Source organism: Arachis ipaensis, chromosome B5 (genome assembly GCF_059453495.1).
Source record: "Arachis ipaensis isolate K30076 ecotype BB chromosome B5, ASM5945349v1, whole genome shotgun sequence".
Lineage (NCBI taxonomy): Eukaryota > Viridiplantae > Streptophyta > Magnoliopsida > Fabales > Fabaceae > Arachis > Arachis ipaensis.
The window spans coordinates 138581512-138653600 of record NC_142440.1 but is presented as its reverse complement, the minus strand read 5'-3'; the positions used below and the strand labels follow the sequence as shown (position 1 = coordinate 138653600).

General features: G+C 35.4%; 2 protein-coding genes, 1 non-coding gene and 1 pseudogene across 5 annotated transcripts in view; 1 reads left to right on the top strand and 3 right to left on the bottom strand.

The window, feature by feature from the left end:
* The window catches only part of LOC107644092 (transcription repressor KAN1-like), a 9206-nt gene extending 2643 nt beyond the window's left edge, over positions 1–6563 (bottom strand). Inside the window, exons 1-4 of one of the 3 annotated variants that reach the window (XM_016347884.3) lie at positions 5532–6563; positions 5362–5438; positions 4625–4670; positions 4105–4288 (exon numbers count right to left, since the gene is read on the bottom strand). In XM_016347884.3, the coding sequence (XP_016203370.1) occupies positions 4105–4288; positions 4625–4670; positions 5362–5438; positions 5532–6168 (944 nt within the window). In that variant the 5' untranslated portion in view covers positions 6169–6563. The remainder of the gene's footprint in view (positions 1–4104; positions 4289–4624; positions 4671–5361; positions 5439–5531) is intronic. The other 2 variants (XM_016347886.3, XM_016347885.3) reach the window with 2 other exon arrangements.
* A 32383-nt stretch (positions 6564–38946) lies between these two features.
* LOC148565931 (small nucleolar RNA R71) lies at positions 38947–39054 on the bottom strand. The gene has a single exon (XR_015884308.1). It is a non-coding gene; the product is annotated as a small nucleolar RNA R71 (small nucleolar RNA).
* A 7337-nt stretch (positions 39055–46391) lies between these two features.
* Positions 46392–47651, top strand: LOC148565930 (uncharacterized; annotated as a pseudogene).
* Positions 47652–52874: 5223 nt separating this feature from the next.
* LOC148565929 (uncharacterized) lies at positions 52875–54548 on the bottom strand. Its single transcript, XM_088487306.1, has 4 exons — positions 54476–54548; positions 53571–54418; positions 53411–53462; positions 52875–53119 (listed from the first exon to the last, which is right to left on the bottom strand). The coding sequence occupies exons 1-4, from the start codon at positions 54546–54548 to the stop codon at positions 52875–52877; spliced, it is 1218 nt and encodes a 405-aa protein (XP_088343432.1).
* Between the last annotated feature and the right edge of the window lie 17541 nt (positions 54549–72089).

The window sequence follows — 72089 nt, the reverse complement described above, 5'->3', positions numbered from 1 at the left end:
CCGGCAGACATAATGCTCAATTGGCTTGATCATGATTCTGACTCTCCTTATAAGAAGGGAAATGCTTCATAAAAAACTCTGACAACTACTTAAACAAACATGAGGAAAGAAGCATATTTTAAAAAGTTGTTTAAATAGTTGTTAGATAGAGTTATTAAAATAGCATTTTCTTATAAGGAGGAGTAAAAAAAATCATATAAATCATCTGATTATAAAAAAAATTATGTCCACAGAACAAATAATCACTATATATTTATGTATAAATATATTATTTAATTTATTTTTAATATATATTTTATATTTTAATATATTTTATTTAAATAATTGATATAATAACTATTTTATAGTATACACTTAACATCGTTATTCTATTATTTGCTTAGATGTGCAATTTATATTGTACTGAATAAGTTGCCTATTAATTTCATGTATAAAGAAAAAAGTAAGTACATAAAACTCAATTTCATGATGATATTTGAAAATTCAAAATTCTCTATCATAACAATAGAAAAACAATGATCAAACAGCAAGAACAAAGATAAAATTGTGAAGTTTTTTGTCTTAATGTTCTGTATTTAAATAAAGTTATATATTCATTATTTCTGTATTTTGTTTTCTATAAAACAGCTTCAAACACTACTTATTAGAGTAAGATGGATCCAAGACCAAGGTTAATTAGTACAAAGATAGATCGATGAGAAGTAAACTCTTTCTTTTTCTTCTTTTTTTTTGTGGTTTTTTTTCTTCTATATCAGAGTTGTTACCATGATTTGGAACCCTTTATTTTTTAATCAACCTATCTATATCTCAACCACTTGACCTATGCTAAAAGTAGAATCAGTAACTTCTTATGTAATTTAAGAGACTCATGAATCATGATCAATTCCGATTAGATGTTCAAAGATTTTCATTCTTATATTGTCCTATTACTTTTCATTCTTATATTGTCCTATTAATTAAAGCTATCTTAATGGTTTAAAACAACAAACTTCAAAGAAAAACAAAATAAAGAACCTTTGGAATATAAGTGAAACAAAAGATGATCTCACTTTAGCTTTAGCTATATGCTTGTCTCATGAAGAGAAGAAACTGTGAGGAGCTACCATTTCTACCTACCATATATACCATGCTTTTCTTTCAATATACATATATATTACATATAAATAATCAACTTAGGTTGTCTAAAAATTTTAGGAAATTTCATTTCATAATCTTTTGAATTTTTGGCTTAATCAGAAGAGTTGTAATGCGGCTAAAATGAATGCATTGTTAACAAAATAATTATGTCCTTTGTTTTCTTGTTATTCTAGCTAACATTTTTATTATTATTAAGGTTTTTGTATATATTTTATTTATTTATTTACTTGTGGATTTTTTTTACTAAGTACTTATAAGCGCAGACGAATTCATATATGGGAGCAAGTATTTTCACTAGAATTTAAAATTCCTTTCAATAGTATATAATAATTATATTAGTAAATTTGATTTCATTAGATTAAATTATTATAAAAATTATTTTCTTGTCATATTAAATATAATTTGTCTTTACTGTTAATTTTTTTTTAGATCTGTCATTGTTTATAACATATCTATTCAGGAAATTAAGGTAAATAATTTTAAAATTTTTTAATATATATATTAAATAAGTTATATATATATATATATATTAAATTATAATATGACTATATTTATTATGACTATGGTAATTATATAAATATTTTTAACTATTATAATATAGATATATTAAAAAATATTATTTTAATTTTAACAACACTTTTTAAAATATTATAATTATTGTAATTACTATATATATATATATATATATATATATATATATATGCGCGTACATTTTTTTTTTCTTATTCACCTGTCTCTTGTAAACAAAACCAAAATAATTGAATAGATAATAATAATAATAATATCATTTTAACTACAAAGAATACATGAGAGAGAGTCAATTAAAGTTTTTAATTTAAGAAAAAAACGTAACGAATTACGGACCTTTAATTCTGTTATCTATAAATTAAAAATACAACCATTTTTTTTTATTTGTCAAGGTCAAAAAATATACTATATATTGAGTTACATTGTAAAAAAACCAACAGTCTAATTAATTATGGTGCTACATTTTAAAACATCTATATTTTTCCACAATATATATCTTGCATTTGTATTGTTGGGTCTTGGTAATTTCTATATTTCTATAAAAAAAAGTATTATATATAATAAAAAAGGCCTCTCCCCATTGAGGTAAGTGAATTTAAATCTGTAGTAAGTGATAGTCTTGTTTGAATAAATAAATTGTGTACCAAACAAAAACACTACATTCAAGGTTACTACCTGTCTTCTGACTTTGAAAGAACGTTTTAGGCAGTACAAATTTAGAGAACCGAAGAAATTTCCCCACTTAGTCAAAGCTGATCTGAGTCCATCCAACTCAATTATTATGGACTAGCATTATTACTAGTATGTTAGTTGTAGCTAGGCTAGGATTTACAAGATAGAGCAACCTAAAAAGTGTAGTAATTATATTGTCATCATATCTTGTTTTATCAAATATTATATGATTTCACAGTCACCCATGTATACAGTTTTATGTCTTCAATAAGCAAAATGGCATAACATTATTTATATTAAGTATGAACAACGTTTTTTAGACAATTACTATGATGCAAGTTATTTTCTTTTCTAACTTTATCTTTTATTCTTGATTTTTCTATTTAAATAAAAGATATAATTTATTTTAAAAAATTATCAGCATTTTAAACTAAAATTATTATATACTATTTGTGCAAATTACCAATCAAATATAAAAACAAGTTATCTAATTAACATACATAATACATATCAATGAGTATATATATTAATAAGGTTAATTAGTTTGGTTGTCAAATTATTATTTCCAAAAATGGGATAGCTTGTAACATAATCTGACAAGGTACATATGCATGTTTTAGTGGACATTATTATTTTGTCACATATATATTACCCTATGTTAGAAAACTAAGGTCCAAGAGGAAGCCAACTTCAATTAACTAGTTAAAAATAAGTTTATTATAAAAAAAAATCTTTTATTATTTTAATTTTTTAAATTTAAAAAAATTGATTTAATTAATTTATACTGTAGTTAGTCTCTAAACTTTTTCATAATATAATGGTCATCTAATTTTTGCAGCACTGTGCATTATTTGCAACTTCAATTTCCACTAGAAATTGTCTTTGCTGGCTTTTCCTTTCCTATGTAGAAATGTTGTTCTTATGGTTATTGTTAATCATAGTTGGATTTTGCAACCCAAGGTGTGTGTACCCCATTTTGTCCTATTAGTTGACCCACATAAATCTTTGAGTTAGAAACTTGTACCAAGAGCATTAATCCCATGATAAAGCTAGAATACCGAAAGTGTGACATTACATCAAAAATGGATTTGAAAGCCCTTAAATTGAATACTTTTAAGAATGTTAGTTATTGAACAAAACTCAAGGCAAGCCAGTCCATTTAAGACTTACAATTATAAGTGGCCAAAAAAGGTTAAAAACAAAGAAATCAACATGAAAATGGAACATTATTCATCTAAAAGTAGAATGTTAATCTGAAGAAAGTACTAATATATATATACATAGATTGTCAAAAGTTGTATATTTAATTGCAACTATATCACAAGAATAAAAAATATATCTAGTTTCAGAAAACCTTCACTTTCTACCACATTTAAAGAAGCTGAAAATGTGTACCAAAAAGAAGTATCATCCGAAATGATGCATGGCCATTTTTATCATCAGAAATAAAGCAGCGAAGAAGTGGAGAAAAGAAAGGAAAAGCAAAAGTTGTCAGAGAAAAACTAGTACTTTTTTTTTTTTAATTTTTTTTCCTTCAGAAAAAGGGTGAAATTGGGGTTCTGATTTTCCCCTACTTAATTATTAAATTCCACCATGCATGCATCAATTATTATAATATAGCATTATTATACATATATGGGGCATATATAGCTAGTGGATCCAATACCATGTAGCATGCAGATATTGTAAGATATAATAACCGACACTGACACCAATGCAACAATAATATTGAAAGAAATGAATCACATCAATTAATTAATTAATTACCTGGAAGAAGAATTACCCCATAGATTTTTATTGCTGCAAGTAGTAGCAGTAGTGGTGTTGTATCCCAAATCTTGATCTAGAGATGCATTATTATTATTTGGGGGCCCTCTTTGATTTGGTAAAAAGTTCTTATTTTGACTAATGGGTGATGCTAGGGACATGAAATCTTCATCTCCATCTGATGCTTCATATATAACACCATATTTAGTATTACTACAGAAATCATTGAAACAAACATTGAGGAATACTACTATACTTGCATTGTTAGCATAAACTTTTAAAGACAGAACATTATTATTTATTTTATTTAATGGTTGAAATGAATATGAATGAATAGGGTCCGAGTCATAAAGTAGTGAGCTAGGGAATCTTCTTCAGATGAATTAAATAAAGTGCAATGAAGAAACTCAAATTTGGACCGGAGATCAAGGACTCAATTAATTATATATTGTTGTGTTATTAGCTTATTAGGTTATGATGATAATAAAATTATGAAACTTTTTAAATTTTTTTTTTTTACCTGAGGAAGCTGCTGGCTTGTCAGTATTCTTAACAGTTCTATACATCTGCAGAAGCCAAAATAAGACAAAAAAGATTAGTACACATAGGGGGGAATGAAACAATAAACAATAATATCAATGAGTATTTAAAAAAGATTAAAAGTAAATAAATAAGTTCGTTTCTGGGATTATTTATTTATTTTTCTGGGAATTTGTTTGATTTTATCTTTTAATAATAATAATAGTAGTAGTAGTAACAACTAACAAGTAACAAGAAAGCAAGCATAGTGCATAGCAGGTAAGTAATATAATTGGGTTGTATTATTGAGAAATGATGGCTACTTTTTATGTTTCTTTTTTTTCTCTTTGATAAAAAAGTAGAACTTGTCCTGTTCCCTAATTCAAACAAGAGATTCAACTGTTCATCCCTTTCATTCATTTGCTGCATGTCTCGGCTCTTGTGCCGCATACTTAGAAGTCTCTGCCCCTTTTTCCGGTATTCCCAAATTAATAGGTTAAAGACTAATATGTTATGGTTTGAAGTTTTTTTTTTTTAAATTTCATATTGATTAATGAATTATTACATGTATAAAATAGAATTCGACACTTATTTAAATAAATTTGCGAACTAGCTACTAGACCAATCAAATTAGCTGTTTCCACTGCCACCACACATTAGACACCTTCTTTTGATAAGTGTTAGTATGAGAAAAAGTAGAGAAAAAAGAATAATTAATATTAATAAAGATGTATGTACCTGTAAGTGACTCTTGACATGAGCGAGTGTTAGATCTTTGACATCCATGAGTTCCAGAACTGACTTTGGAGTAGCTCCTATTATTGAATCGAGAAGGTAAGTAATTATTAATCAAGTAAGTAAGGGTTTGATGGAAGGAGAAATTAAAGAGGGGTTTGAGAGTAACATACTTTCATGGCCGCCAAGGAGTTGAACAGCATGAACAAATCGGGCATGGAGGGAGGTAGTCCAGCGCATTCTTGGAGCCCTCATGTTCCTCTTGCTGCTATGAATCATCATCCTTGTTGTTGTTGTTGATGATGGGAACATTCTAGACCTCATCACAAACCCGTTTGTGAAGTCAGTGTTGTTGTTAGCACCCCCAATAACCCCAAATAAGTGATGGTGATTAAGGGTTCTTAGACTCTCCATAGTTATAGCATTATTAAACCTTGAAAGTGGCGAAGAAGGAGTGTTGGTGTTGTTGTTGTTGTTGTTGTAAAGAGGGATTCCATTGATAGGCCTAATTACTACTTGCTCTGATGATGATGATTTGTTCCAAGGGCTTTCAGCTTCAGAAGGGGTTGGGGTTGTAGGTGCTGCTAAAGAGAGTTGTGTCTCCATGTTCTTATGATGATGAAGAAAAGTAGGGATTGAAATGGAACCATCACTGTGTGATTTTTCAGCACCATCACTAGTAGTAGTGCTACTTCTCCATATATCAAACCCTCCACAATCTCCTTCTTCTTCATTATTGCATATTGATGGTGGAGCACTCTTTGGCAGGCTTATCTGCAGTGATAGATCAGGAATCACATTCTCACCCATTCTTTCTTTCTTTTCCTCACTCACTATACTGCTTTTATATCTATATATCAATTTATTTAAGGGACAATAAACAACAATTCAATTCAATTCTTTCGATCTGCTGCTGCTGGTGCTGGTGCTGCTAGTGGATGGTGTTTATATATTATTCTCTCTACTGTTACTGTGATTATTGAGGAGGGTATATATATAAGAGAAAGAAAGAAAGAACGAACAAACACAAAAGCTACATATATAGAGAATAATAATGGAATATTAATTATTATAAGTGGGGGATATCAACAAAATACATATATCTAAGTATTAGAAAACAAATTTAAAGGCTAAGTATTATTAATGGAATAAAAAGAAACAACAAGCTAAGCTAAGGCCCTTTTTTTTTATGATGAGGTTCACAAAACAGACATCCTTCCAATAAGGACTAATAATAAGGGGAATGAAGAGAGAGAAGAAAGATGTGTGGTGGTGGTTCATAATAATATATATTAATTAATATAAATAAACAAAAAATTAAAAATAAATAATTGAATGGGAGGAGAGAGAGAGTGGTGGTAACTAAGTAGAGAGTATATGTAGGAAAGTGACACTCCAACAATTCTTTTCTTTCCTTTTCTAACTAGTAACTAGTAACTTAACACATTTTTTTTTATCTGCATAGTCAATACAATACACGCAAAACACTGCAACTGATGCAACGGCGTGGTGCTGCCTACAAAGTTTTGTACAATTTTTTCTCTCATTTCCTTACTTCTTTGCCCCGTACAGGACGGGTTGAATTTTGCTATATCTAAATTTATTATTTATTTATTTATCAAAAGTTTGACAATAAGTAAATAATAAAGTAAATATCGTTATCGATATCTAACTATTTATCCAAAGAATAAAATATGTTTACAATTTAAAAATTTTTAATTAATCTCTAATTATCTTTAAGCAATTGGTTTAAATGATCTCTGTCATTAGTCTAAATGACTCTTAATATATTATCAAGTCATTATAAAAGGGTAAAATATTAAATTAGTTTCTAATGTTTGAGTCTAATTCTGTTTTTGTTTTTAATGTTTAAAGTGTCCTATTTGAATCAAAAGAGTTTCATTTAACTTCAATGTAATTCTGTCATAAAGTCAATGTTAAATAATTAACGTCACCATTCCACCAAACCTTATGTCCTTCCCTAAAGAAGATGTACAAACTCGAGAGGCACAAAATCAGCAGCGGATGCATCATCGCGAGCTACTAGCCTTGGTTCAAGCACATGGAGAACAGAACTTACTTTTCGCAAGAAAGTTCGCCAGTGATAACGAGGACAAAGCCATCGTTACCTCTACCGCGAGGAACTCCCCTTAGCAACCAAAGAGTTTGGTTATATAAGTTTTCTATATCTAAAAACTGAATTTCATTAATTATTTAATATTGACTTCACAGCAAAACTACATTGAAACTAAATAAAACTTTCAACTAATCTCCACATACAAGCCTTTTCACTATACAAATCTTACAAGTTTTCAATATCCCTTATCCCTAAAACGCGCCTCTTATGGCACTTATGTTTCACACGTCTCCTTAACAGATTTTTCAATCAATCAATGCGCGAATATATAACTTCCTTCTTCGAAAGGATTTCGTTTCCTTTTTCGAATTTCTTCTACGTTTTCTTTGCCTTCTCTCTTCGATTTCTTTCGTGCGTTTCTCTCTGCCTTCTCCTTCACCGTTTATGTAAGTTTCTCTCTCTGTTCTCTTTCTTCGTTTTTCTCGTTTTTCATTATTTCTGAAATCAAGCTCTGAAACCGTTTTGAAGATAATGGATTATTCAAATTCAGATTGTCAATTGAACTAGAGCAATGTGAATTTTGAATTTAAATCCAATGAAGTTCCTGAGGTGTGGTTTAATTCCAGTTAATAATTGAATCTGAATTTGAATCCATTTAGTAGTTTATGATTGTGTAGCTGAATAATGCGTGAATCTTGCCTGTGAAATTTGCTGTTCATTATTCCTTGTTTGAATTGAATCTAATGTACTAGTTCTGATAAATTTTCTGCATTTTATATCAGATGTTTGGGTATAAATCAGGAATATTTGGGTATATTTTAGGAAAGTTTGGGTGTATTTACAGTTTATGACTTTTCATCTCGCTAAGAGTGAATTGTCTTATTCTTTTAGTTAAATTGTTTTATTTTCTACTTAACGATGATTCATGAATCTGATTTTTGTTATTTTTTATGATGGTTTTATAGTTGTATTTGCATTCTATAGTTTATGCTTGTTTTAATATGGTGTATTTTAGGTGTATTTTGCAGCCCCTCTATGGTGTTGATGAGCAGTTTGTTCTCCACATACAAGCATTTTTCTCATACAAGTCTTCTCTTTTTTTTATTGTTTTGAATCCAATCAAGTGGCTGAGGTGTGATTCAATTCAGAAGAAAAAAAAATGTAGCATTAGAGGAAACATTTTTCTATATTTGCAGTAAATTTGGATGTAAAACGAAAATATTTGGGTGTATTTTAAAGAATTTTGGGTGTTTTTTTATTCTGATAAGTTCTGCATAATTCAAAACTTTTCCTCTTCCTCCTCCTTATCTTCTGCTGCTTCTTTTTTTTTCATCATCATCACCATCTTCTTCTTCTTTTTTCTTTTATTCATCTTTTTCTTTTTGTTTTACCTTCTCAAGTTTTTTCTTGTTTACTCTCTTAAAAAGAATAAAAATAAAAAAAATCAAACAAAGAAAAAGAAAAAAATACATAATACTGCAAAATTACTTGGAAGATGATGAACTTCATTTATTTAACTAAAAGAAAGAAAGAAATAAGGAAAAAAAGAAGAAGAAAAAAATGCAGCATTAGAGGAAATATTTTTCTGTATTTGCATCAAATTTGGGTGTAACACGAAGATATTTGGGTGTATCACGAAGATATTTGGGTGTATTTTTATTCTGATAAATTTTGCATAATTCAAAACTCTTCCTCTTTCTCCTCCTCATCTTCTGCTGCTTCTTCTTTTTTTTTCATCATCATCTTCTTCTTTTTACTTTTATTCATCTTTTTTTTTTGTTTTACCTTCTCAAATTTCTTCTTGTTTTACTCTTTTAACAAGAATAAAAATAAAAAAATCAAACAAAGAAGAAGAAGAAACACATAATGCTGTAAAATTACTTGGAAGAAGATGAACTTATATTCATTTAACTAAAAGATTTTTCTTTTATTCATCTTTTCCTTCTGGTTTTACTTTCTCAAGTTTCTTCTTGTTTTACTCTCTTAACAAGAATAAAAATAAAAAAAATCAAACAAAGAAAAAGAAGAAATATATAATGCTGTAAAATTACTTGGAAGAGGATGAACTTACATTCATTTAACTAAAAGAAAGAAAGAAATAGGGAAAAAAAGAAGAAAAAAAATGTAGCATTAGAGAAAATATTTTTCTGTATTTGTAACAAATTTGGGTGTAACACGAAGATATTTGAGTGTATTTTTAAGAATTTTGGGTATATTTTTATTCTGATAAGTTCTGCATAATTCAAAACCCTTCCTCTTCCTCCTCCTCATCTTCTACTACTTCTTCTTCTTCATTATCTTCTTATTTCGTTTTCTTATAATTCTTCTTGGGAGAAAAAATCAAACAAAAAAGAACAAAAATACATAATGTTGCAAAATCAATAGAAAGAGGATGAGGAAAAAAAATACAGCAACAACATCAGTAATATAAAAACGACGATGAAGATGAAACACGTGAAGAAAACAGAGGAGAAACACAAAGAAGAAGGAGAAGAAGAAGGAAGAAAAGGAGGAAGAAGAAAAATGCGAAGCGCGCTATGAAATTTGTTGAGTAGCGCGTGTGTTAACACGCTCTTATAGATGAGTGTGCTTTTTGTTGGGCTTTACCCAATTTGTATCACTTGTAAGACAAAAAGGCTTGTATGTGTAATATAATTGTAAAATTTTTTGAATTTAAATAAGACACTTTAAACTTTAGAGATCAAAATAGGATTAGACCCAAATATAAGGGACAAATTTAGTATTTTACTCTTTATAAAAATTGTTTAAAATAATTATTTTAATGATTAAATACTAATTAAAATTTTTTGAGTTATTATAAGACACTTTATGCTTCGAATAAATAGTCAAAACTTCAAAAGAATATTTAATTTAAATATTAATCATCTAAATCTCGAGATCTAAACTGCTCAACAGTATTACTTTTTTTTTTCTTTCTCTTTATCTTTGGTGACGGTTTTAATAGTACGTTTTAGTTAAGACAAGGGCTTGTGTTTTCCATATATAAGATGATCAATCATTCCGTTTGCAATTTAAGAATTAAGGAAACAATAATTTTTGGCACTATTGTACAGAAATTGTAGGGCAAGCTAATTTTGGTCCACACCAATTTTTGATACAATTACATTAAAGTGTGTCATAATGTTTCTGCATACAGAAAAATTTGAATGATTGTAAACATGTAAACTGTAAAACTATTTACAGACACTATAGAAAATACACCTCTGACACAGAACAAATTATTTTGGCGTTCTTTTCTTGGTAATTTGATGAACTTATTTTCTTCTTTTCCCTCCTGCGTTTTCAAAATAGCCCAAACATGTGATAAGTGTATAATTATAAATATTAAAATTATAAAGGTTAAGATTATTATCTTTCTACAAATACTAATTATTAATAATAAAAATACACTTCAAATATTTTTAAAGAGATAAAAATAACAAAAAATATAATTTTTTTTATAAGTAGCAAATGATGTATAAATTAAATTTGACAAATTATTTATGTATTTGATCTGAAGTCACTAAAAATTAATAATAAAAATATTTTATTTTTAATTACATTTGCAAAAAATTAAGTTATATATTCCATCAAAAGTTTCTGTTGATAATATTTTAATAGAATCCTTTTAACAGAACATTGTTAATGAGTTGTTGAAACAAACCTATACTAATTAATATGTACACGCATCTTCAATTATTCTCTCCTAATTTAAGACAGAAATTTCAATTATACTTTCCCTGATTAAATTAAGTGCATAACATCTTCAATTATACTAATTAATATTTTCATACCCTCATAATTTAGTACACACCAGTTATTAATTTCCATACCTAGCCTTTTAATTATAGACAACGCTAAGTAACCAATGATTTATATGACCAATATGAATAACAAATTTTAAAAGTGATCCATTAAAGACACTACACCTTAATTTTGTCCCTAAATTCTAATTTTAATCATGTCAATTTTTATCAATCCTAAAGAGAGAAAAAAGAGAGGAGATAGACAACGGTAGTCGCCAGTAGTAATGGTGGTGGTATCGAATGAAGGGTTGGGGCTGGGTTTGGTCTCAAAGAGTGCTAAATTAAAAGTAAAAAAAAGAAAAGAGTTCAGCGAAAAAAAGATAAGATGAGAAGCTAGTTATAAAGCCTCAATTCACCAATGTAAAAATTCTGATTTTTTTAAATTTAAAATTTAAAAATTATTAGTTATTAATTAATTATATCACTAATTAAATTTAAAATTAATTTATTTTTTTAATTTTATTATTCACATTCTTCAACAATATTATTGATTACCTATATTTTTTCTTTAATCATTCATATATTGGACCAGTCTCATTTGTAATATTGAAGCTGTCATTCAGTCATTCTCAATACATAGTAATTAATTTGTTTACGCCTTATTAGTCAAACTTGTTTGCAAACATGTTGGTGTCTAGCTAATAGGGGTACATGCTAATAAGAAGACAAATTCGTAATCCAGTTTCTAAAAAATTCTCCAAGTCTACATAAACAACATCCACAAGAAATCTTTGCGCACCATCTTTTGAAGTTTCTTTTTCTCTTAAATAAATATCGGAAACACTTAATAGTACCAAACAACTATTGAAAAATACACGTAACATAATTCTAATTTTATATATATTTTATTGTAAAACAGAAGGCAATGAATTTATATAATATATCAAAAATATATGTACATATCAACCCATTAAAATAAAATTCATACATGTTTTTTACAGCTTGTAATCATGGTAATTAATATTTAGCAATATAATTTTTAGCATATAAGATTACCTAGCTCTTAATTTCTTCAATTTTGTTGCAATTCAACAAAAAAAAGTACGAAGAGTCAATAAATTTGGTGTACAATGTGTACAATAAAAATAAAATTAAAATTAATATCAAATAATAAATAATTAATTAATTTTAATAATTACCAATTTAAAATTTAAAATAAATAAGAATTTATAACAATTACGTAAATCCCAAAAACGACATCTTTCTCTCCCATATGTGACTGCCTTCTTGTCCAGTCTCTTCCTCTTTCATCGGTGCCACGCCGCCACAGACACCAGCCGTCGTTGCCGTCGTGCATCCCCTTTTCCGCGCCGGTAGTTTCTCCCTCTCAACGTCGTCATTCGCGGCATATAGAGAACACACAAGTGTGTTGTTTTCATACGTCCATCACGCCTCGCAAGATCGTAAATGGAGACACTCCCTTCGCACACGTTGCATCCGTTGTGCAGCCCGCCACCGCCATTGCTGCCGCCGCCTTCAACGACGTCGCCTCCCCCTACATAGGTATAGGTCCAAGATTAACGTAGGATAGCACAACAATAATTGTGCAAGCAATTAGTTTAGTTCATGATGCTCCCGTTTTTGTACATGCAAACGTAGTTCACTTTAAAAATGTCCTGTTTTGCGCGGTCAACTTGGCTTTCTTGGATTTCGCTTCTCTTACGTCTTCAAGGTATATACATCAACGGATGAATTTAGATGCTAGATGTTCAATTCACTAGGTATGTAGATGGTTATTTTAAATTTTAATTAGATGATTATTTTGTTTGATTCAGTTGAAGTATATACAATTAACAAATGATGAATGGTCATTTCACTAGGTAATCGGATGATTATTTTAATAACTACGTAGATGGTTGTTTGATTGCCGATGAGAAAGCTTCTAACGCCGGAGAAGTGCGGAATGATTGATGAGGATGGAGTAGCTGACGTTAGGAGAGAGGGTGTTTGGATAAATTCTATTGGTAAAATAAGGTTGGGAGCGATAGTTAATTTTTTGAAATAACTGTTTGGATTTTTTTTTATATTGATCCAAATTTAAAATTCATTGTCAAGATTTTTCATTATCTCCCTAACAGAGTTCTTCTTCTAATGCAATTATGACTTTTCATACTATTGAGTCTCCCTTGAATAATTTTTTTTGAAGTAAAGGAGCTCAACACAATAAGGTGGAGCAACAAAAGAACCAAGAACTAAACAGAAATAATAAACAATCCATAATCATCTCCGGCATTGCCATCAACAACCATTTGGATCAACTCTACTCCAATCCTTACAACTCGTAAGCGACCTATTAATAATTTCTGCAATTCTTGCTTCTTGACTCCTGAAGATTCTGTCGTTCCTTTCCATCCATATATGCCAAACAATAGCAAAAAATCCAATTAGCCACCTATTACGTTCCTCCTTTCTTACCGTCACTCCTGTCCAGCTTTTAAAATGTTGCTTAATTGTCCCTGGAACAACCCACAATCTGCCATAGTCAAACAACCAAACACACCACACCTGCCAAGTAAACTGACAACGAAGAAACAAATGGTGGAGGTCCTCAACATCCTTTTTGCATAAAACACACATGCTATCCAGCTAATCAATAACGCCTAACCTTCGTAATCTTTCCTTAGTATTGACTCTACCAACTAGCACAAACCAGGTGAATAACTCAATACGTGGAGGTACTAAACCTCTCCAAATAAAACTAGTAAAACTATAGCTCGTAATTTTCTCTGAAAGTATTTCCGCCTGCAAAACCTGCACAAAAGTCTCCCTTGAATAATATTTAGCACATCTACTTAAGTTAGAAGCATAACTATCAAGCATCCTCAACTCTCTCGCAATCACCGACAAATATTTTACTTTTGTTCTAAGTTTAAAACATAGCATCCTTTCGACTTGTCCCAGCGACCATTTTCTAAAGTGACAAGGTTTAAGTTTGGCTTATGGCATAATTTTGCTAGGTCTAACCTAGTCTTATGGTTGTCCCTAGCTAGTTCTATCATTATGTATTAAAACATGAATTGAATGAGATTATTGAACATGTTATTCTCAACATACATTACATTAAGACAATGACAAATTAAAAAATATTTCAATAAGATAAATCCTGAAAGATATTTCTCTTAATCTAATCATGTGTGTCACGGTACACCAAATTGTATAACTAATGTCCCGTATAGATTATTTTTGGATAACTACTAACCCTTGCCTATACTTGTTCATTATTATTCGATCTCACAAGAGGCTCTTATGTTCCTCGATATTCTTTCTAAATACAATATTTTTGTTGCCTTTATAACGAACATTCTCAAGTAAAAACCTTTTGTAACAATCAAATCAAAATTCTTTTTACTAGACTTAAGCTAGAAAACTTTCATATTCTCCGCATACACAGGACAAAATTGTAAGACCCAAAATTTTTAAATAAATTTTATTATGAATTAATTTCAATTTATTTATTAATTAGAATTTTATTATCAGAAATTATTTTATTAAAGCTAATTAAATCAGATTTTGATAATTAATTAGAAATTTTACTTAATTTTATAGTTATTGATAATTAAGTAATATTTTTAAAGTAATTTTAAGATATTAAATTAGAATTTAAATTTATACAATATACTTTAATTTTATTAAAATTTACCAAATTCCAATTTACCCAAAATTCTTAATTTCACTTTTGTCCCAAATTAAATCCTAATTTGCTAAATACTTCCTAAAACTCTAACTCTAACTTTCCCATTCCCTTTCAGCCGCCACACCCCCTTCCCCTTTCTTCCAAAATCAAATTGCAAACACAACCCTTAGCAGCAGCAAATAAAAAATGAACGGAGAGAAAGAAAAGTGAGGAGAGGGTGCGGATCAGGAGAGGAGAAAGAGGGAGAGTGCGCCGGCGATTCACTGCCGCTCGTCGCGCCGCCGTCGTCGCCGATGAAGAGGAGAGAGCGAACAGCGCCGAGGAAGCTTCGAAGATCCGCTGCTGCCCAGCCTGCGTTCAGCTGCGCCGTCCGTGAAGCCTGGCTCGCCGTATTTCGTGCTCGTCGCCGTCGAGGGTTTACCGCTGGTGAGGAGAAGACGCCGTTGCGTGGGTTGCGGCCGTCGCATCTTCCAGTTGTTTCTGTCGCCGTGGAAGAAACCCGTCACCGCCAGCTGTATCGTCATCGCCGTGTTCCGTTCTGCCGTCACCTTTGCGGAGGTCCAGGTCGCGGAGCTCTACGCCGCCTCTGTCGCCCGAAACCCCACCGTCGCCGTCGCACGAACCAGAGAAGGGGGAGGATGCTGTCTCACCGTGCACCGTCGTTGCAGGAGCCGACCTCGCCGTCACCGCTGCAATTTCCGCCCCCGGCCGTGGTGGTTTTGGTTCTGTTCTAGTGGTGATTGTCGAGGAGTACCGCCGCTGTCATTGAGGATTTTTTTGTCATCACCAGAACCGCTATGGATGTTACTGTCTCCCACGACTTCCCTTTATTACAGTAAGCATCTCTATTCTAAAACCTTCACATCTAGTGTATATGTGTTATATTAAGAATTTGGTGGAATTCTGAGACTTGGGTTACGTAGGGTTGAGTTCCAGGTCTTGCATGTTGAATTTTATGGTTGTCGCATGCAACACCTAGCTGCTGCGTCGCCATTGGAGCTCTCTGCCACTGTGCGGATCGTTGGGAGTTTTCACTGGAGCTGCTATGGTTCCATTCTTTTATTCCTCTGGTAAGGCTAATTTAGTTGTACCTTGTGCCGCTATAATGTTTTATTAATTAACTCTGTCCTACCTTGTAAAAATGTTCCTTCACATCCTTGCTCCGAACTCTTTCAATTGCTGTTCTATTATAGATTGTTGAATTTTACGCGATGATAATATTTTAGGCTGGAGTTACTGTTGTTGGCTGGTGCCTTTATGGCTGTTGTAGCTGCGAAATCTAGTTGGAGTTGACGCAGTTATTTTCGGGCTGAGGGAAAGGAATTTAATTGACACGTTGGGTTTGGGTTTCAACTATTCGAGGTAGGGATTTTTCTTAAAATCTATTTTACATTACAGAGTTGTGATAAATAGATATTGATGCAAAAAAAAATATATTTCTGTGATTATATTTGTCTTGTGGATGTGATGGTTTGTTAGACTGGATTGTTAGGTGCTTGATTGCTTGAGTGAAGTACGATTGTTGATAAAAAGTGGATTTGAAAAGTTATTTACTTGATTATTAGGAAAATTGGTTTTTCTCGGTTTGAAGTTAAAGCGGTTTGATTTTGAGTCGGTCCGATTTTATAAATGATATAATACTTGAGTTGGTTTGACTTTAAAAAAAGTTTTATTATTGGAATTGATCTGGTTTGAAAATAATTTGATACTGGAATTGGTTGAATTTTGAAAAGTGATTGAGATTTGGAAATGGTTTGAGAAATATTTGGATGGGACTCGAAAAGGGTGCAGTGTCCGAGTTTTAGAGGAGATGCTGCCGAAATTTTATAAAATTGAAAGTTTTGCCTGAAGTGATGATTTAAAAAGATGTAGTTTTTGAACGTTATATGTTTTAAGATTGATTTATTTAGAAAAGAAAGAATTATATTTTGAATTGAGATTGTTGATTAACAGAAAGAAGGATGATGAGGATTGATTTGAAATATGATTTTTGAATGAATTTAAAAATGGGATATGGATTGACGAATGATGATGATATTGAGAATGGCTTAGATGTTGATGAATGATGAATGAATTATTTATATGGCTTATGAATTTGAAATATCTGAGATACGAGGTTCCCTGGATTAAGTGCCGTGGCTTGCCACCACGTGTACCAGGTTGAAAACTCGATACTCTGTTGACCCTATGACGTAAGTGTGACCGGGCACTATATAAATTCCTGGGAATGATACCCCCATTGAGTAATATTGATTATTTGAGAAAAAGCTATGCATAGACTCTTGGGGATGCACGTCGGGGGACGGTCTAAGGACAATTCAGACTTGTCGGGTTGGCTGGATAACCGACAGATGAGCCTCATCAGCCATAGGACAGGCATGCATCATATGCATTTGTATGCTTTACTTGGGTTTGAACTTGTTTTGGTTTGCCTAATTGCTAAACTGTTCTTAACTGCTACTTGAACTATTTGCTGTAACTGCTACCTACTTGTGCTTTCCTTGTCTGTCTTGCCTGTGTATGTTCTGGCGTGCTACATTTGAGAATGAACTTGAATGCTGAATTAATGATTGTGTTGTTTGATTGCGTGGTTGATTTCTGTTTGAGATTTTCTTATAAGAAAGGAAAGATTTTGAATTTCTGAAAGGTTAAACATTGTTTCTTATTAAATATCTTCTTATAACAACTTTGAAATTCCGTGGTGAGACCGTGTGGTTAGGTTCTCACCCCCCTACAGCTTTACCTTTTCAGGAACCGGATGAAGAAGCATTAAGAAGAGATATACTGCGTTTGGTTTATAAGATGTTGTATTAATTAGATTATTTTCTTCCCTCGTCTTTGTTATTACGAGTTTGTAAGAGGGATAGGAATTGTATGTTTTATATGTATATTATATTATGAGTTATTATATAAGGAGTCTTGTATATGAATCTATGCCTGTTTGTATTTTTCTTAAGATAAAGTGTTTAATTTCGGTTTTTCTAAGAAATCAGCGATACAGTGTTGAGTCACAGGCTCCTATCTTAGTATTTAGTATGTAAAGTAGTCGTAATACTTCTTACTATTAGAGTGGCGCAGCCGGAAGCGTGACTTCTGATAGTGAAAGTGTTATAAAAATAACATCGCTTGTGTCATCCAATCAATTAACATTCTATAGGCAAAAAAATTATTAATTGTCCATATTAAAGCAGCATTTAGTATGAAATTTGATTTGGCGCATACAACGTAACTTAAAATACTAAGAAATCATAATTCATTAAACTTATCAATTAGAAGTTGAAAATATACATCTAATTTTGCTTTTGAATTATCTGGGATGTGAGTAACACAAATTAAAAAGAAATAAAGATTTTTCATACACATTTCAGGAGTAAGGTTGTACAGGCTAATAATCATAGGCTAAAAATAAGAACATGGGAGATAGGCCAAATAAGAATATGGGAGATTGAAGTGAATATTATGGGAATGTTATTTTTAAGTTAATTAGTTAAATAAACCATATAAATGAGAGAATTTTTTAAAGTTTTTCATCTATCTTTTAAGAGGAAATAGCAAATAGGTTCTTGACTTTTTATCTCGAAGAGAAATAAGTACTCAACTAATTAAAAATACAAAAATGTCTCTTACTTTTTAAAACATGACACATCAAAGTCCTTTTAAAAAATTGATTTGTCCTTATATATTTTGAATGGAGGAACCTAAATATTTTATATTTTAAAAGTCAGAAACTTTTTTGTATTTTCAATTAGTTAAAAACTTATGTGTCTTTGAATTAAAAAGTTAGACACCTATTTATCTTTTTCTCATCTTTTAATATTATTTATTTTAAATTTATGCATTATTTCTTTATTTTAACACTTAATTAACTAGTCTTATCTTTAACAACTATTTTGGTTAAGATATTTTTATTTAACGAATATTGTAATAACTGAACTTCGTAATTGAGTAAAAAATAATAAATACTTGAATAATTATTTAAAAATATCTGTAAAACAAATGCTATTATTATAAACTAATATTTCATTCTTTTTTACTAATGACTAGTAAAATTTTCTTAATTCTTCACTAAAACAAACACAATATAATAATAAACATATATATATTTTTTAAAAATTTCCTTTTTTTGGTAAACAATTATTTGAGAAAATTTCAGTGGTGTCCCATCCAGTCAATCTAGGTGCATGAGGCCCATCTGTCCCTGAGAATTGGCTAAGTAAATTTTCTTCCAATAATCTGAAGTTCTGAACATCCATCAATTGCGCTTCATTTACGAAATCCCTAAACTCCTCAATGTTTCTCGATTGCCTCACCCAGCTTTCCTTACGCCGGATCAAGAATTTTATAAAGTCCCCCACATCTCTAGTCTCTGAAATGCAGTGACCATCCATATACTGCTACAATAGAAGACGTTAAGTCAATATTAATTCCAGCCACGAACCAACCCTCTAGTTGCTTATCTTACACCATACTATGCTTTGTTTCCACAACGTTAGCATCCTCACTCTATTTTCATTTGGGAATGCTAGCGTACCGGTACTTTATTTAGCATAAAAGAACGAACAGATTTCTTAGTGTTGATTGGTTCAAATGTAAGGTAAAAAAATAATGTTAATCACTTTTACCAATATCTTGAGTTGCATTGTATACTTTACGTTAATACTTATTAATAGTGTTGCTGTTGTTTGAGTAGAGATGTTCTTCTGGTTGATGATGATAGATTGGTGGTACCTAGAGTTTGAGACCAAGAATGAAGGTTTTGTTGAGGAAGAAAAAAGAGGTAAAATTGAAAAAAAAAAAAGAAAAAAAAAAAAAGAGAAGTTAACTAATTATGATGGAGTAAACTATCATTTTTACCCACGAAAATTTTAAATAGGGGTATACATGGATCGGATGAAGATGAATTCGTCTTGATACGGATTCGACCTTAAATAATGAGCAGGTCTATCTTTGAGATCCTTGTCCGACCCTAAACCTGGTGAAATCTTACTACTTTTGGGTCATACTAAAACTGGGTCTAAACTAGTTAAGCCTGGGTCTTGATAAACTTTATGTCAAAAAATTATGATGCACTTATTTATAAAGAAAAAAAACATACTGGTTACAAAGAAGTTGATATCCATATTTGAATTTCAATTTGTCTATAAATTCTAATTTTATGCTTCTTTGATCTATTTTCTAATAAAACAAGTGTGATTAAAAATAAAATAATAAGTTTATAATTAATATAACATAATATTATAATTAATTTAAAATATACATATCTTTTTTAGTCCCCTTAGAGTGTATATGGGTCGAGTGAAGTCAGGTTTGTATTGACTCGAATCCGATCCTAAATAATGCCTGGGTCTATTTTTGAGTCCCTTACCCGACCCTAAATCCGCTGAAATCACACCAAATTAGTCACAAAATGGTTGGGTCCGGGGCAGCTCTTCGGGCTGGGTCGAGCCGGACTATGTACACCCATAGTTTTAAATCCTAACAAATCTATTCACGAAAAAAAATTACAGTTATACCCACAAAAGATGGGTTCCATATGACAAAATTATCCAACACTGAAAAAATCACCTAAAATTCTAAATTACCCTTTTCTAACCTAATCTCAACACTCCTCTTTCAAATCTCAACACTTCCTTTATTCTTTTTATGGATTTCACTGCCTCTTTTACCAACACCAACACCACCATCACTCCCGCCACCAACCATCAGCCTTACTTTTCTCCTTCTCTACTATCACAACAACGACAGTGATGATCAAACATGGCAACGACAAAGTAGCAACTGTTTCACTCGACTTTCTTCTTATTCTTCATCTTGTTCTACAATCATCTTCTTCCCCAAAACATGAGCTGAGAGAATTAGGATTTTCTAAAACCAACCATGTCAAAATTTAAATCCGCCACCACCTGAGAAGTTGCAATCGCCGCTACTCCACCGTTGATTTCGGAGGTAGCAGTGACGATTATGAATACAAATGTTACGACCACGTTGAAAAGAAATTACAAAGCAGAAGCAATAGCAGAGACAGAACGCAAATCAAAAATCACAGAAAGAGAGGGTAGTGAAATCGGAGAGAGAACACTACAAAAAAATGAAACATTTGTAACAAAAAAATTATATCAAATTTAAAATTGTTACAAATTATAATTTTTTCATAACAATAATTAGTTATTGTTACAAAATATTTCAATATTTTGTAACAACGAGATTTCTTTTGTTACAAATTATGTTGGCTTTCGTATCGAATTGTTGTTTTGTTGTAAAATGTTATAATATTTTGTAACAAAAGATTATATTGTTATAAAAATTTAAAAAAATTTGTAACAAAATATCTATTTGTTTCAAAAGCTCTAAATATTTTGTAACAAAAAATTAATTTATCACAAAATACAATATTTTTGTAGTAAGTTATTTATTTGTCACAAAATTCAAATATTTTTTTGTAATTAATAAAAAATTTTGTTTCAACATATTAAAGGTAAGACTTTATATTTTTGAAAATTAATCTAATGAATTATTTATGATTTATTATATTTATTTAAGATTTTATATCCAAAAATTTATTTTACTAAAAATATTTAAGTCAAATTAATGATATTTTGAGTTTAAAATTATTTTAAAAATTAAATAATAAGTTATTTATGATTTATTATATTATTCAAAATAAATTTTTAGAGATTTATATATTAAACGGGTATTTTCTTATTTATAATTTAAAATTTTACTAATTAAAAAAAATATAAAAATTTATAGTATTTCAAGAGTAATTAATTAAAGTTTTAATAACAAAATAGTATTTCAAGAATAATTAATTTGGTTATTTCATATAATTTGAAATTAAAATTCAGTAATAGAAGTATTATATAATTTAATTTGAGAAATTTGTATTATGATTAAATTACGATTTATTTTATTAAATTGAGCTTATAGAGATTAATTTATTAAGAGTAATTAAATTTATTTTTATAAATACTTTAAGTTTAAGTCAATTAATATTTATGTACATACAATTTTTATTATAATTAGTTATTTTATAAAGTGAAATTAAAGTCCGGTGATAGAAAAAATAATAAAAAGTTATATCATTTAATTTAAATAATCAATATCTTGAGCATGAACTATATTTTATAAAAAGTGATTAATATGTTCATTTTATAATTTAAATTAAAAATAATTAATTGAACTTAGTAATATGTTAATAAATAATATTCTTAAATATTTTTAAGAAAATATATTTAGTTTTAAAATTATTCTACTCTCCAATTTTATCAAAATATCTATTCATATTTATCTTTATTCTTTTATAAAATCCCTAATTTTTAACTCTAAATTTCCAAATTAAATAAAAAACATAATTCCCAAATTGGAACCTAACCCTAAAACCCCCTTCACCTTCGCATAACACAACCTCCACCCACCCCATTTCCTTTCCAAAAACGCAACATACACACAGTGGGAATCAGAGAAGAGAGATCGGGAAAGGAAAGAGGGAGCCGCGCTTTGCACCGTCCAGCCCAAACTGTTGCCGCTGAACCGCCGATCTGCCTTGGATCTGCCTTGAGACGAAGAGCGTGCGAGGGAGCAAAGGCCAAGGAGAGGAAGAGCGCCGTCGCGGGCTGACCGTTGGGGGAGCTGCTGCGAGTTTGCATCGTCTGCACCATCGCCCCCTGCTCGTGTCGCTGTTGTGCCCTGGTGCCGTTGAGGGAAGTTGCCACCACGGTTGGAATCGCGAACTGAGGAGGAAGTCGTTGATTCTGTCACCGGCACCATGTCTCGTCACCGTTGCTGCTACAAGAGGAAGCCACTGTCACTAACGCAAGGAACAGAACCCGAAAAGGTAGGCAACGGAGGGTGATGTTGCTGTCATCGTCGCTGTGGAGGTGAACCAACGTCGTGTCTTTGCTTCCCAGAACCACCGTTGCTGCTGTCATCATCCCCTAGCTTGGTTGTCATTGCTACTGGAAACTCTAATTGCTGTTGTTGCCTGTTAGAGGGAGGAATTGTTCTGTGAAGAGAGGGCTACCGGGGTTGTTGCTGCTAGTTCTGATTCTGTTACATTGATTTTGGTTTGTTCTTTTCCTTGGTTCTGAACCATTTGCAAGTTCTATTTTATCAATTTTAATTGCCATGTTCTTCTTTTAATTCAATTCTATTTTGTCAAGTTCTATGTTTGCTTTTGATTCTTATCCAATTCGAATCCTTGTCTTGCTGCAACCATCGTCACTGCCATAAGAAATTGACACTGCTGCTGTTTCGGTTGCATGCTTGTTGCTGCCATGAAATTAAAAGAGAAGGGAGTTGCCACATTTAATCTATGTGAATTCAGCTAATCGAGGTAAGGGTTTAATTTAAATGGTTTTAATTTAAGAATGCCTACAAATTTTATTGAATAACTACAAATAGGATTAATAGTTGTGAGTAATTGATTGATTATATGAATGTTGGATTGTGGTTGAGATTGTGATTTGAAGTTGTGATTGAAGCCATGTGGAACCCTGATGGCAAATTAATCACCATTCTTGTAAGTTCTTTCGAATGTTGATATGTGAATAGTGAATTAGTGAACATTTTGAAAATATTTTGATTATACATGTTTGATTAAGAGGTAATAAAAAATCCTACATATTTGTTGATGATTATGAAATGTGGCTTACAACCTTTGAAGGATGTATGCAAATGAAAAATGAAGCTGTCAGTTGGGATTGATATTATCTTATTGTTAGTAGGCTATATTGTGAATAAAAATGCTGCTTGCTCAATCTATTCTAGATTTAGAAAGCTTGTTGGATTAGCTCTTGTATCCAAAATAAGAACAGTCAAAACCTTTATGGTTACATGTTTTTTCATGTCTATATCCAGGTACTAGTGAGATATCATATGTTCAATTTCATCTAGGGTCTTTTTTTTATTCTCAAATTCACAATCCTAGTAACTTGTGCCTTGAAATTACTATATTATGTATTGGCTGAGAAATAAGTAATGAATTGGCTGTTTTTAATGGAACCGTAGACGGTGAAAATATTCAAGTTTTAGGAGAGTTTCTGCCAAAATGTTTCTAAAAATTTTAGATAAAAGTTAATGGAAAAAATTATAATTCGTGTTATATCTTGTTTCTAATTTTTTGTTTTGGTTTTTCTTATTTACAGGAGTGCGAAAATGGTGACAACATGCTACCTAAAGGACTCAAGAATATTTTGACTCATAAAGACAATAATCTATGTTAGACTTTTAACTTTTAGTTGAACTAATGTAAAAAGTATAACTTGTAGAACTAATCAATGTAGACACTAATTTTATTTTGTTTTAAAATAATTTTAGTTAAATGAAACATGTTTGAATTATCTATGTTTTTACATATTATATAAATGTCGACTTACTCAATAAAGTAGTTAATATATCAGTTAATTAAAAAAATAATTTGGTAAATTTTATATTAAAAAAATAAAAAATTATTACAAAATAAATATTGTGTTTTTGTAACTAAAAAAAAATGTTACAAAATCAAGTTATATTTTGTAACAAAATTTTGTGATAGGAAAAAATATTTTGTCACCAAAAATATTTTGAAGATCAAAATTTGTTATCACTTTTGTAACGAATTTTGGTTTTTGTATAAAAAAAAATTGTTACAAAATATTTCTTTAAATTGTAACAGTTCCATTTTTTGTTACAAAAACGTTTTGTAACGGGACATACTACAACGGCCTCCATTTTTTGTTACAAATTCTTTTTGTTTCGAAATTCTGATTTTTTGTAACAATTTTTTTTGTTACAAATATTGTTTTTTCTTGTAGTGGCGAAGTGGTCACTGTTTGAGTATTTCAGAGAGAGAGAGAGAGAGAGAGAGAGAGAGAGAGAACGGTACGGGTCGGGGGAGAGAGCACGGTCGAGGTCCTTGGATATTTCGGTCATAACATGGCGGACAGGGCGCTCGTAGAGAGGGAGGCTGCCGAGGGAGGAGGCAGCGGAGGTGGTGAAGCGGACGAGAGGTGGTGTGGAGTAAAAGGAGATTTAGGTGGTGGTGAAGAAGAATTTGGGTGATGGTGAGATTTGAGATTGGAGGAGTGGTGGTATGGAGTAAAAGGAAGTTATGTTATATTAGAGGGTATTTTGGAGATTTTAAATAATTTTTTAAGGTTTGGGTGGTTTTGTTAGCAAAAGTTCATCTTTTATGGATAAAATGGTGACTTTGTTTGTTCATGGGTAGATTTGTTAACGTTTTAAACTTTTATAGGTAAAAATGGTAGTTTACTAAAAAAATTTAAGATAAAAAGTTAAAACAATATTGTAAATTTTAGGAGTAAAATTGTAACTTTAAGTAAATGTTAGGGATACTTTGTGTACTTTTTTCTTTGTTTTTTTATATCCAAAATCAAATAAATTGATTTAATGCAAATAGCTAAAAGTTGGACTAAATCAAAAATATAACTTAAATCAATTTAATTCAAATTAAGAAACATAAATCATGTAGGGTGATTTGTTTTGCTTGCGTGCTTTAACTTTGTCGAGTTTCATCATGTTGATCAAGTTAAGAAGTAGTTCGGGGCAGACCAGCAAATACCCGAATCCAATCAACATCGACAAATATTTGTTCATAACCACTCGAGATGAGGATGTATATTAACCTAATGTTTATATAAGGAATTGTATAATGGATGGAAAGCTTCTCAATAACCTCAACACATTATTTCGATTAACCCTAAACTTAATTGTATCAAACACTTGTTAGTTGATAATGTTCTTGATGATCTTACGCTCACAGTAGTGCCCGATGATGTTTGGCAACGGGAGCACGCAAGTGACCATTGTATTAAATCTCTCGCAAGATGCATCCAATTGAAGCTGAGTTGACGGGCTAGGCAAGCACACCGAGATACTAGGAGGGACGAGATGAAGGAGATGGGGGGATAGTGGGCATAGAGGGGAGAGTTGTGAACGAATAACTTGACGTTGAGTCAAAGGAAGATGCTGAGTACCAATATCATGAGGAGTTAGGAGACGAGGCTAATGGTGAGTCGGTGCCTGTATTGTAGCCATAGCTGGAGTAACAACCTCACTTCGTCCTTCCATTGCAAACACGGTTTAGGGGCATACACGTGGCATGCTCCTCATCTAGTGCACATCTAGAGCAACCTGTCACTCACTACAAGCAGCTGAGAGAATCTGTGTCTAACATGCTTGCAAGGATCTTGTTATACTTCTCTTTAGACTGCTGCAGCTGCTGAGCTTGTTGGTGAAGGCTCTGGGTGAGATTCTGCACTAGCTCCCTTAAATCGACGTGGCCCTCAGGATCGACTATGCGATTGGTGGCAGAGGCAGATGAAGCCCTCAATGTGGAGGTATGGAGGTTGTTGGTGAAGAACGGTCCCAATCCGTAGACGCGATTCTTGTACGGTTCAGATACGGTCTCGCGCCAAATCGTGTCAAGATCGACGACTGCATAGTAGAGTTGCTGCCATCCTCTCCAGTAGGATGGGATTGCTGGGTTGCAGCCTCCAGTCTCTCCGTGTAAGCTTCCTGCGTAAGATATGTTATGATTAGGATGATAGTTAATTGAAAATTTTACGTCAAATGATGTTTACTCATAATGATCTGCAGACCACTGATCAACAAATCTCTCTTTGTTCTCCTTCAAAGTGTGAGTATACTTGAAGATCTGCGCCATCATCACATCACAATCCAACGGCTTAGACTACACATGTTGAAACAATATGTTAAATTAAGTAATAATGACATTAAATGTCAAAGACAAAATGAACTTAATAACAAAATGAAACAAGTTACATACCAGTCTGACCTTTGTCTTCATAAAAGTCATTGAACCGTCGCTATACCTCGATGACCTGATCGATACCTTGTTAGCTTTGTTTGTGAGACGGCGACGCCTGGACCCTTCATTAGTTTCCCAATGGACGTGCAATGCCTTCTTAATATCTGGGCAGAGACAAAGAGTGGGGTGGTTGTGCCTCTTACGTACGTCCTCCATCATCTGCTAAAGCCGCCTAGCCATCCGGTTATCGTAGATCTTCGTGATCATGGCATCGTGAGTCTTGTCCCATATAAATTTCTCCTAAACAAAGAATATTTAGCACTAGTTAATCAAAATTAAATATACAATTAAACAAAATAGACGATATAAACTAGTTAAAGTTTGAATCAAATTGAGTTTTTACCACTCATTTATGAAATCATCGCTCTATGGTCTCAGTAGGGATCTTCTTATAGCTTGGCCATGGGTGGCACACTCCTGTATACATACATTGTTATTTGGTACAAACCTATCAATGAAAAACTTAAGATTAGTAGTTTAAATCAAATTTAATGTAATCTATAAACCTCAAGTATATATAGATTTTTTATAAGTTTCGGTAGAGTTTCATTTATAATTAGAAGGCGCCAAAATTTCTATTCATCAATAATTCACTTAAACAATTCACAAACAAAACAATATGACATTATATCACTTAAGCATTAACATCCATCAATAATAAGAAATTCTCAAACACCTTCAGCAGTTCAAACCTACTAACTTAAATCAAACCTATCTTAACAATCTAAATCCACTAAAACTAGAAAATTGAATATAACTTAATTAAATGAACTAACTATAATAAAAAATTTAAGATTAGAAACCACATATGTTGAATAAGAATATCAAAATAGTTTGCATATAAAAGACTTAAATAGTACTCACGCCATCAAGCTATCCGGCTAAATCGTCATCCGTACGATGGGAGGTGGTAGAAAGGCATCTGGCTGGGAACCGTGAGAGGATTCCAGCACCGCGGCGTGTATCGTTGGAGGAGGCGTCGTCATCGAAATAGTGGGCTACTGAGCTAGTGAAGGTGATGGAAAAGTCTACTCTGGTGAAGTAGTCGGGCGACTTCCTAGTGGCAGGGTGGCACAGCAAAAGGAGTCACGTAGTTGGGATTTGGGACCATGATGAACGGCTGATCTTGTGCACCCATTGCCTGTGATATCCCAAGGGTAGTTGGAGTAGAAGGGGATGACTGAAAAGTTCCGGGGTACTAGTAGACACCCTCCCTCTACCACGACCACGAGGCCGATTCGTGACACCTCTGCATGTCGTCATGTCTGCAAAGAGCAAACCAGCAAACACATATGTCACAAAAACAATATAATAGCAAAAATATGTAACAATCTACAACTCAAAGAAACACATGGGTGCTATGTAACTCAGTAAGAGAAACACATTGATTGAAATCAAGTACATAGAAAGCATGGTTCAATATAACTTGAAAATTTTCCAAAAAGATGCTAACATGCCAAATCATCAATCTAACTTCATAATTTCATCGCATGCCAAATCATGTACCTAAACTATGTGAAGTACCAACATTCAAACAATTTAGGTTCTAGTATGTCCACAAGGCCTAAGTGCACAAACTTGATAATCAAAGCAATAATCAATATGAGCAAGCATCGCCAAGTAACAAGCAATAATTAATATGAACATTCAACACAATCAAGCAATTAACCAAATAGTTCTAGTAGTATATTTAACTGAATTTAAGAAATTCCAAACTCTTAAGCAGTCTCAGAACCTAGTAACTTGTTCTACTCCTATCTTAACCACCTTAATCTATTAAAACAGAAAATAACTTTAACTAAGCTAACTAACTAAAAATCAAATTAATGAAACTAAAGCTAACCAAAATAGAATTGATAAAGAGATTTAATTGATTGTAGAAACAGAAAGGAAACGAACCTCTGGGAAGGAGTTACAGTGGCTGCCAGAGAGAAAGGAGTTACAGTGGCTGCCGGAGTTGCATCAAAGCTCGCCTAAAAGAGAGACGGTCGATGATAGGGGGTGCCAGAATAGAGGGCGTCCGAAGACATCGTTAATGGAGAGACGAGAGGGTTAGAGAGTGAGTGAGAGACGAGACGGCGGAGTTGCATCAAAGCTAACTTGAAGGAGAGACAAACGACGATAGGCCGCTGCCGGAGGGGGCTTCCAGAGACATCCTTAATGGGGAGACAAGAAGGTTAGAGAGAGAGTGAAAGATGAGAGAGAGAGAGAGAGAGAGAGAGAGAGAGAGAGAGAGAGAGAAACTATAATTCAAAATAAGGGGGAGAGGGTTCCCAGTTCAAATTTAGGGTAAGAATCCCGTCGGATTTACCGGCAGTAACGAATCAACGAGTGAACAAAATGATCGTTGCACTAATTATCGCGCCAATTTTTCTTTTTTTTCTCTAATTATTACGAGCGAATTTATCGTCAGAAACCCAAATCCATGGGTAAACTTGCTGCTAACTTACGACGCTAAATTTGCTAGTAAATCTGACAGTATTCAGCATTTTTCTTGTAGTGACTACCACATTCATGGGTGTATCCTCTTCAAGTGTACATGAGTAGCCTCTTGTGTATACTGTGTCAACCGTTAATCTACTATAGGCCACATTTCAAACTAACAAGAATCATGTTTGATAAACCCATATTTTAGGTTTAATTACTCTGCAGGTCCCTATAGTTTTACCGAATTTTCAATTAGGTCCCTATACTTTTTTTCTTTTCAATTGGGTCCCTATACGTTAATTTTTTTTCAATTTAGTCCCTACCGTGAAAATACCGTCTAAGATAATAGAATATTCTGTTTAAAAAACGAATATTCTTCTGTTTGGATTAGGTAACTAACTGGAGATATCTCTATTTTTTTAAAATACCCAAAAACCCCTTGGCATTTTGTCCCAAAGGAAAAAAACCCTAGCCAGCCCCTAATTTGCTCCCTGAAAATCGTGTGCGGTGCGTTCTCCTCCGTCGGTCCATCATCTTCATCCATAGTTGTCGATCCGTCGTCTTCATCCATAGCTTCCGTCTCCGTCGGTCTCTGAGGATTTGCACTGATTGATTCGTCGAAGCCCTGTCCGCCACTCGGCGTGCCTCGCCTTATCTCGCCGCACCTTGCCTCGCCTTGCTGCCTGCACACTCGATCTGCTAGAACAGGTGAGTTAGTTTCTTCATTTTTATTTCGTTTTGGTTGTTAAATGTATAAGATTTTGAATTTTGTGCTGCTATTTGTTTGGTATCAAGTCATTCATGTCTTCATTGTTGTGTTTTATTTTTTGGCTTTGATAATCTATTCACTGTAATTGCGTAATTCATGGGAAAGGTTTTAAACTAGTTACAAATGTGTATGGGAGCACTAAAGTATGGCTTCCTCAAATTTTTTTTATGCCGTGTAACTGTATTAATTGTAGGCATTGTGGTTCTGTTATATTCACATTGAGTACCTAGTGTTTTGAAGCAAAAATGTTTCTCACCCTGGTGATTCTCTCAATTCAATTACTATATTATTTTTATTTCTTGAGACAGATTGCGATTCTTGGAGTCGGAAGTCCGGCTCCGGTAGTGGTGTCCGAGGGTGCAAACACCATGGATGTAGGTAGGGCTATGTTGGTTTAGATAGAGCCCAGGACTAGGTTGGATGCAGGGACTCGGGGGACTATAGGTAGGGCTGTGTTGGTTTACTCTCTCACTGCTTGCAATTTCACCATTCCAAGGGGAGATGTAGTAGTAGTTTTAATACCTTGAACATCTTCAATTGGATTATCACTGCTGAGGTATAATCTCTGGTTTGCTTTTATATCTAGGCCTTCAATTATGGCAAACTCCTTCAATAAATGACCTACAAGCTAACATTATATGCAAACATACTTGTCTTATCACAAGCATCTTGGATAGCTAGGTATTGGATGCTTTGCTTAGTGGAGGTGGGTTCTGCAGTAGTGACCATTTGGATGTAAATTCTAATTGAATATAAGGTGCAAAAAATAAAAGGGTAATGCTTCAATATTGTTCATGCGAGATGAAGTTTAATATATTCAGCAGTAAATTCTGGTCATCTGCTCACATATTGAGTTTTATGCTGTGTAGGATTCATTCTTAAGGTGCTTTAAGTCAATTCGATCAGAACCTAGGAACTGGAATATTTATTTATTTCCTTTGTGGTGCTTTGGAGTTGTAATTCGATATTTGGTTCTGTTCCCTGCAAGGTCAGCATATTACTTTTACCATATTTGCTTACATGTGATGCATCATATGGTATTACTAATGAAATATTACTATTTGCCTAGCTAATTTTAGATGATACTTATCCTTATAAAGATATGCTTTAATGCTGACATTATCGAAAAGAAAAAAAAAAGATTTAAAAGGACATGATTTAAATTAAAATTTGATGTAACATGTTTATGCCTATGTCAATTTTTTAGAAATATGGCATTAGTTGAATACCTATTTCTTGAATTGATTTTTGAATTTTTTTTATATAATGATTTAAGGTTTACAATATAAATATTTATATACAAAGATTTTGTTAATTGGGGAATTCACATATGATTTAATTTTACTGTGAACATCGTTAGCTGTGTGCATCCAGATCATTTTGTATATACAAGCTGAAACTAAGTTGTTGCAGATTGAATGGACCAAGGGTTTTTGTACAGGAATTTTGTTCCTAGAAAGGACTTTCTCAAACGTGGAGACTTGCAAAGTGCAAGGCTTTATGTTCATGTGCAGCCGGCACTTGGTAGAACTTTCACAGACATTGCAATGTGGATTTTCTGTCCATTCAATGGACCAACTACTCTTAAAATTGGAATGAAAAACATACCTTTTGAGAATTGGCTTTTAATTAAGATTTGGTGCTATTCATTTGATATTATTTGTTGTTGATTTAGGTTTTTATTAAAAATCTTGGTGTATTTTCTGATGTTACAATTTATCATATCTTCTAGGAAAATATTTTGTTGTGGCAAAGACGGTGTGAGGATGCATTGTATTCCCTGCTCACTTTTGGTGTTCGACGGCCTGTGCGTCACTTGGCATCAGTTGCAATGGCAAAGATCATATCTAAGGGAGATGGAATATCTGTTTATGTTAGAGCAAGCAGCCTTTAGGGATTTCTTTTTTATGGTTCTTGTTACCATAAGGAAAATTCATTTCTTCAATATACTTGTTTTTGAGTTTTTGTGAGCTAAATTAGTTCTCTTGTTTGAGGAACTATATAGAACTCAATTTTTGTAAACAATTTTAGTTATTATTCTATCAATGATTCTTATTACCATATGCCATATATAAGTTCTTTCATTATGTTGGTCATAATAAATACTTGAGTGATAAAAATTGAATTTTATATTATACTTATTACTACTATTTTTCTGTTTCATTTTATCCTTTTTTTTTTGTATATTCTTAAGATAAGGTATTTTGAAAGTCAAAAAAATAAAGAGACGGTATTTTTGGTACAATTTGTATATAAATAAGAAAGAAATGATAGTGATAAAATAAAAGGGATTATAGAAATATTTTTTATGTCGTAGAATTATTAAATAGGAATTATAGGAATATCTTTCATTGAATATTTATAATTTCTCTAAATTTTCAATTAGGTCCCTATACTTTTTTTCTTTTCAATTAAGTCCCTAGGGGTACGCAAGTAATTTCACAATTCACTAACATTTTTTTAACGTTTAACGTTAACAAGGACTAAATTGAAAAAAAAATTAACGTATAGGGACCCAATTGAAAAGAAAAAAAGTATAGGGACTTAATTAAAAATTCGGTGAAACTATAGGGACTTGCAGAGTAATTAAACCCATATTTTATGATGTATTTTGTGCTCAATTTAAGTAATTTATTCAATTCTTCACCCACTTATTCATGTAATTTGCATGGTTTTATTTTTCCTTCCTTATTATGTGATATATGTGAAAAACAATGTTTCCTATACTTTAAAAATATTAATTTTAATTACCCTTTATTGCCACTCGATGTCGTGACTTGTGTGTTAAGCATTTTCAGATCTCCTAAGGCAGGAATGGCTTAGAGGACAGAACGGAAACATACAAAATTGGAAGGAAAGCACAAAAATAGAGTTTTGAAGAAAAGGGCAGCGACGCGAACGCATGGACGACGCGGCCACGTGCCCAACGCGAAAAGGCAGCGACGCGAACGCGTGACTAACACGGACGCGTGCCTTGAGAAGAACGCAATTAACGCGTACGCGTGCCTGACGCGATCGCGTGGAAGAGCAGAACTCCAGATGACGCGACCGCGTGACCTACGCGGACGCGTGACAGACGTCACGTGCAGAAACTGCAGAAAATGCCCCCAGCGAATTCTGGACCCTTTTTCGACCCAATTCTGAATCCAGAAACACAGAATATAAGCCAGAGAATGGAGGAATCAAAGGGAGATCATACATTCACTTTTGCCAATTTTAGATGTAGTTTTTAGAGAGAGAGGTTCTCTCCTCTCTCTTAGGATTTGGGATTAGGATCCCTCTTAAAGGAATTAGGATTTCTTATTATTTTAACTTCCTCTCAGGTTCAATATTCCTTTTACTTTATATTTCTCTTTTACTTTCAGATACTTTAATGCTTTTATTTAATTACTTATATTTCCAAATTGGCTTATGAACCATTCATGTTAGGATTTTCTTTATTTAATATAAATTGAGGTATTTCAGATTTATGATTCTTATTTAGTTTTTTATATTCTTGGCTTTAATTGATTAACTGGAGACTCTTGAGTTATCAAACTTATCGTGGTTGTTAATTGTTATTTTTGCTAATTGAATTGAATCCCGTTAACTCTAGTCTTTCCTTAGGAGTTGGCTAGGATTTGGGGATCTAACTAATTAGTCCACTTGACTTTCCCTTGCTTTCGTAAAGGTTAACTAAGTGGGATTAAACTCAATTCTCATCACCATCGATAAGGATAACTAGGATAGGATTTTCGAATTTTCATACCTTGCCAAGAGTTTTATTAGATATTAATTTATTAATTTCTGCAATTTATTTTCCTTGTTCAAACCTTTCAAAACCCAAAATTCTACCTTTTCCATAGCTAATAATAAGTCATACCTCCCTGCAATTCCTTGAGAAGACGATCCGAGGTTTAAATACTCGGTTATCAATTTTATTGGGTTTGTTACTTGTGACAAACAAAACTTTTGTAAGAAAGGATGATTGCTTGGTTTAGAAACTATACTTGCAATGAGAATTTATTCTGAATTCTAAACCGTTAATCATTCGCTCTTCAAAATGGCGCCGTTGCTGGGGAATTGCAAACGTGTGCCTTATTATTGGTTATTGTAAATATTTTTCTTTTACTTGTTTATTTGTTTTTGTTTTTCCCTTTTATTTCTATTAGCCACTATGAATTCTCACCCCTCTCGCTTTGAGTTTGGTTCTAATTTTGTTGAAAGGAGTGGAAGCCATAACAGAAATATGCATTAAGGTCTAAGCAATCAGAGATAGATGGAGCCAAGAGGATCTGATCAACCCTTTAGGCAACAACACCCTCCAAGATATCATGGGCAAGGACCACTCTACAATGCATACCAAGCTGATAGATATGGTGGACCCCCTTGTAATTACCAACAAGCCCCACCCTGAGCTTATAGATCATTCTCTCGACATAGCTTTGAACCACCACACTCACAAGTTCCTTTTCACCATTCACCACCATATGACCCTTATCCACCACAATTCCAATCCAATTATTCCCAAGAACCACCACATTCTTATTATGAACCCTCTCCCCCAACCCATGAACCCTCATATCCACTCCAACCTCCAATGAATGACAAACTTCGTGTTCTTCTTCAAGGGCAAGCGAAGATGCAAAGGGACGTACTGGAACTCACTACTGCCTTAACCGAGGTAGTAAATATAATAGCTTCCCGACATCTGAACACTCAAAGTACTCCCATGGCTGCATGTGGAGAATCAAAAGAAGAGCGTAGCATGAAGGAGACGCTAGAAACTTCGGTGGACAATGAGGAGCATGGCTTTGTATTGGAACAAGTGGAGGAAGCCATAATAATAGTTGTAGAAGAAGAAGTGGTTGAAGATTTAGGAGATGCTGAACCTCCATGGGAATCGAGAACTGTAAAGGATTCCACCGAGAAGTTCAAATTTGATGCCAAGGAGGATAGTGCATGATGAGCGGATAATTTATACGCTTTTTGGCATTGTTTTTAGTATATTTTTAGTAGGATCTAGTTACTTTTAGGGATGTTTTCATTAGTTTTTATGTTAAATTCACATTTCTGGACTTTACTATGAGTTTGTGTGTTTTTCTGTGATTTCAGGTATTTTCTGGCTGAAATTGAGGGACTTGAGCAAAAATCAGATTCAGAGGTTGAAGAAGGACTGCTGATGCTGTTGGATTCTGACCTCCCTGCACTCAAAATGGATTTTCTGGAGCTACAAAACTCAAACTGGCGCGCTTTCAATTGCGTTGGAAAGTAGACATCCAGGGCTTTCCAGAAATATATAATAGTTTATACTTTGCTCGAGGATAAATGACGTAAACTGGCGTTCAACGCCAGCTTTTTGCCCAATTCTGGAGTTCAGCGCCAGAAATGGATCAAGAACCAGAGTTGAACGCCAGAAATGGATCAAAACCTGGCGTTCAACTCCACAAATGGCCTCTGCACGTGGAAAGTTAAAGCTCAGCCCAATCACACACCAAGTGGGCCCCGGAAGTGGATTTATGCATCAATTACTTACTTATGTAAACCCTAGTAGCTAGTCTATTATAAATAGGACTTTAACTATTGTATTAGACATCTTTGAACATCTTTGGACGCCTGGTTCTTAGATCAGAGGAGCTGGCCATTCGGCCATGCCTGGACCTTTCACTTATGTATTTTTAACGGTAGAGTTTCTACATTCCATAGATTAAGGTGTGGAGCTCTGCTGTTCCTCAAAGATTAATGCAAAGTACTACTGTTTTCTATTCAATTCATCTTATTTCGCATCTAAGATATTCATTCGCTCTTCAACCTGAATGTGATGAACGTGACAATCATCATCATTCCCTATGAACGCATGCCTGACAACCACTTCCGTTCTACCTTCGACTGAATGAGTATCTCTTAGATCTCTTAATCAGAATCTTCGTGGTGTAAGCTAGAATGATGGCGGCATTCATGAGAATCCGGAAAGTCTAAACCTTGTCTGTGGTATTCCGAGTAGGATTCAATGATTGAATGACTGTGACGAGCTTCAAACTCGTGATTCCTGGGCGTAGTGACAGACGCAAAAGGATAGTAAATCCTATTCCAGCATGATCGAGAACCGACAGATGAATAGCCGTGCCGTGACAGGGTGCGTTGACCATTTTCACTGAGAGGATAGGATGTAACCATTGACAAGGGTGATGCCTCCAGACGATTAGCCGTTCCGTGACAGGGCATTTGGATCATTTTCCCGAGAGAAGACCGAAAGTAACCATTGACAATGGTGATGCATCACATAAAGCCAGCCATAGAAAGGAGTAAGACTGATTGGATGAAGATAGCAGGAAAGCAGAGGTTCAGAGGAACGAAAGCATCTCTATTCGCTTATCTGAAATTCTCACCAATGATTTACATAAGTATTTCTATCCCTATTTTATTAATTATTTTCGAAAACTCCATTACTATTTTATATCCGCCTGACTGAGATTTACAAGGTGACCATAGCTTGCTTCATACCAACAATCTCCGTGGGATTCGACCCTTACTCACGTAAGGTATTACTTGGACGACCCAGTGCACTTGCTGGTTAGTTGTGCGAAGTTGTGAACCATGGTATTGGCATCATGTTTTTGGCGCCATTACCAAGGGGAAGAAAGAGCGATGAATTTTACATAATTAAAGTGTAATCACAATTTCTGCGCACCAAGTTTTTGGCGCCGTTGCTGGGGATTGTTCGAGTTTGGACAACTGACGGTTCATCTTGTTGCTCAGATCAGGTAATTTTCTTTTTGTTTTATTTTCAAAATTTTTTCAAAAATCTTTCAAAATTTTCTCCTTTGTTTTCGAAGAAAAAAAATTTATAAAAACGTTTTCAAAAATATAATTTTTCTTCAGAATTTTTAAGAATGAATTCTAGTGTTTCATGAAGCATGGCTGGCTGTAAAGCCATGTCTAATACGACTGTAGGGCATGTTAGACGTGTCATGTCTGAGTTACAAACTAAAGCTTGGCTGGCTATTAAGCCATGCCTGACCCTTTGATTGGAGCTTTAGAGCATAAGATTCCTGGAATTCATATTAAAAATTTTGAATCCTTATTTTTCTCTTTTCTAAATAATTTTCGAAAAATATAAAATAAAACTCCAAAAAAATTAGAAAATCATAAAAAAAAATCAAAAATATTTTTTGTGTTTCTTGTTTGAGTCATGTGTCATGTTATAAGTTTGGTGTCAATTGCATGTACATCTTGCATTTTTTTCGAAAAAAAAAAATTTCATGCATTCATAGTGTTCTTCATGATCTTCAAGTTGTTCTTGGTAAGTCTTCTTGTTTGATCTTTGCATTTGCATGTTTTGTGTCTTTTCTTGTTTTTCATATGCATTCTTGGATTCTTGGTGTCTAAGCATTAAAGAATTCTAAGTTTGGTGTCTTGCATGTTTTCCTTGCATTAAAAATTTTTCAAAAATGTGTTCTTAATGTTCATCATGATCTTCATAGTGTTCTTGGTGTTCATCTTGACATTCATAGCATTCTTGCATGCATTCATTGTTTTAATTCATAACTTTCATGCATTGCATCATTTTTCTTGTTTTTCTCTCTCATCATAAAAATTCAAAAATCAAAAAAATATCTTTCCCTTTTTCTTTCATCAAATTTGAAAATTTAGATTGACTTTTTCAAAAATTTTTAAAATCAAGTTGTCTCTTATGAGTCAAATCAAATCTTCAATTTGAAAATCTTATCTTTTTCAAAATCTTTTTCAAAAATCAAATCTTTTTCAAATTTCTTAGTTATTTTCGAAAATTCCAAAAATATTTTTCAAAAATCTTTTTTCTTATTTTTATATCAAATTTTCGAAAATAACATCATCAATTAATGTTTTGATTCAAAAATTTCAAGTTTGTTACTTACTTGTTAAGAAAGGTTCAAACTTTAAGTTCTAGAATCATATCTTGTGATTTCTTGTGAATCAAGTCATTAATTGTGATTTTAAAAATCAAATCTTTTTCAAAAACTAATTTCAATCATATCTTTTCAAAATATCTTCTTATCATATCTTTTTCAAAAAAAAAAAAATGATTTCAAAATATCTTCTCTAACTTCTTATCTTCTTATCTTTTCAAAATTTGTTTCAACCAACTAACTAACTTTTTATTTGTTTCTTACCTTTTTCAAAACTACCTAACTAACTCTCTCCCTCTAATTTTCGAAAATATCTCCCCCATTTTTCAAAAATTTCTTTTTAATTAACTAATTATTTCAATTTTTAAATCTTAATTTTCAAAAAATTACTAACCTTTTTCAAAAACTATTTTCAAAAATCACTAACTCTTTTTCAAAAATTATTTTCAAAATTTTCCCTCTCTCATCTTATTCTATTTATTTATTCATCTACTAACATCTCTCCCTCACCCACCAAAAATATGAACTCTCTCTCTCTTTTTGAGTTCAGATTTTTCTCTTCTTCTTTTCTTCTACTAACAATAAGGAACCTCTTTACTGTGACATAGAGGATTCCTCTTTTTTTCTTTTTCTCTTCTCTTTCTTATGAGCAGGGACAGAGAAAAAAGGCATTCTTGTTGAAGCTGATCCAGAACCTGAAAGGACTCTGAAGAGGAAACTAAGAGAAGCTAAATTACAACAATCCAGAGACAACTTGATTGAAAATTTCGAACAAGTAAAGGAGATGGCAGCCGAACCCAACAACAATGCAAGGAGAATGCTTGGTGACTTTACTGCACCAAATTCCAATTTACATGGAAGAAGCATCTCCATTCCTACCATTGGAGTAAACAATTTTGAGCTGAAACCTCAATTAGTTTCTCTGATGCAGCAGAACTGCAAGTTTCATGGACTTCCATCTGAAGATCCTTTTCAGTTCTTAATTGAATTTTTGCAGATCTGTGATACTGTTAAGACTAATGGAGTAGATCCTGAAGTCTACAGGCTCATGCTTTTCCTATTTGCTGTAAGAGACAGAGCTAGAATATGGTTGGACTCTCAACCTAAAGACAGCCTGAACTCTTGGGATAAGCTGGTCATAGCTTTCTTAGCCAAGTTCTTTCCTCCTCAAAAGCTGAGCAAGCTTAGAGTGGATGTTCAAACCTTCAAACAGAAAGAAGGTGAATCCCTCTATGAAGCTTGGGAAAGATACAAACAGTTGACCAAAAAGTGTCCTTCTGACATGCTTTCAGAATGGACCATCCTGGACATATTCTATGATGGTCTATCTGAGTTATCAAAGATGTCATTGGATACTTCTTCAGGTGGATCCATTCACCTAAAGAAAACGCCTGCAGAAGCTCAAGAACTCATTGACATGGTTGTAAATAACCAGTTCATGTACACTTCTGAAAGGAATCCTGTGAATAATGGGATGCCTATGAAGAAGGGAGTTCTTGAAATTGATACTCTGAATACCATATTGGCTCAGAATAAAATATTGACTCAGCAAGTCAATATGATTTCCCAGAGTCTGAATGGAATGCAAGCTGCTGCATCCAATAGTACTCAAGAGGCATCTTCTGAAGAAGAAGCTTATGATCCTGAGAACCCTGCAATAGCAGAGGTGAATTACTTAGGTGAACCTTATGGAAACACCTATAACTCATCATGGAGAAATCATCCAAATTTCTCATGGAAGGATCAAAAGTCTCAACAAGGCTTTAATAATGGTGGAAGAAACAGGTTTAGCAATAGCAAGCCTTTTCCATCATCCACTCAGCAACAGACAGAGAATTTTGAGCAGAATCCATCTAGCTTAGCAAACTTAGTCTCTGATCTATCTAAGGCCACTGTGAGTTTCATGAATGAAACAAGGTCTTCCATTAGAAATTTGGAAGCACAAGTGGGCCAGCTGAGTAAAAGGATCACTGAAATCCCTCCTAATACTCTCCCAATCAATACAGAAGAGAATCCAAAAGGAGAGTGCAAGGCCATTGACATAAGCACCATGGCCGAACCTGTAAGGGAAGGAGAGGACGTGAATCCCAAAGGGGAAGACCTCCTGGAACGTCCAGTGATCAATAAGGAGTTTCCCTCTGAGGAACCAAAGGAATCTGAGACTCATCTAGAGACCATAGAGATTCCATTGAACCTCCTTATGCCATTCATGAGCTCTGATGAGTATTCCTCTTCTGAAGAGAATGAGGATGTTACTGAAGAGCAAATTGCCAAGTTTCTTGGTGCAATAATGAAGCTAAATGCCAAATTATTTGGCATTGATACTTGGGAAGTTGAACCTCCCTTGTTCATCAATGAACTAAGTGATCTGGATCAACTGACATTGCCTCAGAAGAGACAGAATCCTGGAAAGTTCATAATACCTTGTACCATAGGCACCATGATCTTTAAGGCTCTGTGTGACCTTGATTCAGGAATAAACCTCATGCCCCTCTCTGTAATAGAAAAACTGGGAATCTATGGGGTGCAAGCTGCTAAAATCTCATTAGAGATGGCAGACAATTCAAGAAAACAGGCTTATGGACAAGTAGAGGACGTGTTAGTAAAGGTTGAAGGCCTTTACATCCCTGCTGATTTCATAGTCCTGGATACTGGAAAGGAAGAGGATGAATCCATCATCCTAGGAAGACCTTTCCTGGCCACAGCAAGAGCTGTGATTGATGTGGACAGAGGAGAATTGATCCTTCAATTAAATAAGGACAACCTTGTGTTTACAACTCAAGGATCTCTCTCTGGATCCATGGAGAGGAAGCAGAAAAAGCTTCTCTCAAAGCAGAGTCAAACAAAGCCCCCACAGTCAAACTCTAAGTTTGGTGTTGGGAGGCCACAACCAAACTCTAAGTTTGGTGTTGAACTCCCATATCCAAACTCTAAGTTTGGTGTTGGAGAGTCTCAACAATGCTCTGAACATCTGTGAGGCTCCATGAGAGCCCACTGTCAAGCTATTGACATTAAAGAAGCGCTTGTTGGGAGGCAACCCAATGTTTATTTATCTAATTTTATTTTTGTTTTTCATGTTTTCTTAGGTTCATGATCATGTGGAGTCACAAAACAAACGAAAAAATTTAGAAACAGAATCAAAAACAGCAGAAGAAAAATCACACCCTGGAGGAAGCACCTGCCTGGCGTTCAACGCCAGAACAGAGCATGGTTCTGGCGCTGAACGCCCAAAATGGGCAGTGTCTGGGCGCTGAACGCCCAGAACAAGCATGGTTCTGGCGTTCAACGCCAGAAATGGGCAAAAATGGGCGTTGAACGCCCAAAATGGGCACCAACCTGGTGCTGAACGCCAAGAGCTGTGTGCAAGGGCATTTTGCATGCCTAAATTGGTGCAGGGATGTAAATGCCTTGACATCTCAAGATCTGTGGACCTCACAGGATTATCTCAGGATCTGTGGACCCACAGGATCCCCACCTACCTCCACTCACTCTCTTCTCTCTTCTCAATTATCCTCTATTCCCAATAAACACTCTTCCCTATTAACCCTTTACCACTCACATCCATACACCCACTTACCTTCAAAATTCAACATCTCTTTCCCACCCAATCCCACCCATATGGCCGAATACACACCTCCCTCCATCTCCTCCATATCTTCTTCTTCTTCTTCTTCTATTCCTTCTTCTTTTGCTCGAGGGCGAGCAACATTCTAAGTTTGGTGTGGTAAAAGCATAGCTTTTTTGTTTTTTCCATAACCATTGATGGCACCTAAGGCCAGAGAAACCTCTAGAAAGAGGAAAGGGAAGACAAAAGCTTCCATCAAGGGTCTATAGCTCAGTGGTAGAATATTTGACTGCAAATCAAGAGATCCCTAAGATACCTCAGGGGATACATTTTCTTCCACACAATTATTGGAAGCAACTAAGGGTGAAACATCAAGAGCACTCCATCATCCTTCATGAAATAAGAGAAGATCAAAAAGCAATGAGGGGGGAGCAACAAAGACAAGGAAGAGACATAGAAGAGCTCAAGGACGTCATTGGTCCCTCAAAAAGGAAACGCCACCATCACTAAGGTGGATTCATTCCTTGCTCTTATCTCTTCTGTTTTTCGTTTTCTATGTTAAGTGCTTATCTATGTTTGTGTCTTCATTACATGATCATTAGTAGTTAGTAACTCTGTCTTAAAGTTATGAATGTCCTATGAATCCATCACCTCTCTTAAATGAAAAATGTTTTAATTCAAAAGAACAAGAAGTACATGAGTTTCGAATTTATCCTTGAACTTAGTTTAATTATATTGATGTGGTGACAATGCTTCTTGTTTTCTGAATGAATGCTTGAACAGTGCATATGTCTTTTGAAGTTGTTGTTTAAGAATGTTAAATATGTTGGCTCTCGAAAGAATAATGACTTGGAGACATGTTATTTGATAATCTAAAAAATCATAAAAATGATTCTTGAAGCAAGAAAAAGCAGCAAAGAACAAAGCTTGCAGAAAAAAAAATGGGCGAAAAAAAAATAGAAAGAAAAAGAAAAAGCAAGCAGAAAAAGCCAAAGCTCTTAAAACCAAAAGGCAAGGGCAAATAAAAAGGATCCCAAGGCTTTGAGCATCAGTGGATAGGAGGGCCTAAAGGAATAAAATCCTGGTCTAAGCGGCTAAACCAAGCTGTCCCTAACCATGTGCTTGTGGCGTGTAGGTGTCAAGTGAAAACTTAAGACTGAGCAGTTAAAGTCAAGGTCCAAAGCAAAAAAAAGAGTGTGCTTAAGAACCCTGGACACCTCTAATTGGGGACTTTAGCAAAGCTGAGTCACAACCTGAAAAGGTTCACCCAATTATGTGTCTGTGGCATTTATGTATCCGGTGGTAATACTGGAAAACAAAGTGCTTAGGGCCACGGCCAAGACTCATAAAGAAGCTGTGTTCAAGAATCATCATACTGAACTAGGAGAATCAATAACACTATCTGAACTCTGAGTTCCTATAGATGCCAATCATTCTGAACCTCAATGGATAAAGTGAGATGCCAAAACTATTCAAGAGGCAAAAAGCTATAAGTCCCGCTCATATGATTGAAGCTATGTTTCATTGATAGTTTGGAATTTATAGTATATTCTCTTCTTTTTATCCTATTTGATTTTCAGTTGCTTGGGGACAAGCAACAATTTAAGTTTGGTGTTGTGATGAGCGGATAATTTATACGCTTTTTGGCATTGTTTTTAGTATGTTTTTAGTAGGATCTAGTTACTTTTAGGGATGTTTTCATTAGTTTTTATGTTAAATTCAGATTTCTGGACTTTACTATGAGTTTGTGTGTTTTTCTATGATTTCAGGTATTTTCTGGCTGAAATTGAGGGACTTGAGCAAAAATCAGATTCAGAGGTTGAAGAAGGACTGCTGATGCTGTTGGATTCTAACCTCCCTGCACTTAAAATGGATTTTCTGGAGCTACAAAACTCAAAATGGCGCGCTTCCAATTGAGTTGGAAAGTAGACATCCAGGGCTTTCCAGCAACATATAATAGTTTATACTTTGTTTGAGGATAGACGACGTAAACTGGCGTTCAACGCCAGCTTTCTGCCCAATTCTGGAGTTCAGCGCCAGAAATGGATCAAGAACCAGAGTTGAACGCCAGAAATGGATCAAAACCTGGCGTTCAACTCTACAAATGGCCTCTGCACGTGGAAAGTTAAAGCTCAGCCCAAGCACACACCAAGTGGACCCCGGAAGTGGATTTATGCATCAATTACTTACTTATGTAAACCCTAGTAGCTAGTCTATTATAAATAGGACCTTTTACTATTGTATTAGACATCTTTGAACATCTTTGGATGCCTAGTTCTTAGATCAGAGGAGCTGGCCATTCGGCCATGCCTGGACCTTTCACTTATGTATTTTTAACGGTAGAGTTTCTACACTCCATAGATTAAGGTGTGGAGCTATGCTGTTCCTCAAAGATTAATGCAAAGTACTACTGTTTTCTATTCAATTCATCTTATTTCGCTTCTAAGATATTCATTCGCTCTTCAACCTGAATGTGATGAACGTGACAATCATCATCATTCCCTATGAACGCGTGCCTGACAACCACTTCCGTTCTACCTTCGACTGAATGAGTATCTCTTAGATCTCTTAATCAGAATCTTCGTGGTGTAAGCTAGAATGATGGCGGCATTCATGAGAATCCGGAAAGTCTAAACCTTGTCTGTGGTATTCCGAGTAGGATTCAATGATTGAATGACTGTGACGAGTTTCAAACTCGCGATTGCTGGGTGTAGTGACAGACGCAAAAGGATAGTAAATCCTATTCCAGCATGATCGAGAACCGACAGATGAATAGCCGTGCCGTGACAGGGTGCATTGACCATTTTCACTGAGAGGATAGGATGTAACCATTGACAAGGGTGATGCCTCCAGATGATTAGCTGTGCCGTGACAGGGCATTTGGATCATTTTCCCGAGAGAAGACCGAAAGTAGCCATTGACAATGGTGATGCATCACATAAAGCCAGCCATGGAAAGGAGTAAGACTGATTGGATGAAGATAGCAGGAAAGCAGAGGTTCAGAGGAACGAAAGCATCTCTATTCGCTTATCTGAAATTCTCACCAATGATTTACATAAGTATTTCTATCCCTATTTTATTAATTATTTTCGAAAACTCCATTACTATTTTATATCCGCCTGACTGAGATTTACAAGGTGACCATAGCTTGCTTCATACCAACAATCTCCGTGGGATTCGACCCTTACTCACGTAAGGTATTACTTGGACGACCCAGTGCACTTGCTGGTTAGTTGTGCGAAGTTGTGAACCATGGTATTGGCATCATGTTTTTGGCGCCATTACCAAGGGAAAGAAAGAGCAATGAATTTTACATAATTAAAGTGTAATCACAATTTCTGCGCACCAGTGCACAACCTCCAAAGCATATACCTTGTGAAAAATTGGACGGAATAGACCAAGAAATTGATTCCTTAGGCAGTGATGATCATGACTCAAGTTCTCCTAGTCACGAACTTACATCCGCAAATGAACTCCTTGAGCCTGAAGAACCTCATCCAAGTGAATACGAAGATGATGTCGAAATAGATTTCTCTCAACCTCCAACGTATGACTTGAGTGACGAGGAAGACATAGAAGACTTTGATCAGGACGCAGTTGCAGTTGAAGAATTTCGCAAGGAAGTGGAGGAATTCACAGAAGAATACAAGGGAGTAGAGCTTACAGAACCACCGGAAACACCTATCCCAAGGCCATGACCACCTAATACAAGCTTCAAGTGGGTACAATCCTTAACCTTTATCTTTACTTTTCCACTTGAATATAGTTTGCTTGAAACAGATGGCCAGCTTAGAGCTCTCTGCGGCTTTAAGAGTAATAGGGAAATGGCTCGTACTCAGAGCTGGTGTACCAGATTCAATAAGGTTCCACGCTTCAATTCAAAGTGCACGGATTGGTATCAAGCTCAATTGAGTAGGTCTCGGAAGGCGTTTGGTCATCTTGGTGAGAATACAATTTCTAAACCGCCTGGATGGAAGAATATAGATAAAGACAAAGGCAGATTTAAAAGCAAAGTTTGGGATCCTGGAATCTATTCTGACATTCGTCACCCCAGGAGCCTGAGAATCTGTTTGAAGCTGCTCAAAAGCTTTACATGCCTAGTTTGGGACCCCGGAGGCTGTTGGCATTCCAAACATTGGTGGAGATTTCTAGATGAATTTAAGCACAAGCCACCATAACAGGAAGCTCATCAAATGTCCAACTTAAGGACTTTAACTAAAAGTGCTAGGTGGGAGACAACCCACCATGGTATGATCATTTCTTTTTCAATTTTATTTCGTGTTGTTTGTTTTTATTTTATTTTATTTTCATTGAACCTGGAAGTATTCATAACATCTACATTAGCACTGCATATTGCATACTGCATAATTGCATTAAAAAAAAATTTTTCAATCCACGCGAGCGCGCAGGCCACGCGTGGGCATGAGAAAGAAATCGGCGTAAAGATCCAACGCCCAGAAAGTTGGGCTGGAATCGTGCGGCTGGTGTGCGTTTAGCACAAAACGGCCCACGCGTTCGCGCCCCTGACGCGAACGCGTCATTTGCAAAACACTCATCCCACGCGAAAGCGTGGGCGACGCGTCCGCGTCGCGTGGATATTATGGCCCCCTAAATGGAACAGAGAGTTGCGCTGAAACGACGCTGGAATTGTGCGTTTAGCACAATTTACAGCGACACGGTCGCGTGCCTCACGCGTCCGCGTCATCCATCTTTTACCCCACCGACGCGATCGCATTAATTACGTGACTGCGTTAACCCCATTTCACCCTAGTCACGCGATCGCATGCTCCACGCGTTTGCGTGGATTCAAAAACACTAACCCCAACCACGCGAAACCCTAGCCCCCCTGCATCACCATTCTCCCTCCCAACCCCCCTCTGCCCTCTCTCTTCTCCCCACCCAACCGCCACCACTCCCTGCCACCATTCCCACCACCGCGCCAGACCCAACCGCCGCGCTACCCCGACCGCCGACGCCCTTCTTCCCCCCTCCTTCTTCCTTCCCTCTCCTTCTTCCCTCTCTTCTTCCCTCAACCACCACTGCAATTTCTGCTTTTTAGGATGTCTGACCCTCAGCGCAAAGGAAAAGACAAAGCAACCACTGACAAACGAAAAAGAGGCAAATCCTCTATGTCCATCCTGGACATTTTGCATGATGACTCCTGGTGGGAAAATCACTTTACCCCGCAGGAGAAGGCTGACCAGTTCCTCACTGCCAATAATCCAGTTAAATTTGTAAACAGATACTGTGAGCTAAAGTATCCAGTATTTGCCACTTCCAGGAACCTGTACCTGGAAAGAACTCTAAAAATTCCAGAAGAACTACAGCAGTACACCTCCGAACAGATAAAACAGAGAGGCTGGTTCTTCTTGAAACGAAACTTGACAGAGGTCAATGCTTCCTGGGTCAGAGAGTTTTACTGCAACTATTTCAAGACTTCCCTGGGTGCAGTGCACCTCAGAGGGAAACAGATTTTGGTCACTGAGGAAGTCATTGAGGACATCCTCCACCTTCAGCCTAAATCCGATCAGCCTGACGGTTACGAAAAGGCTGAAGAAGATATGCGCTTTATGAGATTTGACTGGGATGCTGTCAAGCAGAGAATAGCCCTTGATCCTACTGTCCCTTGGGTCATGGGAAAGAACACAGTGATGCCTAAGGAAATCAAGCTGATTTATCTGAATGATGAGGCTCAGCTCTGGCACCAGATTCTGAGCAACTATGTGATGCCGAGCACTCATGAGACAGAGCTGCCTGCTGCTATGATCACCCTCATCTGGTGTGTGATGGAGGGTAAGGACCTGTATCTGCCACATTTCATCCGGTATTATATGGTCAGGGTCCATGTCAGAGGCACTCTCCCTTTCCCTTATCTGGTCACCCAGCTAGGCCGTCGAGTCGACGTGCCTTGGGAGCTTGCTGATGAAAAGTCACCTGCTGCAGACTGCAAGAAGATTATCTCTCACAGTAGAAAGTTTCAGGCTTTAGGTTATAGACCCCCATTCTTCACCGCTTCTGATGAGACAGCCACACCTTCAGCTGCCCCTTCTTCATCCACTACTGCACCAGCTACCACCACTGCACCTCCACTTACCTCAGAGCCCATTTATCACTTCGTGCACCGCCTATTTCAGTAGCTGGACCAGATGGAGCGCCGCAACAAGCGGCAATATGAGAGATCTGAGCGTCGCAACAAGCGACGCTATGAGCACCTCAAGTTGATGATCCGATCCGGCGGCGACATCCCCTCTGAGCCTGACACCCCTTCTGATACATCTGAGGTGGAGGAGGATGATCACGAGGAGGAGGCACCTACCTAGGCTGAGCAGGCAGGACCCGAGTAGGCTACGCCACAGCATGAGGAGCCACACCAGATTCAGGCCGCAGACCCAGAGATTCCTCTACAGTCAGCACCTCCACTGCAGCAGACAGATCCTCCTACACTTATCCAGTCTGCAGACCTTCAGGCTTCCACAGAGACTCCAGCAACCCATCCTTCCGGTGATGACACTTCTTCACACCCAGCTTGAGTGAGCATCGAGGACGATGCTATATTTTAAGTGTGGGGAGGTCGCCATCCCTGGCATATCTTTTTGGTGAACCACTACAGACTCTTTTTATCTTATTTTGTTTATTTTTCTGTATTTTCATCTTTATTTTTATTTTTCAGTACTTGCACATTGTTCTTTTGCTGTATTTCTACTTTATTTCCGCATTTTGCACTTTAGTGTTTATCTTAGACATTTAGTTTAGTTTGCAATTCTAAACTTATTAGTTATAGAATATGTGGATTAATTAGTATAGTTTACCCCTTTAGCATATATTAGTTTGGTTTAATTGAAAATAAAAAGAGTAAACTAGAAACTTTAGTAATTTAAAACAATCCACACACCTTGTATGTATAGCATTACATGTTAGTTAGTTAACAACATGTCATCAAGGAGGAACACTAAAATTTTAAAAGCCACCCTAATATTTACATTGAGAATAATGGGAACTCTTAATTTCTACTTGCATGACATACATAACTGATATATGATTTTTGAGTTGGAGAACACACAGCTTGTGAGTTTTGAGCTTAATTGTATGGTTACATAGTAACCATAAATTTCATTCCTGTGTGTTTTGCCCTTCTTTTTCATACTGATGTTCTTTACTTTGTTTTAATCTATATGTCCAATATAGAATATAGATACATACCAAGAGATGATTGAGGCCATCATTTGAATTTTTTCTCACTTATCCCAAATTAGCCTACCTTGTACATCACCCTTGTTAGCCTCCTTGAGCTTTTTAATCCTCTTTTGTTCCATAACCACATTACTAGCCTTAAGCAGAAAAATAAAATAAAAATCCCAAGTTGAATTCTTGGTTAGCTTAAGATAGATATTGTGTGTAATTTAAGAGTAGGGAATTTTATGGGAACATGGGATGATAGAAACAAAGTAGGAATTTAAAAAGAATAAGTTGTTTCAAAAACAAAATATTGGGAAGCATGCTCATGAGAAATCAAAACAATTGAATTACCATGTGCATTGATGAAAAAAAATTAATTTTTAGTATTTAAATAAGGGGATACAAAAATTCCCCAATTGCAAAATAAAAATCAATGCACATGGGGGCAAAATTTCAAAATTAAAATTAATACATGAGCTTGCAATACAAAGTGGGAAAATTTGGGTCAATAGATAAAGGAACTTTAAAACTATGTAAAGTATGTATGTTAGGTGAGATCTTAGACTAATCAAGGATTCACTTATTAGCTCACTTAGCCTTATACATATACCTTTACCTTTACCTTGGCCCCATTACAATCTTGAAAAAGACCTCATGATTTTTGTATGTCTGTATTCCATAATTGTTGATTGGTTAGATGAAGAACAAAGTTTTAGAAAGCAATGATAGAAAAAGAATAGAGTGAATAACCCAATAAACACTGAGTGACTAGAGAGTAAACACAAAATCCAGTGAGGGTTCAATAGCTCATCACCATATATCTCTGCTTAATTGTTAACTGTCTTGCAAGTTTGTGAAATAATTTTACCCATCTCAATTGTAAAAGTGCTTTAACATTATCTGGGGTTTGGCTATGCATATATGATTCTTTGAGGATATGAATTAATTTAACTACATGTAAGCTTTATATACAAGTGAATAATAACTAGAATTGCATTGCTCATTTAGGTAGTTGCATTTAGAATAGAATGCATTGCATGAGATTCCCCCATTCTAACTTTACCCTTTCTCTTGGATTTAGCATGAGGACATGCTATTGTTTAAGTGTGGGGAGGTTGATAAACCCATATTTTATGATGTATTTTGTGCTCAATTTAAGTGATTTATTCAATCCTTCATCCACTTATTCATGTAATTTGCATGGTTTTACTTTCCCTTCCTTATTATGTGATATATGTGAAAAACATGTTTCCTATGCTTTAAAAATATTAATTTTAATTGCCCTTTATTGCCACTCGATGCCGTGACTTGTATGTTAAGCATTTTCAGATCTCCTAAGGTAGGAATGGCTTAGAGGACAGAACGAAAACATACAAAATTAGAAGAAAAGCACAAAAATGGAGTTTTGAAGAAAAGGGCAGCAACGCGAACGCATGGACGACGCAGCCGCGTGCCCAGCGCGAAAAGGCAGCGACACGAACGCGTGACTGACGCGGACGCGTGCCTTGAGAAGAACACAATTGACGCGTACGCGTGCCTGACGCAATCGCGTGGAAGAGCAGAATATTTGTTATATGATACGATACTGAAATCCTGAACCATCTCAAGGAAACAATATTGCAAGGCTTGGAATAGCCTTGCGAACTTGTTATATGACTTTTCCCGATTATATAGATCTAGGATAGGGGTGTACAAAATATATCAGATCCACCCAATTAGCATATATGATCTATATCCCTCCAAAATTTTTGGATAATATATAATCTGATTTGATTGATCCGATTAAAAGTAAAAAAATAAAAAATATAGGCTAAAGCTAAATTAGATCTCATTTTACTCTTACCAATTTCAATAACCCTAGCCTAGCCTAGTCTTAATCCCACCCCATCCCATTGCTATTGTCTAGTCACTGTCCATTACTCCTCCTTTGCCACTACTCCCCTTCACCACGTTGTTATGATTCATCCTCTCTATTCTATTTCATTTGCTCTTAATCATTCTGCTTGGTTGTGATATCCTCCTACTTTTAAATTACTCTTGTCATATCAAAATTGTTTTACATATGCTTCTATGCTAAGCGCAACAAAGAGATCTGATTCTAATCACCACTATCCTCACTATCTTGTTGTTGTTGTTGTTGTTGTTATTGTTGTTGTTGTTGTTGTGAGTTTGCTTTTTATTCCTTATTGTGAGTATTACTATTGTTGTTGTATTAGAGGATTATAGTTACAATTCTCATTTGTCAATTGATTTCAATTTGGCATAAATTTTGTTTTTTTTCCTTGTTGCAGGTATCTTTTATTTTACTTGAATTTTGAACAAAAAAGGTGAGTGAAAAAATAAAAAAATAGAAACATTTTTGTTGACGGATCGAATTGGATTTCACGATAAAAAAGTTTAATATTCGATATATTCTGACCCAAAATCTTAATTGCGAATATGATCGAGCATCTGTTTAAATACGATCAAATCAGTGTACACTCTTTTCTGGACAATCATCTTTTGTTTTTTTTTTCTAATATGCATTTTTCTGTATAAATACTTAAAATAATAATTCTGTTGTTACACTTTTGTAAATGAGATAAGTAACATAATTTTGTTACCTATATTGTTTGTAAATGAGATTTATACACCTATCTTTTTTTTATCTAAGGTAGTGATTTCATTACTAGAAAAAGGTCCACTAAAGACTTACATGCTCCAGGGGGTAAATAAGTAAAAGTTTCACCAAACAGGATTAAATTAAAGCTTATTACATTGAAGAAGTCTGAAGAATTGGTAAAGTTAGCTCATGCCCTTCCGTTCTTGTAGCATAGCACGGGCTTCTTCAACACAAAGGGATGGAGGCTTCCTGGAACCGTCGAAGATGAAACTATTCCTGGCCTTCCAAAGCTGCCAAAGAAGGTTTGCCACTAGCTCTATCCAATCTGATTTGTCACCGAAAGTTTTCATTTTTTCTGTAATTTCTTTCCAACATCACCAAGGGTGTTGATCTGGGTTTGGAATGGGGAAGTCCACTAAGTGCCAAGCTTCCAACGAATCAATGCAATACCATAGACAATGGTGGACTGACTCTTCCGCCGAGTCACACCTGGGGCAGGCTGAGTTTACTGCTTATATTCTGGCACTGATTTTGAGCTTAACCGGTAATGCATGGTGCAGTAATTTCAAAAGAAAACTTCTAATTTTTTTCTTGGCTTTTCAACTTCCAGATGCTAGACCAAAGGGATTTCGAGTGGCATTGTTCTGGAAGAAACTCAAGCGGTTGATGATTGAATTGGAAGGAAACTCTGTACCCAGACAATCGAGTATGCCCCAGTTTGGTTCATCATCCAGGTAACCTTATCTTCTCCTCCCTGGATATTTTTTTGTAAGATAGCTGTTGCTACTACTGGGCTCAATGTCTTTGTTATTTTTTGTTGATTCCAGTGGCCATTTGATTGAATTAGTTCAGACACCCATTTTGAAACATGATATGAGATTGGGGTAGGATTAGGAGTAATAGCCACAAAGTTCATGACCCAAGAATCCTCCTTAATTCTGATTAATCTACCGTTCCCAACTTTTCAAAGGATACCTTTTTCCAACACCTTTCTGCTTTGTATGATGCTACGCCAACCCTAAGAGGGGTTCATTTCTGTCTCAACACTCAGAAATGTGGAAAATCTAAAGTATTTGCTTTTTAGGACCTTGTAGATTAACAAATTAGGTCTTGTTAAAAGCCTCCACCCTTGGTTTTCAAGCATTGCAAGGTTAAAAGCTTTCATGTCTTTAAAATTGAGTCCACCTTGTGATTTCGTTCTACACGTTATCTTCCACCCCACCAAATGTATCCTCCATTCATTACCTTTTTGTCCCCACCAAAACTGCAGAATAGCTCTTTGAATCTCTTCTAGTAAAGTGTCTGGTAACTTGAAGCAGCTTAAGGTATAAATCGGAATCGCCATTATGACAACTTTAATTAGGATTTCCCTGCCAAAAGAAGATAAGAGAGACCTTTTCCATTGCTGGAGTTTCTGATTTACCTTGTCTTTGATATAGTTAAAAGTAGTTCTTTTTTACCTCTGAATCACCGCTGGGAGTCCCAAATACTTGTTCTGATTCCCCACATGAGGCACTAGGAGAATATTAGTTAGGTGATCTCGAGTAGGTCTCGGGGTATTCCTACTAAAGAACACAGATGATTTATTTAAGTTCACCACTTGGCTACTCACTTCCTCATAAGTCTTTAGTATTCTGATAAGACTTTGACAATCTTTCTCAGAAGCTTAGCAAAAAAGGATAGAATCATCTATAAAAAATAGATGACTGAGTCTTGGGCAGCTGTGATTTATTCTCAATCCAGAAAATTCGTATCACTTTCTCCTCTATGGAGCAGATGGAATAGTCCCTTTACATAAAAAAGGAATAGATATGGGGAGAGGGGGGTCACCTTGTTGCAATCCTCTACATGGTTTGAAGAAACCATGAGGTTGTCCATCCACAGTAACAGAGTAAGAAATCGTCATCACACATTCCTTGATCCAGTTAATCCATTTGTCGCACAATCCAAGTTTCCTCATTATCTTCCAGAGAAAAGACCATTCAACCCTGTCATACGCTTTACTCATATCTAGTTTCAAAGCCAAATCATACTGATCAAATCTCTTATTCTTTAGAAAGTGCATAAATTCATGTGCTATCAGTTATCACTGATCAAACGACCCTGGATAAAAGCATTTTGGGAATCACTAATAACTCTGTTCATGGCCAACTAAAGTCTGTGCACCAGAATTTTAGAAATGATTTTATAGAAAACACTACTAAGACTTATGGGCCTAATATGTGTCATAGAGGTAGCATTTTCAATCTTTGGAATAATTAAGACTGATATTTGCATGATTAAAAGCTTTTAAAAGTTTACCTCCAGCAAAGAAGCTCTTGACGGCTTGTGCCACATCCATCTTAATTGTTTCCTAGAAGAACTGAAAAAACTTAGCCATAAAACCATCATCCCCAGAATAGGTTTATAGAAAAAACAAAAACTTTAACCTCTTGTTCTGTGATTGGTCTGATTAACATACGGTTGGTGGTAGCATTGATTTAGGTGAAATATCACAAATTTCCTCTGTGGGGTCCCTCGGGTCACTGGTTGAGAATAGTTTTGTTAAGTAATTCTGAGCAATAGAAGCTATTCCCTCTGTATCCATTGCTATATGCCCCTTTTCATCCTCTAACATATGAATCTTATTCTTTTGATTCCTTATCTTAAACTTAGAATGAAAGAATTTAGTGTTGTGGTCCCCCCAATTAAGCCATTGAACTCTTGATTTTTTCTTCCAATATCTCTCTTTCATTTCTAATTCATCTTCTATTTCTGACTCCAAACATTGGATTGTCACCAGATTGGCTTGATCAACTTTTCCTTTCTCATTTTCTAGTCGTTCCTTTAACTCAGAGATTCTTTTTTGAAAATTGGAATTAGAATGTTGCTGCCACACCACCAACTTGTGTCTGCATAACTTGAGTTTCCTAGCTAGTCTAAACATAGGAGACCCTATAATTGTATGCTTCCAACAGCTCTTTATCAAATTCACCACTTCAGATTTCTTGCACCAATTTTTCTGAAACTGGAATATCCTTTTTGCTCTTCTTTCGAGTCTCTCTGTGCTAAGGAGCAATGGCCTATGATCAGACCTAATATCATTCAAATGAAAGATATAAGCATTGGAAAATTCTTCTCTCCAATCTTTAGAAACCAGCACTCTGTCAAGTTTTTCTTTAATCAAGTTACCTCCAAATTGCCTATTACACCAAGTGAACTTCTCTCCCTCAAAACCCAAATCCAATAGTCTATCCTCGTTAATAAAGTTATTGAATGCTGGGATAGATGTATTCGATTTAGGTCTACCTCCTTCCTTTTCATGGATAGCTAGTATGCATTATAATCACCAAGAACTACAATATTGTCCCTACTGCTCTCCATGACTTGCAATAGTTGACGAAATTGTTCCTCCTCCATTCGCTTTTTCATGCTCAAAGACACCCTTATAGCCTCCCATTGTTGTCCACCTTATTGATTCTTATAAGAGAAATGAATAAAGAAGCTCTCTTGACATAAAATCTGCACCTCCATCCCTGCTTTTCATGCCACCACCAGTCCACCCAAGAGGCCATTAGGATCCACTATTTTCCAAAATTGAAAACCAACTTTCTTTATCACACCCTCCACTAACGAGGCATTATTCTTGGTTTCACAAAGGAATATTACCTCAGGGGGAATGAGATTTAATAATCCCTTGGATGTTGTGAACTGGCAGGAGTTTTCCCAAACTCTGACAGGTCCAAATCAACATCTTCATATCTCCTTAGGTGCCATTTTTTGGGTGGCACCCTCTCCCGTTACAGTTGATGTGTTATCTTCTTGGCAAAATTTTTTGTTGTTACTTGAGTTTCCTGAATCCTCCGAAACTCTTTTCACTTCTAAGACCAATTTCGATTTAAACCCCCTCCTCGTTAACTGCTTCAAGCTTTGCCTTTTGCCTTCTTTTTTGTTGATCACCTCCACTGAACTCCTAATAAAAAATTGGAGTACCATGTTCTTATCAACATTAAGTCTAACATCTTTTCTATCGTCTTTCCTTGCTTCTCCTATATTACCCCCACTATCAGCCACTTCTTTGCATTCCTCCTCTCCTCCGTACCTCAGATTATCCTTCTTTCCCTTCACGCCAGCCCCCCTGATTTGAGAATTATTGTCTTGGACTGAAAGACTCGCGAAACTTCTGATTAAGCTGACCGGCGTAGGCTTTTTCTGCTGCCGCTTTCTGTTCTCTTCCCTTTCAACATTGTTAGGATTTTTATTCTCTTTCATATTTGCAATTCTCCAGCCAGTTTGTTCAGCCCTTAGCCAAGGTCCCCATTGTTCCTCCTTAACATTGCCTCCCGCCGAATCCTCCAAATGCAAATTACAAGCTCGAATTTCATGACCTATGACCATAATAATGACAAAAATTACCAATGCGCTCATATTTAAGTTTGAGATCTATCACTTTTTCATTGCTGCCCACAATTTTAAATGATCGACGCAGCAGTTTGTAATGTCTATCATAATATGGATCTTCAACACCTTTTCCTCTTGACCTCTCATTGTAAACAGGTCTAAATCTAGAACTTTTTCCCAATGATTCTCCTATTCTTCTTCCCAAACTTCTTGTTTTACAGTGTTTGCAAAGCCCCCATAGTTGCAGCCATACGAAAACATGGGTAAATTCTTCCTTTAATTTCTAATTGCAGTTTCATCGTTCCACCTCTTTAAATTAAGAATGTAGTTTTTGAACTGTCATGAAGCGCCTTTTTCAATTCTTAAAAGATCAATTTCACTATAAAAGAAAAATTAGAAAAGGTTTTCTCTGTGGTCAATTACCTTGAATCCCTCTGGTTGTCTCCATATTGCAAATAAGGCGGCTTCTAAAGTCCCTGCAATGAAACCTCTGTCAGCGAGAAGTCTCCCAACCAAACTCCTTGAACATCTCTCGATACCTTTTTTTATGTCTTCATCAATAAATTGCACTATCTGATCCTCCTCAGATCCTGGTGTATGGCTGTTGTCCAACCTAAGAGTAGCGATTGCTGCCATTTAGTTAATCACACATAGTGAAAATTTCACAATTAGAATTTCTCAAAAACTTTAGCAAAGCACTCAAAATATCCTAGTAACAAGGCACGGATTTTTTTACACCTATCTTATTTGCAAACAACATAAATAACATAATTTTTTATTTATTTAAAAAATCCTCAAAATTCCACCACAATCACTCATAATCATCACATGACTTGCGCAATCATATTCCTCAAGGTTTATTTGATAAGCGGTGTCTACATTACATGTACAATTCTTGAAGGGCGTATAGCAAAGTTGGGTGATTTTATCACCATCAATAAAAGATGGGTGGTTGTAATAGTAGTCCAATTCAAAAGAAAATGTTGATTTTTCTCAGTGGACCCATTGACCTGAATAAATGTATGAAATGACGGTGAGACAGTGTGACAGAGAAAGAGGGCCTAAAGGGTTGTTTGTTTGTTTTCATATATTTGTCCTTGTAAACCCTATTTTTCAATATTCCTTTGTAAGGTTCTTAATTCCTTTTCATTCCTCCAAATATTCCCTTCTAATTTTCCAACAACCTGTCTAGCATTTTTGCGTTTAATTTCTTGTATATCAACCTCATGATTACCTTAATTCTTCACCTCCGACGTTATATTTGACTACACATTCATATTATATGTATTATTATGTAACAGTATGTAACATCAACATGTTATATCTATCTATAACTACTTACATTCGTCTATTTTCCTCGTTTTAGTTAGGTCTTTTTTTTTTTTTTTTTTTTTCACTTTCTTTCTCCTCCTCACTTCATTTTTTTTACATCCCCTCACCCTTTTATTTTGTTCTATTACTTTTTCTAGAAAATTTTTTTATATAATAATAATTTTTTTTGAGTTTTCGTATTTTTAAGTTATCATATTTTTATAATGAGTATAATATTTAGATGTATCAAATAGATTTACACATAATATAATTATGCTATAAAAATATTAAAAATCAGTTTCATATATAAAATATACGTTAAAAAATATATTGAATTAATATACGCAAATACTATATTATAAATATATAATAATTAATTTAATAGATAATTTTATATGTATATAATATTTTTTCAGCATACACATATTAAAATATCACATATTATGTGGGAAATTCTATAGCCATATTGCTTGTTTTGTTGGCCTCTTCTGTATTTAATGCATTCATCACTTCTAGACTGAACATATCCTTCGTCATTATTTCAACTCAATAATAAAGCCAAGACAAGAAATATGATTGACGATATGCTCTCCCAAGATTCACTCCGAGTTACAAGGTCCGATGCGTATATCTGATGAATCCAACGTTTAAATATGAAAAGCTTTCAACCATCTAAAGGTTTAATTTAACAACTAAATTACATAAAGACCAAAAATAATAAAAATATCAGTTACTCGTATAAAATACATGATAATATATAAAGAGCAGTCATCAATACACTATAAAAATTCTAATGTAGAACTGTCCGGATTTAGAAAAAAATCTAACAATTTACCATCTTAAAAAAAATATACCAATTTTACTCTTTGAGGTGATTTTTTTCTGTAAAACTAGAAACTAACATCAAATGATAGAACGTAAAGTCAAATAATGCAGATATTAAAGTTTTATATTAGTGGACTTAAATGAAACATCAGAAAGAATGGCTCTAGCATGGAAAGATCATGTGGAGGTAGACATTCTGTTTCAAAACTTTTTTTTTTCATAATTGCTTCGGTAAAAAATGAGAATAAGAATGTGAGTTAGGGGTTGGTTAGAGTTTACTTGAGCACTAATGAACTTACTCAAATCAATCAATTCAAAGAATTCTCTTCTCGACTTCAGCAATTTGAAGGTAGTTTTATCATCTTGGGTAACTTCAATGCAATTACAAATTATGGAGAAAAGGAGGAAGGGAATATGAGGTCTGTTGCCCCCATTGTAAATTTCAATAATTTCATTGACGATAATCAATTAGTTGATCTTGAGATGATAGGACAATAGTTCACATGGTCAAATAGGAGGGTTGGAGAGGTGTTAATTAGAGAAAGGCTTGATTGTTTTGTGGCTGAAATGACTTAGAGGGAGACTCATGTAGATGTGGTGGTATGAAGATTATCGGAGAATGGTTCGGATCATGCTCTTCTCTTACTTGATTCGAATTTTTCAAGATGATCTACCAAGAGAAGATTTAAATTTTAGGAATGGTGGTGTGAGATAGAGGTTATAAGGGACTAATGATAGCGAAAGTTTGGAGTATGGAAGTTAATAGCTCACATATGTACGTTTTGGCACAGAAATTGGAATGATGTAGACACCGTCTAGTATAGTGGTAGCAACATAACAAATTCAACTCTAAGAAGGTAATTGAAGAACTAAATCATAGGTTAGAAACGTTGAGGACAGCAGGTTAATTTGGTGGACCAAAGGTGTTAGAGGTGAAAATAAAATTAGAAAATGAGCTATCAAAAGAAAAAAATTTTTGGAAGAAAAAATCAAGATGTAAGTGGCTGAAAGAAGGGGATAGCAACACAAAGTTCTTTCATCAGAAGTTCTAAGCTAGAAACCAAAAAAATAAAATTTGGGGACTAATTCGAAGCAATGGTGAGATGGCTTTAGATCCATAAAATATTGCTCTGGTGGCTAAAAATTATTTCAAGGAAATATTTTCATCTACTCCCGTTAGAATCTGGTGACATATTCAGCGATTTCAATTCTCCAGTTACAACTTTCATGAACTGGAGGCTAATGAGACCAATCTCTATGGAGGAAACTAAGAGATCCACTTTCAGCGTTTGTCCTCAACGTGATCCAGCTGAGGATGACTTCATAGCATGATTTTTTCAATTTTATTGGGACATTGTAGGTGGTAATGTTTTTAAGGCAGTTCATAGCTTCTTTGGTGAAGGTAAAATTCTCAAGGTGTTTAACCATACACAGGTTTGCTTAATCCCTAAGATCCTGAATGCTAGAGACATGACACAGGTCAGACCTATCAGCTTATCGTTAGTCTTTTATAAGATTATTTTCAAAATTCTGATAAATAGACTTCAGAAATTTATGAATAATTTAATAAGTCCAAACCAAAGTACGTTTATAAAGAGTAGATTAATTTCTGACAATATTCTAATAGCTTATGAATGTATGCACTGCCTCAAAACTAAGAGGTACGAATTGGAATGTGAAATGACTATTAAATTGGATATGAGTAAAGCATATGATAGAGTTGAGTAGAGTTTTTTATGGTTCATCATGGAGAGAATGGGTTTTGGAACCAGATGGATTTCTTGGATCAGCGAACTAATCACTACTGTTTCTTACTATGTTCTTGTGGAAGGTCAATCTTATGAATTTTTTAAGCCAACAAGGGATATTTGGCAAGGATATCTCTTGTCACCTTATCTATTTCAATTATGTGCGAAAGGATTATCCTATCTGTTACACAAGACAGAGCAAAACAGGTCTATTCAGGGAATTCAGATTCACAGAAGATCTCCAACAGTCAATCATCTTCTCTTTGCTGACAACTGTATCTTATTTGGGAAGGCTAATGAGAAATCATGCAACAATATCCTATCTCTACTTAATGAATATGTGATACTTAGCGGGCAGAAAGTTAACCTCCACAAATCAGCAATTTTTTCAGTAAAAACACCCCACTCGCCAGAAGACAACAGCTAGCAGAGTTACTTAATATAGAACATATGGGAGTCCAAGATAAATATCTAGGCCTTTCTTCTATTATTCAAAGATCTAAAAGGGAAATATTCGGCGCAAAAAAGAATAAAGTTCAGAAAAGAGTTCAGGCTTAGAAGAGGAATCTGTTATCAGCAGGTGGCAGACATGTTTATCAGAGCTGGAGAAGCTATTCCAATATATATGCTTTCATGTTTTAAGCTTCCAGATTTTCTAGTGGAAGACATACACAGAATTCTAAGACAATTTTGGTAGGGTCAGAAGGGAATGGAGAGAAAGATGGCTTGGGTTAGTTGGTATTGTATGACAAGACCCAAATAGGAAGGTGGATTGGAATTTAAGGATCTCAGAGCCCAGAACCTAGCCTTGCTGGGTAAATACTTTTGGTGAATTACTACTAAGCCTAATTTTTTACTTGCGCGTATGCTCAAAGAAAAATACTATAGATACACTACCTCCCTTTTGGTAGACAAAGAAAACCAACCTTCTTAGGAATGGCAAAGTCTACTAGAGAGAAGAAAAGTGGTAGAAAAGGGTTTGAGATGGAGTATAGGATCTGGCACAAATGTTCGTATCTGGGAGGACCCGTGATTATCCCTCCCTACTCTTTTAGACTCAATAACAACAACAATCCAGTAACATATATCAATTGGGTACATGATTTACTTACAGTGGATGGAAGATGGAATAAGGAACTAGTTGAAGCAGTTTTTTTCTCTGAGCTCAGTTTCCAAATTCTCTCCCTGCCATTGAACGACGATGGTGAGGACAAACTTGAATGGGACTAGAACAAAAGGAAGCAGTATGATGTACCCTCGGGGTACTGGGTGGCTTATGATTCTTTTTCATGCACTAGTTGAGTACCTTCCAACGGCGATGACGAATTCAATACTATGGAAATCAACTTGGGGGGGGGGGGGGGAGGGGTTAAAATTACCATCCAAAATAAAAACGTTTTTGTGGAGAGCAGCCCATGAAAAATTATCTATACTCAATTTGATCAACTAGAGATTCTCAAATACTTTAGCAATGTACCCAACATGTAGAAATGGAAATGAAACAATCCTTCACGCCTTAGTGCAATGCAGTCCCACTCCTGAGATTTGGTCTTCCTCTCCCTTTGTGAATGCAATAGTGCAAAATGGAACCATGGAGTTTGTAGTCTGGTGGCAAACGGCAAGTAGAGGACTAGAGGCATTGGAAGAGGACAATCTTTTATGACCATCCTTGCATCTCTGTGTTGGGCGTTGTGGAAGGCGAGAAACTTGGAGGTCTTTGAAGGTAAGAAGCTGGTGGTAACAGTAATTGTGAAAATAGCAAGAAAGCTCCAGCAAGGAATGACTCAAGTTATAGAGCACCATTCTTTGTGAATCTCCAATCTCTTCTGTTAGTTTTTCTTTTGCTAGTATTTGGTGTTCACCAAAGTAAAAGATCTACTTTTTCTTTTGTCTTTGTCCCTATCATGGACAATGTATTTCTTTTTTACAAAGCAATACAATTACATATCTTAGGAAAAAAAGAGCAGTCACTAAAATATATATATATAAAGAACACGACGGAAGTAATAGAGCATATCAATAGTAGATACACAATAGCGGCCACAAGAATAGATGGATTGTAGTAGAGAGAACAAATCAACAATAGAGAGAGTACAATGATAGTACAGTTAAACTAGACTAGTGCTGGAATAATCACAATATGGTAGAAAGAATAGATTAGTGGCGACAACAAAAACAAATAACAACGGAGAGAATACAATGACAGTATAATAAAACTAGAGTAATTTTGGAGTAAGCACAATAACAGCGAATGGACCAGATTAAATTCTCTAGCTGGGTAAAATTCTTTTTCACTTTAGGTATGACCTAATTAAAATAAAGTTGGACCAAATTTGACACAAAATAATTGAATATAGGTCGAATCGGGTCATGTACACTCTTAACTTAAAACATTAGTTTGATTTATTAAAATTTGTAAGAAATTTGACAAATTTTATTTGTCATTCAAGTGTCATCTATCAATGACATTGTAACATAAATTAGTGAATATATATCATAAAATTCTCTTCTTTATTACTTCATTTTTTCCCTGGTCATTAGACCTTTACCATTTATTAGAAAAATAACTAAATCCTCTTTTAAAAAATATTACTTATAAAATTTACTGCATCTAATTTATTTCAAAAGCTAACTTATAGGCGAGAAATGTCTTAAACTTATAAATTCTCTAAAAACATTATCTTCAAAAGATATAAGACTTGTATGTATAATACTACTGATGAGCGGATAATTTATACGCTTTTTGGCATTGTTTTTAGTAGGATCTAGTTACTTTTAGGGATGTTTTCATTAGTTTTTATGTTAAATTCACATTTCTGGACTTTACTATGAGTTTGTGTGTTTTTCTGTGATTTCAGGTATTTTCTGGCTGAAATTGAGGGACTTGAGCAGAAATCAGATTCAGAGGTTGAAAAAGGACTGCTGATGCTGTTGGATTCTGACCTCCCTGCACTCAAAGTAGATTTCTGGAGCTACAGAACTCGAAATTGCGCGCTTCCAATTGCGTTGGAAAGTAGACATCCAGGGCTTTCCAGCAATATATAATAGTCCATACTTTGGCCAAGAATTGACGACGTAAACTGGCGTTCAACGCCAGCCTTCTGCCTAAATCTAGCGTCCAGCGCCAGAAAAGGATCCAAAACTAGAGTTGAACGCCCAAACTGGCACAGAAACTGGCGTTCAACTCCACAAATGGCCTCTGCACGTGCAACACTTAAGCTCAGCCCAAACACACACCAAGTGGGCCCCGAAAGTGGATTTATACATCAAATACTTACTCATGTAAACCCTAGTAGCTAGTTTATTATAAATAGGACCTCTTACTATTGTATTAGACATCTTTGGTCTCAGTTTTATTCCATTGTTCATCTTAGGAGACTATTGATCTCGTTTAGGGGGCTGGCCATCTCGGCCATGCCTGAACCTTCACTTATGTATTTTCATACGGTAGAGTTTCTACACTCCATAGATTAAGGTGTGGAGCTCTGCTGTTCCTCAAAGATTAATGCAAAGTACTACTGTTTTCTATTCAATTCTTCTTATTTCGCTTCTAAGATATCCATTCGCACCCAAGAACGTGATGAAGGTGATGATTATGTGTGACGCTCATCATCCTTCTCCCCTATGAACGCGTGCCTGACAAACACTTCTGTTCTACATGAATTAAGCTAGAATGAGTATCTCTTAGATCTCCTAACCAGAATCTTCGTGGCGTACGCTAGAATGATGGCGGCATTCAAGAGAATCCGGAAGGTCTAAACCTTGTCTGTGGTATTCTGAGTAGGATTCAATGATTGAATGACTGTGACGAGCTTCAAACTCGCGATTGTTGGGCGTTAGTGACAGACGCAAAAGGAGGGTGAATCCTATTCCAGCATGATCGAGAACCGACAGATGAATAGCCGTGCCGTGACAGGGTGCGTGAGCATATTATTCACTGAGAGGAGGGGATGTAGCCACTGACAACGGTGATGCCCTTGCATAAAGCCAGCCATGGAAAGGAGTAAGACAGATTGGATGAAGATAGCAGGAAAGCAGAGGTCCAGAGGAACGAAAAGCATCTCCATTCGCTTATCTGAAATTCCTACCAATGATTTACATAAGTATCTCTATCCTTATTTTATTATATAATATTCGAAAACACCATTATCACTTTATATCTGCCTGACTGAGATTTACAAGGTGACCATAGCTTGCTTCATACCAACAATCTCCGTGGGATTCGACCCTTACTCACGTAAGGTATTACTTGGACGACCCAGTGCACTTGCTGGTTAGTTGTATCGAAGTTGTGACAATTATGAATTAAGATCAAAGCACCAAGCTTTGGAGCCATTACCAGGGATTGTTCGAGCCTGGACATCACAATTTCGTGCACCAATTTTTTGGCGCCGTTGCCGGGGATTGTTTGAGTCTTCGGCAAGCTTTTGGTCCGGTAACATCAGTGCCAGATTCCCTTTTGATCCGGCAACAGCACCAAGTTTTTGGCGCCGTTGCCGGGGATTGTTTGAGTTTGGACAACTGACGGTTCATCTTGTTGCTCAGATTAGGTAATTTTCTTTTTATTTTCTTTTCAAAAATTTTTCAAAAATATTTTCAAAAATCTCTCATCTGTTTTCGAAAAAAAAATAAAAAATGTTTTCAAAAATTTATTCAAAATTTTTAAGAATGAATTCTAGTGTTTCATGAAGCATGTGAAGCCTGGCTGGCTGTAAAGCCATGTCTATTCCTTTGGTAATGAGTATGTCAGGCATGTCATATCTGAATTACATGCTAAAGCTTGGCTGGCCATTGGCCATGTCTAGTGTTTTGGACTGGAGCTTTCTTTGAAAGCTTGGCTGGCTAGTGAGCCATGTCTAATTCCTGGACTGAAGCTTTAGACTAACAATGCAAGATTCCTGGAATTCATATTAAAAATTTTGGAATCCTTATTTTTCTTTTTCATATAATTTTCGAAAAATATAAAATAAAAATCCAAAAAAATTAGAAAATCATAAAAATCAAAAATATTTTCTGTTTCTTGTTTGAGTCTTGAGTCATGTTATAAGTTTGGTGTCAATTGCATATGCATCTTGCATTTTTTCGAAAATATCATGCATTCATAGTGTTCTTCATGATCTTCAAGTTGTTCTTGGTAAGTCTTCTTGTTTGATCTTGATGATTTTTTGTTTTGTATCTTCTCATGTTTATCATATGCATTCTTGAATTCTTAGTGCCTAAGCATTAAAGAATTCTAAGTTTGGTGTCTTGCATGTTTTCTTTGCATTAAAAATTTTTCAAAATTATGTTCTTGATGTTCATCATGACATTCAAAGTGTTCTTGGTGTTCATCTTGACATTCATAGCATTCTTGCATGCATTCATTGTTTTGATCTAAAAATTTCATGCATTGCATCTTTTTAGTGTTTTTCTCTCTCATCATACAAATTTCAAAAATCAAAAAAATATCTTTCCCTTTTTCTCTCATCAAATTCGAAAATTTGAGTTGACTTTTTCAAAAATTTTTAAAATCAAGTTGTTGCCAATGAGTCAAATCAAATTTTCAATTTGAAAATCATATCTTTTTCAAAATCTTTTTCAAAAATCAAATCTTTTTCAAATTTCTTAGTTATTTTCGAAATTTCAAAAATATTTTTCAAAAATCTTTTTCTTATTTTTATACCAAATTTTCGAAAATAGCATAATCAATTAATGTTTTGATTCAAAAATTTGAAGTTTGTTACTTGCTTGTTAAGAAAGATTCAAACTTTAAGTTCTAGAATCATATCTTGTGATTTCTTATTAATCAAGTCATTAATTGAGATTTAAAAAATCAAATCTTTTTCAAAACTAATTTCAATCATATCTTTTCAAAAATATCTTCTTATCTTATCTTTTTCAAAAATATCTTTTCAAAATATCTTTTCTAACTTCCTAACTTCTTATCTTTTCAAAATTTGTTTCAACTAACTAACTAACTTTTTGTTTGTTTCTTAACTTTTTCAAAACTACCTAACTAACTCTTTCTCTCTAATTTTCGAAAATATCTCTCCCCTTTTTCAAAATTTCTTTTTAATTTATTAATTATTTTAATTTTTAAAACTTAATTTTCGAAAATTACTAACAATTTTTCAAAAACCATTTTCGAAAATCACTAACCCTTTTTCAAAATAATTTTCGAAAATTATCCCTCCCCCATCTCATTCTATTTATTCATTCATATCCTAACATCTCATTTCACCTCCTTCCATCCTCACAGTTGTGTTTCTTCCATTATATTGCATTCTTTGTCTCCCCCTTTTCTTCCACTCACAAAGGGATCCATATACTGTGGTATAAAGGATCTCTATTATTATTATCATTTTTCTGTCCATTCTTCCTTGTCATATGAGCAGGAGCAAGGATAAGAACATTCTTGTGGAAGCAGATCCAGAACCTGAAAGGACTCTGAAGAGAAAATTAAGAGAAGCTAAAATACAACAATCCAGAGATAACCTTTCAGAAATTTTCGAACAGGCAGAGGAGATGGCAGCCGAAAATAATAATAATGTAAGGAAGATGCTTGGTGACTTTACTGCACCTAATTCCAATTTACATGGAAGAAGCATCTCCATTCCTGCCATTGGAGCAAACAACTTTGAGTTGAAACCTCAATTAGTTTCTCTGATGCAGCAGAACTGCAAGTTTCATGGACTTCCATCTGAAGATCCTTTTCAGTTCTTAACTGAATTCTTGCAGATATGTGATACTGTTAAGACTAATGGAATAGATCCTGAAGTCTACAGGCTCATGCTTTTCCCTTTTGCTGTAAGAGACAGAGCTAGATTATGGTTGGATTCTCAACCTAAAGACAGCTTGAACTCTTGGGATAAGCTGGTCACGGCTTTCTTAGCCAAGTACTTTCCTCCTCAAAAGCTGAGCAAGCTTAGAGCTGATGTTCAAACCTTCAGGCAGAAAGAAGGTGAATCTCTCTATGAAGCTTGGGAAAGATACAAACAGTTGACCAAAAAGTGTCCTTCTGACATGCTTTCAGAATGGACCATCCTGGATATATTCTATGATGGTCTGTCTGAGTTATCTAAGATGTCATTGGATACTTCTGCAGGTGGATCCATTCACCTAAAGAAAACGCCTGCAGAAGCTCAAGAACTCATTGACATGGTTGCTAATAACCAGTTCATGTACACTTCTGAAAGGAATCTTGTGAACAATGGGACGCCTATGAAGAAGGGAGTTCTTGAGGTTGATACTCTGAATGCCATATTGGCTCAGAATAAAATATTGACTCAGCAAGTCAATATGATCTCTCAGAGTCTGCATGGAATGCAAGCTGCATCCAACAGTACTCAAGAGGCTTCTTCTGAAGAAGAAGCTTATGATCCTGAGAACCCTGCAATAGCAGAGGTAAATTACTTAGGTGAACCTGATGGAAACACCTATAACTCAACATGGAGAAATCATCCAAATTTCTCATGGAAGGATCAAAAGCCCCAACAAGGCTTTAATAATGGTGGAAGAAACAGGTTTAGCAATAGCAAGCCTTTTCCATCATCAACTCAGCAACAGATAGAGAACTCTGAACAAAATGCTTCTAATTTAGCAAATCTAGTCTCTGATCTATCTAAAGCCACTGTAAGTTTCATGAATAAAACAAGGTCTTCCATTAGAAATTTGGAAGCACAAGTGGGCCAGCTGAGTAAAAGGATCACTGAAATCCCTCCTAGTACTCTCCCAAGCAATACAGAAGAGAACCCAAAAGGAGAGTGCAAGGCCATTGACATAAGCGCCATGGCCGAACCTGTGAGGAGAGGAGAGGACGTGAATCCCAAGGAGGAAGACCTCCTGGGACGTCCAGTGATCAATAAGGAGCTTCCCTCTGAGGAACCAAAGGACTCTGAGGCTCATCTAGAGACCATAGAGATTCCATTGAACCTTCTTATGCCCTTCATGAGCTCTGATGAGTATTCCTCTTCTGAAGAGAATGAGGATGTCACTGAAGAGCAAACTGCCAAGTTTCTTGGTGCAATCATGAAGCTGAATGCCAAATTGTTTGGCATTGATGCTTGGGAAGTTGAACCTCCCTTGTTCATCAATGAACTAAGTGATCTGGATCAACTGACATTGCCTCAGAAGAGACAGGATCCTGGAAAGTTCATAATACCCTGTACCATAGGCACCATGATCTTTAAGGCTCTGTGTGACCTTGGTTCAGGAATAAACCTCATGCCCCTCTCTGTAATAGAGAAACTGGGAATCTATGGGGTGCAAGCTGCTAAAATCTCACTAGAGATGGCAGACAGCTCAAGAAAATAGGCTTATGGACAAGTAGAAGATGTATTAGTAAAGGTTGAGGGCCTTTACATACCTACTGATTTCATAGTCCTGGATACTGGAAAGAAAGAGGATGAATCCATCATCCTAGGAAGACCTTTCCTGGCCACAGCAAGAGCTGTGATTGATGTTGACAGAGGTGAAATAGTCCTTCAATGGAATGAGAACTCCCTTGTATTCAAAACTCAAGGATCTCCCTCTGCAACCATGGAGAGGAAGCAGCAAAAGCTTCTCTCCAAGCAGAGTCAACCAGAGCCCCCACAGTCAAACTCTAAGTTTGGTGTTGGGAGGCCACAACCAAACTCTAAGTTTGGTGTTGAACTCCCATATCCAAACTCTAAGTTTGGTGTTGGAGAGTCTCAACAAAGCTCTGCACATCTGTGAGGCTCCATGAGAGCCCACTGTCAAGCTATTGACATTAAAGAAGCGCTTGTTGGGAGGCAACCCAATGTTTATCTAATTCTTATTTTTATTGTTTTTCATGTTTTCTTAGGTTCATGATCATGTGGAGTCACAAAATAAATAGAAAAATTGAAAACGGAATCAAAAACAGCAGAAGAAAAATCACACCCTGGAGGAGCATCTGTCTGGCGTTCAGCGCCAGAACAGAGCATGGTTCTGGCGCTGAACGCCCAAAATGGGCAGCTTCTGGGCGCTGAACGCCAGAACAGGCATGGTTCTGGCGTTCAACGCCAGAAATGGCACACAGATGGGCGTTGAACGCCCAAAATGGCCACCAACCTGGCGCTGAACGCCCAGAGTTGGGTACAAAGGCATTTTTACATGCCTAATGGGTGCAGGGATGTAAATCCTTGAACACCTCAGGATCTGTGGACCCCACAGGATCCACTCAGGATCTGTGGACCCCACAGGATCCCCACCTACCTCCACTCACTTCTTTTCACCACTCTCTTTCACACAACCCCATAAACACTCTTCCCTAAAAACCCCTCACCAATCACCTCAATCTCTCTTCCCCACTAAACCTTCACCACTCACATCCATCTCCTCTTCCCCATAAACCTACCTCATAAACTCCACCTACCTTCAAAATTCAAAACCAATTTCCCACCCAAACCCACCCATATGGCCGAACCTTAACCCCCCCTCCATTCCCTATATAAAGACCTCCATTCTTCACCAAATTCACACAACACACCCCTCTACACTCTCCTTAGCCGAAACCACATCTCCCTCTCCCTCTCCATATTTCTTCTTCTTCTTCTTCTATTCTTTTGTTTATTGCTCGAGGGCGAGCAATATTCTAAGTTTGGTGTGGTAAAAGCATAGCTTTTTTGTTTTTCCATTACCATTGATGGCACCTAAGACCGGAGAATCCTCTAGAAGAGGGAAAGGGAAGATAAAAGCTTCCACATCCGAGTCATGGGAGATGGAAAGGTTCATCTTCAAAGCCCATCAAGACCACTTCTATGATGTTGTGGCCAAGAAAAAGGTGATCCCTGAGGTCCCTTTTAAACTCAAAAGAAATGAGTATCCGGAGATCCGACATGAAATTCAAAGAAGAGGTTGGGAAGTTCTAACAAATCCCATCCAACAAGTCGGCATCCTAATGGTTCAAGAGTTCTATGCCAATGCATGGATCACCAAGAACCATGATCAAAGTAAGAACCCGGATCCAAAGAACTATGTTACAATGGTTCGGGGGAAATACTTAGATTTTAGTCCGGAAAATGTGAGGTTGGCGTTCAACTTGCCATACATGGAAGAGAACGCACGCCCCTACACAAGGAGAGTCAACTTTGATCAAAGGTTGGACCAAGTCCTTATGGACATATGTGTAGAAGGAGCTCAATGGAAGATTGACTCCAAAGGCAAGCCGGTTCAACTAAGAAGATTGGACCTCAAGCCTATAGCTAGAGGATGGTTGGAGTTTATTCAATGCTCAATCATTCCCACTAGCAACCGGTCTGAAGTTACTATAGACCGGGCCATCATGATCCATAGCATCATGATTGGAGAAGAGGTGGAAGTTCATGAGATTATACCTCAAGAACTCTACAAGGTGGCTGACAAGTCCTCCACCATGGCAAGGTTAGCCTTTCCTAACCTCATTTGCCACCTATGCAATTCAGCTGGGATTGACATAGAGGGAGATATCCTCATTAAAGAGGAAAAGCCCATCACTAAGAAAAAGATGGAGCAAGCAAGAGAGCCCAGTCATGGAGCTCAAGAGGCGCAAGAAGCTCATCACCATGAGATTCCGGAAATGCCTCAAATGCACTTTCCTCCACAAAACTATTGGGAGCACATCAACACCTCCCTAGAAGAATTGAGTTCCAATATGGGACAACTAAGGGTGGAACATCAAGAGCACTCCATCATGCTCCATGAAATAAGAGAAGATCAAAGAGCAATGAGGGAGGAGCAACAAAGACAAGGAAGAGACATAGAAGAGCTCAAGGACATCATTGGTTCCTCAAGAAGGAAACGCCACCATCACTAAGGTGGATTCATTCCTTGTTCTTGCTTTCTCTGTTTTTCGTTTTCTATATTATGTACTTATCTGTGTTTGTGTCTTCATTACATGATCATTAGTAGTAGTAACTATGTCTTAAAGTTATGAATGTCCTATGAATCCATCACCTCTCTTAAATGAAAAATGTTTTAATTCAAAAGAACAAGAAGTACATGAGTTTCGAATTTATCCTTGAACTTAGCCTAATTATATTGATGTGGTGACAATGCTTCTTGTTTTCTGAATGTATGCTTGAACAGTGCATATGTCTTTTGAAGTTGTTGTTTAAGAATGTTAAATATGTTGGCTCTTGAAAGAATGATGACTAGGAGACATGTTATTTGATAATCTGAAAAATCATAAAAACGATTCTTGAAGCAAGAAAAAGCAGCAAAGAACAAAGCTTGCAGAAAAAAAAAAGAAAGAGAAAAAAATAGGCGAAAAAAAAAATAAAATAAAATAATAGAAAGAAAAAGAAAAAGCAAGCAGAAAAAGCCAATAACCCTTAAAACCAAAAGGCAAGGGCAAATAAAAAGGATCCCAAGGCTTTGAGCATCAGTGGACAGGAGGACCTAAAGGAATAAAATCCTAGTCTAAGCGGCTAAACCAAGCTGTCCCTAACCATGTGCTTGTGGCGTGTAGGTGTCAAGTGAAAACTTGAGACTGAGCGGTTAAAGTCAAGGTCCAAAGCAAAAGAAGAGTGTGCTTAAGAACCCTGGACACCTCTAATTGGGGACTTTAGCAAAGCTGAGTCACAATCTGAAAAGGTTCACCCAATTATGTGTCTGTGGCATTTATGTATCCGGTGGTAATACTGGAAAACAAAGTGCTTAGGGCCACGGCCAAGACTCATAAAGAAGCTGTGTTCAAGAATCATCATACTGAACTAGGAGAGTCAATAACACTATTCGAAATCTGAAGTTCCTATAGATGCCAATCATTTTGAACCTCAATGGATAAAGTGAGATGCCAAAACTATTCAAGAGGCAAAAAGCTATAAGTCCCGCTCATATGATTGAAGCTCTGTTTCATTGATAGTTTGGAATTTATAGTATATTCTCTTCTTTTTATCCTATTTGATTTTCAGTTGCTTGGGGACAAGCAACAATTTAAGTTTGGTGTTGTGATGAGCGGATAATTTATACGCTTTTTGGCATTGTTTTTAGTATGTTTTTAGTAGGATCTAGTTACTTTTAGGGATGTTTTCATTAGTTTTTATGTTAAATTCACATTTCTGGACTTTACTATGAGTTTGTGTGTTTTTCTGTGATTTCAGGTATTTTCTGGCTGAAATTGAGGGACTTGAGCAGAAATCAGATTCAGAGGTTGAAAAAGGACTGCTGATGCTGTTGGATTCTGACCTCCCTGCACTCAAAGTGGATTTTCTGGAGCTACAGAACTCGAAATGGCGCGCTTCCAATTGCGTTGGAAAGTAGACATCCAGGGCTTTCCAGCAATATATAATAGTCCATACTTTGGCCAAGAATTGACGACGTAAACTGGCGTTCAACGCCAGCCTTCTGCCCAAATCTGGCGTCCAGCGCCAGAAAAGGATCCAAAACCAGAGTTGAACGCCCAAACTGGCACAGAAACTGGCGTTCAACTCCACAAATGGCCTCTGCACGTGTAACACTTAAGCTCAGCCCAAACACACACCAAGTGGGCCCCGGAAGTGGATTTATACATCAAATACTTACTCATGTAAACCCTAGTAGCTAGTTTATTATAAATAGGACCTCTTACTATTGTATTAGACATCTTTGGTCTCAGTTTTATTCCATTGTTCATCTTAGGAGACTATTGATCTCGTTTAGGGGGCTGGCCATCTCGGCCATGCCTGAACCTTCACTTATGTATTTTCATACGGTAGAGTTTCTACACTCCATAGATTAAGGTGTGGAGCTCTGCTGTTCCTCAAAGATTAATGCAA

Excerpts from the sequence above, each read along its gene's own strand:
- LOC148565929 (XM_088487306.1), bottom strand. The coding sequence starts at position 54,548 with ATGGGAGGCTATAAGGGTGTCTTTGAGCATGAAAAAGCGAATGGAGGA. Across the intron at positions 54,419-54,475 it reads AATTTCGTCAACTATTGCAA|CTATCCATGAAAAGGAAGGA; the intron begins GTCATGGAGAGC and ends AATGCATACTAG. Across the intron at positions 53,463-53,570 it reads AATCAATGCTACCACCAACC|GAAACAATTAAGATGGATGT; the intron begins GTATGTTAATCA and ends CAGTTCTTCTAG.